The sequence below is a fragment of the Schistocerca nitens genome, chromosome 2 (assembly GCF_023898315.1).
Source record: "Schistocerca nitens isolate TAMUIC-IGC-003100 chromosome 2, iqSchNite1.1, whole genome shotgun sequence".
In the NCBI taxonomy this organism is placed as follows: Eukaryota; Metazoa; Arthropoda; class Insecta; order Orthoptera; family Acrididae; genus Schistocerca; species Schistocerca nitens.
Window position 1 is genome coordinate 721,177,811 of NC_064615.1, and position 61,989 is coordinate 721,239,799.

General features: G+C 40.8%; 1 protein-coding gene across 1 annotated transcript; it reads right to left on the reverse strand.

The window, feature by feature from the left end:
* Positions 1 to 23,714: 23,714 nt before the first annotated feature.
* On the reverse strand, positions 23,715 to 59,292 carry LOC126236898 (programmed cell death protein 10). The gene is made up of 5 exons (XM_049946541.1): positions 59,088 to 59,292; positions 58,804 to 58,981; positions 39,447 to 39,579; positions 34,675 to 34,839; positions 23,715 to 24,803 (listed from the first exon to the last, which is right to left on the reverse strand). The coding sequence occupies exons 1-5, from the start codon at positions 59,157 to 59,159 to the stop codon at positions 24,719 to 24,721; spliced, it is 633 nt and encodes a 210-aa protein (XP_049802498.1). The 5' UTR covers positions 59,160 to 59,292; the 3' UTR covers positions 23,715 to 24,718.
* Positions 59,293 to 61,989: the final 2,697 nt, after the last annotated feature.

Here is a 61,989-nt window from a genome sequence, read left to right on the forward strand (position 1 = left end):
ATTATGGAAAGAGAAGAAGGACCGGATGAAGATGAGAGTGACAATGAGCTACGGCGAGAAGAATTTGACGAGGCACTGAAAGGCTTAGGTGAAATCAAAGGACTTAGAATAGACGGCATTCTTTCAAGATTATTAACATCCACGGGAGGTAAGGGACTGGATTGCAAGGCGTACCGAGGAGCAGATACTGATCACAATTTTTAGTAATGATGAAGAGTACGCTGAGGTTTAAGAGATTGTAGAGGATCCATTGTGGAAAGAAGTGGGATTCTGAAACACTGTGGATTCATGGGATGCGTTTCAAGTTTTCCAAGGCTACAGATAATGCGATGATGAACACCGCAGTAGACAGTTCAGTTGAAGAGGAATTAAAGTTTCTAAAAAGGGAATGACAGACGTTGAACAGACAACATAGGTACAAGGAAAGTAACTGCCAATATACCTTGGGCGACAGAAGAAATACTTATATTACTCGGTGAACGAAGGAAGTACAAAAATTTCAAAGGAAATTCAGGAATATAGAAATATAAATCACTTAGGATTGAAATAAACAGGAAGTGTAGGGAAGCCAAGGAAAATGACTGCAAGAAATATGTGACGAAATCGGAAAAGAAATGGCTGACGGAAGGAGTGACTCAGCATATAGAAAAGTCAAAACAGCTTTCGGTGAAATTAATAGCAAGGGCGTCGACATTAAGAGTGCAATTAGAGTTCAGCTCTCAAGCGCAGAGGAGAGTATGGATGGATGGAAAAAGTACATTGAAGACGTTTACGAGGTGAAAAACGTGTCTGGTGACGTGAGTGAGGAAGAAATTAGGGTCGATGTGGAAGACATTGGGGTTCCAGTATTAAAGTCAGACTTTGACAGAGCTTTGGAAGACTTGCAGTCAAATCCGTCAGAAGGCATAAATAACATTCCTTCAGAACCTCTGAAATCAAGAGGTGGTAGGGTGGGGGAGGAGGTGGATGCACTGACAACTAAGCGGCTATACAAGCTGGTGAACTTTCGGGAAACTTCGTTCACACAATCCCGATGACAGCAAGGGCAGATAAGTGCGAGAACTGTCGCAAAATCAACTTAATGGCTCATGCATTCAAATTACTGACAAGAATAATATTCAGAAGAATGGAAAAGAAAACTGAGGATGTGTTGCGTGACGGTAAACGTTGCTTTCGCAGAGGAGCACTTCTGACGCTGCGACTGATAATGGAAACAAGACTTACGAAAAATCGGTACATATTCATTGGATTTGTCCACCTGGAAAAAGCATTCGACAGAGTAAAATTGTGCAAGATGTTCGAAATAAATAGTAATAAGCTATAGGAAAAGAAGGAAAATTAATCTATAGTGTGTACAAGAAGAAAGAGGGAACAGGAACAATGGAAGACCAAGAACGGAGCGTTCGGATTAAAAATGGTGGTAAAACAGGGATGCAGTCTTTCGCCCCTACTGTTAAGTCTATACATCGAAGAAGGAATTATGGAAATAATAGAAGGACTTAAAAGGGAGATTTAAATTCAGGGATAAAAGATATCATTGATGAGATCCCGTGATGCCATTACTATCTTCATTGAAAGTGGTGAAGAATTACGGAACGTTTTGAATGGAATGAACAATCTGATGAGTGCAGAATACGGATTACGAGTAAATTGAAGAAAGACGAAAGTAATGAGGAGTAGCAAAAATGAAATTAGCGACAAACTTAACATCAAAATTGATGACTACGAAGTATACAAAGTTAAGGAATTCTGCTACCTTCGAGGCAAAATAAGACATGACGGAGAGCAAAAGGAGTACATACTAACCAAACTAACAGAGGGGAAGACATTCCTTGCCAAGAGAAGTCTGCTAGTGTCAAACATCGGCCATAATTTCAGAAAGAAATTTCTGAGAATGTATATTTGGAGCATAGCATTGTATTTGTAACGAATCATGGATTGTGGAAACACTAGAAAAGAACTCGAAGCGTTTGAGAAGGATATTGAACATTATGTAGACTGATAAGATAAGGAATGAGGCCCTCCACAGAAAGGGCGAAGAAAGGAGTATATTGAAAATACTGTCAAGAAGAAGGGACAGGGTGATAGGACATGTGTTAAGCTGGCTGGCTGGTTGGTTGATTGGTTTGTGGGGGTTGAAGGGACCAGATGACTTAAGCTATCAGGGAGTAATAACTTCCATGGTACTAGAGAGAGCTGTAGATAGTAAAAACTGTAGAGGAAGACAGAGACTGGAATACAACCAGCAAATAATTGAGGACGTACAGTACCAATGTTACTCTGAGATTAAGAGGTTTGCGTTAGAAAGGAATTCGTATGCTGCATCAAACCAGTCAGAATACTCACAGAAAGACAGTTGGGGAGAATTAATTGAGAACAGAGGGAGACAAGATTGTAAACTTCTTCGCTTTAGGTCAGTCTATGAACTGAACAAGTACGATAGATACAAAAACCAAGAAGATATTTATTAAAAGGAATTAAAGTTCAAGAGGAAGAAATAAAAACTTTAATGTTTGTCTTTAAAATTGAATTATGTAAGCGACGTCAAAGGGCTTGAAAAATAAGTTAAACGCAATGGACAGGGCCTTGCAAAGAGATTACGTGACGAAAATCAACAAACGTTACATAAATATAATGGAGTATCGACGAATTAAATCAGATGATGCTGAAAGAGTTAAATAGCGAAATGAGACACTCAAAGCAGCAAGCAACTTTTTTCCATTTGTGCAGTAAAATAACTGACGATGGCAGAAATAAAGAGCACACAAAAAGCAGACTGATAATACCAAGAAAAGCTTTTCTAAAAATGATGAATATAGCAGCATCTAATACAAATTAAGAGCTGGGAAATATTTTCTAAAATTATTTGTTTGAAATGTAGCTTGACATAGAAATTAAACGTGGCAGTAAAGAAAACTGAAGCATAGCAGCTTTTGAATTGTGGTGATGCAGAAGAATGTTGAGGATTAGATGAGTAGTTCATAGGTAGTGAATGGAATTGGAGAGAAAATAAATGTATGGTACAAATTGATTGAAAGAAGCGAAAAATTGATAAAACACATCCAGAGGCATCAAGGAATATTTAACTTGTTAATGGAGGGAATTGTGAGTGGTAAGAAAGTAGAGGGAGATGAAAAAAAGTAGTTAGTGACCAATACTTGAATACAGCATGCAGGTTAATCTGGATGTAGGGTACAGCAGCTATGCTGGGGTGGAGAGACTTGCACAGAATTGAGTTTCAAGAAGAGATGCATCAAACCAGTCTTCGGACTGAAGACCACAATAGCGACAAAGTGGGAATGTTGAGGGTTTTGTGAAGAACGGGTTTCTTTTGAAATAGACTGGCTGTTAGTGGTACAGCATTCCGTGTAGAAATGCTGGACCGTCTGCACTGCTACACTAAAGAATCAGGCAGCTTCATTTACAGCATGGTCACAGGCACGTCCAAACATGATAGTTACTTTCTGCCATTCTGTCACATCTCCACATTGACACATCTTATTGTACTGATTCCACACAACCTACTGGCACATACGAACCAGTAGGAATGCAGTGCCAATTCTGAGTCAAATTTGACCTTGAACTTCTCCTGTTCCACATCCCTCCTCCTAACCACTCCTACCTTCTCACCTCTGCCCTTCTCTCCTTCCTCCTCACCGGCCCCTCCCCTTATCTACCCCTTCCCCTCACCCCTCCACACATGTCAGGTACAGATCACAAAAAAACTCAGCTACATTATTCAATGCATTAATGAAGTTTCTCGTTACATTTTCATAGCATATCTATTGCAGCTTATTTACATGGTTAACCAGTTTGTTACAATTAAATTTTCGTCATCATAATATGTCTAGAGCATATAGGTTACAGTTACAGTTACTGGTATCATTACATCTTTTCTATATTTCCAACACACAGATTACAGTTTCATCATGTTATATTATCATCACTAGAGCCCAGATTTTACACAATTAAATATTCTGTTCTTTTGTATTCAACGAATTACACTGAGAGGACCATTATTTCAAAGTTTTAAATTAAATATTTCTACATATTTTGAGGTATAATACATATTTAACAGTGTGCTACATAATTTTATAAATTTTAATTTTAATGCAGTATTATTATACATTTTGGTAAGTGCCATATATTTTCGTTGCATAGCAAAAAAGGAAAAAAAATCTAAGTTTTAGTATTGTGTTTCTCATACTGTTGTCAATCCTGTTGCACTCAAAGTTGAACTGCAGAAGTTCGATATAGACAACAATGACTAATTTTAAACGCTTTCCTTGCTTGTTTCTAATGCTTTACAATGTGTAACAGACAGTTGCATTTAGGTTAACCTCGGCACTGGTTCCTTCTTCGTTGTCATCAAAGCCGAAACCATTGATTTCTATTCACAGCGCTTTAACCACTGATGGTAAAATAGTCATATGGCAAATTTGTGATAAGTGTATGGGATGTACAACGAAATTTTAAATTGAATTGGAGATTTACCTGGATTCGTGCTATGCTGACATATTAGAAAAAATCAGGGCTGACATTGGCGAATCTGCTATATGGAGTCATCCTGATCTAATTGTGCGGAAGCTGAACTTTGATGCTGCATCTAAACCTATTTAATTTACTGTAAACATTTGGAGGCAACAAATAGTTCTATAGGTTGCTAGATTCATTAATTATGGACTTAAGGTACTACGACCAGATGGTGTAAAAGAAGAGAAGGTCTTATTGATGTACACCAATGCATCTCCATACATGTTGAGAACATGAAAATCGCTTAATGTATCTTATCCAAATGTAGTGCATGTTATATTTACAGCTCGTGCATTGCAACGAGTGGCAGAGACAGTTAGAAATCAGTTCCCAGAAGTAAATGCACTTATATCAGCAATGAAGAAGGTGTTCTTGACGCTACAAGCAGCAGCTGCCTGATGTACTTCTGCCTCCGGAACCAGTGATAACAAGGTGGGCAACGTGGGTTGTAAGTGTGATCTTCCACAATAAGCAACTTTAAGCTGTGAAGTCAGTTATGGAGAACATTTCTTCTGATCCTGCAGTGTTTGTGAGTGAATCCTTGTCAGTATTCGACAGTTCTAAAGTGCTCAGCTCAATTTCACACATCGCAAGCACTTTAGCAGGCTTCCCAGCAGTATCAAGTAACTGGAGACTTCAAGTATGCCTGTCAAAGAGGTTACAGGAATAATGGAAGCCCGTCGAGTTCCTCGAGTGTGGAATCGCAATCAATGCGCAGCGCTATGAAGACACTTCGCAGAAACTGCGGAATCATCCTGTTGCACGATAAAGCCCGCCCTCGTGCCGCCGATCGGACAAAGGCTACGCTTCTGCGATTTGGTTGGAAGACACTGCAGCACACTCCGTACAGCCCGGATCTTAACCATGTGATTTCGCGTCTTTGGCAACCGTAAGAAAGGCATGAGTGGACGTCGGTTTCAATCGAACGAGGAAGTGCAAGAGTGGAAGCGGTTGTGGATCCGTCAGCTGCCGACTGCATTCTACGAACAGGAACTGATTGTCTCGTCTCCCATTGAGACAAATGTCTGAACGCGTGTGATGATTAGGCCTACTTTTGAATCGAACTATTCCATGGTCCCGTTGTGGCGGGTATTCGGTTTCCGTTTGACTGCCCCTCATACTAAAAATGGTAGCTTTCATTGGTTGCTCTGCTTGTCAGGTATTATGTACTGTTTCTCTGCTTTGGTAAAGGCACTGTCGTTGGTTTAAATTGTGAACAGTCAAGTAATGTGCAGACAACTTTTCTTCAGAATGATAACAGCATCGGCAGCACTCACAAACTTCAATCGAATATTGATGAGCAATAATGCTATAACTCGCTAGCACCGAAAAGTTTATTATATAACAGAAATGGTAATTTATTTTTTATTGTTTTACAGGCAGCATTAAGAGGTTCTTACGTTTCTCATGTTTGTGATGTCTCGAGACATGCAATGGAAACACTTTAAACTCGTTTCATCTGTATTCTTTTTTCTTTCCTATAACAATCCACAGAGTACTGAATATAGCACATATTAACAGGTGCATTGTCGTTGTTTCCTTAAGTATTTCCACGTGGTTCAGATTTCTGGTAAGTAAAATGTTTGCAAAATTTAATGCATCTGAATGAGAACGATAGCGATGTAGATCACATTGTTGATCCTTACAAACCACCTATGATTGACCACTTGCAAGGATGTAGCCAAAAGGCGGGGGAGGGAGGGGGGCGAGTCAAGAGGGCGCACTATTGGCTAATTCCCATCTCTACTTTAGCCAAGACCAATTACTGTACATTGTTAGGCTTACTCAAGCTCAGCTGTTGTTTTGTTAACCAGTCCAGACCTTACTTGCAGTTGAATTTAATGTAAACACTGCAGTTTATTATGTTCATGCTGTGTGCTATTGTGATAGTTTTTAATTATGGATGACTTTGTAACGATAAAAAAAGAGGAAAATGATTTTCATCCGTCCACTAGCATTACAGCAAGCTAAAAATATGTACACACCACTAAAATAGCCTAATTAGCTGTCTATAGCAGTTTAATGTCATCACTGGAGTCGTTATTTGTAGAGTGGTAGACCTGTGGCATTGCAGTATTTCATTGTTTCCCCAAAGCAGCGGAGTAACATTAAAGGAAAGTGAGTGCATAAAAGCACACTTTGATTTGCCCGTGTCGCCCAAAAATCGCATTGATCGACAAAAATATCGCCTGGATGATGATGGTAGCATTTCTTTAAAAAATTTGCTCAAAATTCTGTCATTACTATAGTCAGATCCATGAACGATGGCAGTTTGCACAGGTCGAGACAAGGATGGGGAATACATTGTTGCCAGTTCCAAGTGACAGTTGCGGTATGCTCATACGCGTACTTTGCACTTGAAGTAAGTGTGTATCCTACAAATTATGTCTCTCGCTTGCTTGTGTAGAATTTGTCGTTTACAGCCATCAGCTGTGACAACTCGCAACAAATGGAATAAAAATTCACAAAATAACTCGCTACGATCACGTTACGTGGTCGCACTGCATACAACATTTATAGCACAATGCTCAGAACACTGCTGTATGCTCGTTGGCTGTCGGAGAATGCATGACGTTGGTTCGCTGAACGACCCTACACTCGACCGCCATCATTCGTGACTCCAACTATAGCCAAATGCAAAAAACATCGCCCAATCAGGTCACTCGGGCGATACTCAGTTATGAAAACCAGTTATGATACTAAACGGTTGGGTGGGGTTTGTTGAGAGCGGAATGGTTATGTGATGACAGCACAATCTATAGTTCGTTTCTAAAAGAGTTTTTCAGCGAACTGCTTGAATTCGTCTGAGCCAACAGCACGCTGCATCCCCCCCCCCCCCCACCAATCGCCCTCCTTTCGTCCAAAATGTATTTATGCTCTTGTAAATAATTACTGTAATTCTTGATCACTAAATGAAATTGAAAAATGTTAATGAAACGCTACTTTAATAAAATCTGAGACTGAATTTAGGAATTTTGGAAGCTTTGATGTGCTGAAGGAATTTAGACTTGGTTTTAGATAAGCCATAAATTCGAGCATGAGACTGTAGTAGGAGAAAAATAGTTGTTGTCAAAAGAGGTTCGAACTCGTTTGACTTTATAAGTAATTCAGTGCAACGTTAAGCTTTTTCTGCTCTACGATAGTGAAACTTATATTAGAAGAGCTTTTACGTAGCTTATACTATGAAATACCAAGTTTGGTTTATTACATAGTATGTCCCAACAGAACAAATAGTCCTGTCACGGAAAAGCCACGTATAACATTCCCATCTGCTACTGCTACACCATAACCTCGAAGCTGGAGGCAGTTTGCAAAACAGAATTATTTTGTTAGAGTAATTATGGTATAACGCAACAGAGCAGTGTTACCCTCTGAGAGGAACTTTGCTAGGTTGACCGTGCTGTACCTAACGGGAATGGCTTATCGAAAATGAAAGTCAGAATTACATAAATATTTGAACAGTACGAACAAAATTTTGCCTATATGTACTGTTCAACTGATAAAGAAAACGGTCGCCAGCCTAACTAGGCAAGAGAATGATTAACATTCTCGTTTAAGAAAATAGTTATTAGTAATTTTAACGAATAAACACAACCTATACTTTGTCACACGCGAGTGCAATGAACTCTGACACATACATATGTTTACGGTAAGATTGAAACTAACAGTTAGAGCAGCAGAAAGTATTTGCAAAATTATAAGAGATACCGAAACACCCTATTACTTTCAGGTTTTAAAGAAATTATGGTTTTTTATTATTAGTGGTCTTTCCGTTACTAATTACCCAGCATTAATACAATAGACAAACTGTGGATCCTGTTATGTTATTAATATACACTTCCTATACACAAGAGAAACATACACTTAGCAAACATAAGTATATAACGTTTCACAACTGCAGTTTTCCATTTTTACTACAGTGAAACACTAAATTAACATTTACGTAAGATACTGACTCACCTTCTGCGATTTACAACAGGCATTAATGTGATCATTCACTAAGCAAAACTTTATAAGCCTCAATCTTAAGAACTTTTAATTTTGAAGTAGGCAACAACACATTAATAAGCAGTTTACTAGGAAATTTATTTTCAGCAAGCATCATTAACTTTAACCCACTCTCTTGCCACATTAACTTTAACTTTCTTTTTACTATGTTCAAGAGGCATCAATTAGCAAAACTCTAGGCTTTAATTTCTTTCAGTAAGGACACTCGGAAATCACTTTAGTTCAAATGGAGAGGAACCTGAGAGGTGTTATGATGAGGAGAAAAATCAAGGTTGGTATATAAATTCAGATATAAATTACCTTATATTTGAACACACTAACACATCCATTAAGCTGATCCTTCACTGTACATCATTATAGCATTCCGATGCAATGATTGCGCAATGTGGTGGCAACTGCATGTTGGTAGGTGGAATTGCAGGCAGAATTGCTGGACTCTGTCATTTCTTGGTGGCGATGATAGATACAAATTCCAGAATAGTTCCAGCTATTTATCCATCCATCCGAGGCATTGGAAAGAAGCAGTAAAAGCCTCTCTCGGAACCAGCACAATATGCATCTTTTACATGGCAGTGCTCGGTTTGGTACCTCGTCCCCGACTGGTAGCTTGTCCCCGACTTGTAGCTCATCCTCGACTGACTATCAGTTCCACCTTTTCTACACAGGCCAGCCACACTTTGCGCACGCTACACAGTTCCGTTCCCGAGGGGAACCACAACAACTTTTACATACAGAATAACTAAGAGCCCTAAGTGAGGATCAGCAGTTTACATAACAGCAACCAAATACATTAAATAAAACAGAACATTTGCACATATTGACATTTCTACCAAAAATTATTCACACAAAATTACAATCATATACAGTAAGTTTTGTTCCCTCCAAATGGGACAAAGCATTTAAACGACAGATATACTACATCGCATAGAATCAGACCACGACTCAAAGTTTTTACAAAGAAAGGAGTATACAGTTTTGTGTTATCTATTCAAACAAACACATTTACAGAAGCACAGCAATGTAACATTAAATTAAACAAAAGCAAAATAAATCAGTACAGCATTAGAGCTATGGTGTTACAAACACTCCAGTTCCCAGAACTCCTGAAGATAGACGTTGACTGTGGATATTGTATCACAGATGTCACTAAACCCACCCAAAGATGTAAACAACCATGCATGAGCAGCGCCTATTAGACGGAGGGAATCAGACAGCCGATCAGTTACAGTCATTCCACCAGGAAGGAGGTACATGGTTCGTGTTGTCTGTAGTTCAACCATGTCTAGACGGTCAATACCGCGGTTCGATCGCGCCCACATTGTTACTTTGGCTCTCAACAACAGGAGTGTCCATGCGTCTCGGAGTGCACCAAAGCGATGTTGTTCGGACATGGAGGAGATACAGAGAGACAACATCAGTCGATGACATGCCTGGCTCAGGCCGCCCAAGGGCTGCTACTGCAATGGATGACAGCTATCTATGGATTATCGCTCGGAGGAACCGTGACAGCAACGCCACCATGTTGAATAATGCTTTTCGTGCAGCCACAGGACGTCGTGTTACGACTCAAACTGAACGCAATAGGCTGCACAATGTGCAACTTCACTTCCGAGATCCATGTCGAGGTCCATCTTTGCATCTATGATACCATGCAGCGCGGTACAGATGGGCCCAACAACATGCCGAATGGACCGCTCAGGATTGTTACTACGTTGCCTTCACCAATAAGTGTCACATATGCCTTCAAGCAGACAGTCGACGGAGACGTGTCTGGAGGCAACCCGGTCAGGCTGAACGCCTTAGACATACTGCCCAGCGAGTGCAGCAAGGTGGAGGTTCCTTGCTGTTTTGGGGTGGCATTATGTGCAGCCGACATACGCCACTGGTGGTCATGGAAGGCGCCGTAATGATTGAATGATACGTGAATGCCATCTCTAACCGATAGTGCAACCTATTGGCAGCGTATTGGCGAGGCATTCGTCTTCATGGACGACAATTCGCGCCCCCATTGTGTACATCTTGTGAATGACTTACTTCAGGATAACGACATCGCTCGACTAGAGTGGCCAGCATGTTCCCCAGACATGAAAGCTATCGAACATGCCTGGGATAGTTGAGAAGGGCTGTTTATGGACGACGTGACGCACCAACCACTCTGAGGGACCTACGCCGAATCGCCGTTGAGGAGTGGGACAATCTGGACCTAAAGTGTCTTGATAAACTTGTGGATGGTGTTCTATGACGAATACAATCATGCATCAATGCAGAAGGACGTGCTACTGGGTATTAGAGGTACCGATGTGTATAGCAATCTGGACCACCACCTCTGAAGGTCTCGGTATATCGTGATACAACATGCAAAGTGTGGTTTTCATGGGCAATAAAAAGGGCAGAAATGATGTTTATGTTGATCTCTGTTCCAATTTACTGTACAGGTTCCAGAACTCTCGGAACCGAGATGGTGCAAAACTTTTTTGATGTATGTGTCTTCAGAATAAGTGAAAAACAAATCGTAGCCCCCCCCCCCCCCCCCTTTGACAAAATCCTGGGTGCGTTCTTGCCATTTGAAGTTACATTTATCAGTCTTTGAATCAACATTTATCATAGCATGTTTGTTTGCAATCAAATTTGGTAATTTTCTGTGTATTGCTGTATAGAAGCACTTATTTATATTCGCGTTAATCCAAAGTTACAATATTTCTTTTAACACTCAACTGCAACTGCGAAATTCGAAAGTTCCCAATCTTTTTTTTTTTTTAACTGTAAGATTTGAATCAAGAAAATGTCTGAGAAGCTTAAACTTCCCATTATTGGCTACTATTCGAAAGAGTATCATCACTGGTTTAAGTTACCATGATTGGCTAGTATTCGAAAGAATATCATCACTAATTTAACAATATTATGAAAATAATGGATTGCTACACACCCTATAGGGAGACATTGAGTCTCAGGAAGGCACAAAGAGAAGATTGCTACACATTTTAGCTTTCGGCCAAAAGACCTTCTTCTAAGTTAGAAAACATACACGCAAATTCACTAAAGCACAACTCACACACACACTATGTGGCCGGCTACAGTGGCCAGAGACAGAACAAGTGGAGTCTCACTTTCTTATCAGAAAGTGATTATTAGACATACTTGCAGCTTGTGAATCTGAACAGTTGGATGGGGATTTCAACTGAAATCTCCCCGAAGGCAAAACTACCGTATTTTCTATAAACTGATATTAAATGACTATACTATCTGGGAGACAGTCTAATTGTTTGCACTTTCTGGTGGCCGCTCCACTTAATTTCTAGAGAGTAACACTCTACTAGGCATCTGGGAGATTGAGAGGTATGAGAAGTTGAGCGAAAGTGCACGCGGCCATGACATGCGTTCATTTAATGACGGGCGGCCTGCAGGCAAATGCCTGTCAACCTCAAGTTGACACCAATAATGGCCCAGGCGTTTACTGATTGTGACGGCGCAGCTGACAGCCGGACATTCGGAGTGTTGTTTACTACAGTTACGAGATATCTGAATAACGATTCTGTGCAGCTAATAAAACGACTTCTTACAAGGCGCAGTTCACAAGAGAGACAGTCATGCAAGTGTTTTCATGAAGCTCTGTGTAAACCAGTAGTTCTCCACGCACGGGCAACGGGCAATTACCCTTTGCAGTGGAAGGGAGAGGAGTAAAAGGAAAATTTCTGAGGGAAACAACGAAATAGGGTTTCGAACATAACATACTAAAAATTCAAAACTGTATTAATAAATGATATTTTTTGAGCTCTAATATTTGGAATACCATCGTCATCATTATCAGCAGCATCATTCATGTGACAACCACTACTGGATACAGGCCTCATCGAGACTTTTCCATGCACTGCAGTTTTCAAGGACACCCATCAAAGATGCTCCTGCTTATTTTCTGGCGACTCCTACTTTAACGCCTCTCTGTTTTCTTATCTTATGGATGCCAAAAAAGTATTTCCTTTGTTTCTCTTAGCTTCATATCCGTCGACCTCTATTGCACTTTCTTACGTTCATAATTACCACTCAGACTCCAGTATGTCACCTGGTCCATTTTTTCCCCTCTCGCACCTACTGATTCCCACCTTGAGTCTAACCACTGATCGTTCAGTAACCTCCAGTTCTGAATAGTTTCCACATTAACAGATCGCGTCTCACTGCTATACGCCAAAATATAATAAACATTAATTTCAAACATTCATTTTCAGACTCAACAGCTTAGTTTCGAAAACTCCATTAGCTTCCCGAAAGTATTCCAGGTTCTTATTTACTCTTCTATTTAGTTCTTTTGCTATAAATACATATGTAATAGTCAACACGTGTTATCAATAAAAAATTCTGTTAGCATCTATCTTCCTCATTTTGAAAATCTACACATTCTAGGTTCTAAGACTATTTCTTGGGCTCTGCAGGGACAAAAAAATGGCTGAAAATAGGCTTTTATCAAACATACTGACAGAAGTTGGTGAATGATTGGCGTCGAATATCCATTATTATAGGAAAAGGCGTTAAGAGTTCTAGTTCTATTCGCAGCTACAAAAGTACATGTTCTATTGTGGTACGTAACAATGAAAACAAAGCGAGGAACCGGATCAACTTTGAGCATTACAGTGGACATTAACCGACTTCAAAACAAATACAGAAAAGATAGCTAAAAATCAGCAGTTTCAACTTTCTCATTGTTACATCCCCTTGCGCTATCTTCTTGCCGAGCGTTAACACTTTCGTTGCGATGCTAACTTTTCTGTAACTGGAAGTGATCACTGCTAACGAGTTATTTGAAATATTGCAATAAATAACAAGATTATTTAAAATTTTAATTATAACTGTAACTCAACAGCCACCAAATACGCATAAACGACAACTTTCAGTCCGATCTGCTTATTTTGGGCTCCAAAAAGAGGCGTTCTTCAGTATTGGAACTGTGTTAACTCGGCTCAAACAGTTTTATCAAACAAAATATCAGTAAAATTAATTTTCATATATTTGGCATTGGATTATATGCCTGAAATTCAGCGATTAAACTTAAATGTTTTATGCTGATCTCACGGATATGTTGCTCTGAATTTCTTTTATGTAGATTCTAATTGTTGACAGAAGTTCAAATGGTTCAAATGGCTCTGAGCACTATGGGACTTAACAGCTCAGGTCATCAGTCCCCTAGAACTTAGAACTACTTAAACCTAACTAACCTAAGGACATCACACACATCCATGCCCGGTGCAGGATTCGAACCTGCGACCGTAGCGGTCGCGCGGTTCCAGACTGAAGCGCCTAGAACTGCTCGGCCACTCCGGCCGGCTGACAGAAGTATTGTCGTATTAATTTCATCGGCGAACTTATCTTGCGTGTATAGAGGGCTGTCTGATATGCAGTCTATTATAAAGCTCGTTTTTTTTGGTCCCAATACCAGTAAGTGAGACAGAGGGCTTTCCCCTTGGTGGTTTTTGGAGAGGATCGCTATGTCTTCCACGTGCTTTACAATCAACTTATCCTAGGGAAACTTACTATAAACTTGGAGTTGGGCACTGGAACAACTTCTAATATGTTTCTGGGACGATAGGCCCCAAACAAAATTATGGAGGCGCGTATTTATTTAACAGCTGAGAATGAAGGAGCATACTTCTTACACATCTTTATCAATGACACGGTAGTTCACTTGATGTTTCCAACATACAACGATTCTTTAGAAAGTTGACATCTAACAAAACGTAAAGTGTTCTTTAAACAACAGCTAAAAAGCAGCTCACTAACTGTAGTCACATGCTGCTCGTTTAGCGCACTATCCCTCTGAAAATTATTTCTCGAATTTATCTCTCTTATTTCGCATAAGAACCTAGTTGACCAATTAGCTATTATTTTCTCTAGTGGAGTTGCAGGTGCCTTGCTACTCGAGAAGCATTATAGGGCTTTGAATCAACACGAAGTATACTAGTATATGGACGTCTAGATTATAGTCCAAATTACATTTTCAGTGTATTGTCTACTACATTTATTGTATCTCCAGTCTTTTAGAAAGGAATCATGAACCTAATTCCCTCTAAATGCCTTCTGGTAGCTGGACATATCCATTTTCCACAACGTCGACAGCTCGTCTCTACCCCTGACTGTTGAGAGAGCAAGTGCCAAATATTTCAACAATTCTTGTATGTAAATATTATAGCGATGGGTATACATTTATCTTCAAATATCCCACTCTTGTTAAGCAACGTGCCAGTCGTTGAATTCTTGACTGCAGAAGATGTCACCCCGAAGGAGATTCATCAGAGAATGAAAGCTGTTTACGGTGAGTGTGTTGATGTGAGTAGTGTGCATCGTTGGGCGAGTAAGTTTAATGATCTTGAGGTGGGAACATCTGACATGCGTGACAAACAAGGAGTTGGACGTCCTGTGACAGCAACCACAGAGTTTCACAATCAAAACGTTGACAGATTGATTCAGGACGATCGTTGTCTCACTCAGAGAGAAACTGCAAGCACGATTGGCATTTCACGAGAATGTGTGGGTCAATTATTGCTTTGCTTGCCTGTCAGAAGAACTGTGCACAATGGGTAGCCCAGAAGCTGACTCCTGAAATGAAAGCGCACAGACTTGAAATTTTCCAGGAACTCCTCTCATGTCCACTCAATTGTGACAGGAGACGAAACGTGGGTACACCATTACGACCCAGAGACGAAACGTCAGTCTATGGAATATCGACACAAAGACTCGCCCCAGAAAAAGAAATTCAAGACGCAGCCCTCAGCTGGAAAAATCATGTTCTGGATGCAGATGGTGTTATCCATGTTGATTTCCTTGATTGTGGAACAACAATAAATTCAGAGCGTTACATCACAACACTGTGAACCCTGAAACGATGGCTAACATAGGTCCAAAAGGAAAAGGGAAAATATTTCCTGCAGCATGACAGTGCCAAACCATACACTTCACGTGCCACCACAACATAACTTCAGAGACTGAATGTCACCACCGTACAGCATCCTCCATACAGTCCAGATTTAGCACCGTCTGACTTCCATCTGTTCCCGATAATGAAAGAGGACATCATTGTGCTTTTGATGAAGACGTCAAGAGAACTGCGAGACTGTGGTTGCGGAAACAGAGTGTCGACTTCTTCCGTGATGGCTTTAGGAAACTTGTTCATCGTTGGCAGAAATGTATCGAATTGGCTGGCGATTACGTCGAAAAAGTGAATATTTGTAATTAAAGATCACATTCTAAGGACTATTTGTGTGTTTGATTTATTAAAATAATTCCATTCAAACCCAATTAACTTGCTTTTCATTCAACCCTCGTATGTACCGTTTGGTTGGCTACTAAGGAAACTGTCTCCTACTTTAATATGGCGTTGCAGAATGATGTGAATAGCTAGTGTAGACAAGTCCAAGCATTCAACTGTCTGATATTACTTCAAACAGCAGACTTCTTTCAATAGTTTCTATACTTCATCAACATCCTATTACATGACGCACAGAAAGATTGATTGATACAGGAATCACCGATCGCCATAACGGCGGATCAGGGTTCAAATCCCTTTCCAGCGATCCAGGTTTAGGTTTCAAGTGAATTCCATAATTCGATTAATGTTAATGCCAGGATGGTTCATTTGGAAAGTTCATGGCCTACCTTTTGCTTTCCTGGCTTGCATTTCACCTATAATAACCTAGTCGTAAATGAGATGTTAAGCACTTATCATGCCGCCTTATTTTTTAGAAGGGCTTTTCTTTACGTAAAGGCACCTTATGAGACTCTCAGCTACCTGAATATGGTAGAGCAATATTGAAAGTCCTCTGTGAAAATGCTTTGAGCTCTTCTGCCTTTGAAGGTATCATTTGCTATGCTAACTGATCAGCAGCAACAAGAGAGGTCGTAGGACAAGGTTGATAGACCCTGCTACGGCCTCTTAATGAACGTGGCTCATTTAAATCTGTGGTTCACGTTGCGTTGCGAGAGCCCCCACCCATTGCATACACAGTGAGCGTGGTCTGGAGTTCAGTAAATCAGATGCTCAGCTGCAATGGTCACTGTTCACCCCACTGCAGAGATGTCGTCCGTGCTACTCCTTTACTGATTATGTCTCGCCCGTGCTTGCTGGTAATACACCTGAAATGTCAATTGACTTGTAATCCCTGAAATTAAAGTATATCAGTGAAAACCATTCAGAAATGCCAAGTATGCAGTGTAACAGATACTTTGTGAATGCCAAAAATTTGTGTTAGATTATGACTAGAACCCATATCTCCAGTCCTTTGCAAGCAGTCGTATTAACCACTAAGGTACCAGAGCATGTCTCAGTCATGACTCGAACTTATATTGTCACTGACATTTCCTCCCATGATTTTTAAACACTACAATCGAGTCTCCAACCAGATATTTGGGAACAGGATCATTGGGGACAGTGAACTGGTGCGATTCAAAGTCAGATCTGGAGACATGCTCAGACAACAAAATGTCTTAGGCAACTGCGTCTGACTACAAAGAGATTTTGTTTCCAGTCTGAGACTGCATAAATTTTCATTAATCAAAACATATTCACATCCGAGATGTATGTTTTCCTTAAAAATATTGTACTGTCTTTGACAAAAGTAAGTTCAGACAGCCAAATGAAACTTATTTAGTTAAAATAATTCATCAAATAACAATCTTAGTTTTAAAGCCAAATCAGCTAATCTGATCTGGTCATCTCTGCACGCTATGATACAGCAGGCATCTAATGATAACGAACAGCTCTTGATCACTCGCAATGAACTACCATCACAGCACCGCACTGGTAAGCTGGAAAATTCGTATTCGGAAGAGTAGTAGTTCCATTCTCCATCAAAGGATAGGCCTGGAATGTCTCCCCCCTGTGCTCCGCCTCTAATGAACTTGCTGCAGGCGGGACGTAATACCCTAATCCTCCTCATCCCACCACAAGAACTATCATATATTTGAAACCTTGCCGCATGCAAAATCCTATGACTGGTCTACAGCACAGGAATCTATGTTATTACAACATATTACATTTGCAATAACTCCAGATCTTCCCTCTCACCCCTCGCAAAGGCCTGCATTGTCCGTTTGCATAGCAATGAGAATTTGTAACAGACGTTGCACTATCTGGGAACAATGATCTTCAAACTGTGTCAGGGGAAAAAAAAGAACTCTGCCTTTTCCTTTTATTTGTCCACCACTGTACAGACACCTAAAGCCAGTAAGTCATGTGGTATATTGTCACTGGAAATTTTCACTTAGTAGCCCTTTGAGCACTGGTTTTCTGTGAGCGCACTTTTTTCTTTCAGAAAGCAGCAGCACAAACGAATTACCAGTGCGGTGGAAACATCACAAGCTCCTGGCTACAGTACATTCCTGACAGGTATAAATACACACAAATGTAGATCAGAGTCTGGCTGTATTATGGCTTACATTGTAAAACTATATTAGTACAGCAATGCAGCCATTATCTGAACATCAGTCAACCAAATGACTACTTAACCAAACTGTTGGCCACTCACAGAAAGCTAGCATTTACACACACAGCGGTAAAATCTCTGTTACTGTCGTACATATCAGCCAATTATTAGCAGTGTACTTTCATCCTCAAACTATTTCACATAATTTTACTGTGTTATTGAATTATTTATTGATTTCAGATGCACAGTGTTGTATGAACAGAGAGTTGTATGAACAGAGAGTAAAGTCTAGGACTATTTTATTACATTGACGAATTAAAAGAACAAAAAATCTACTCATTTGGATTCATCCAGTTAATGAAATGAAAGAGGCTGGAGTTTTCTACACTTCTTTTGAAGAGCTAGGGCAAGATGACAAGAAATTCTTCATTTACTTCACAATGTTGGTGAATTCCTTTGACAGACCTCATGCGTGGTTGAAGTATACCATTCAGTCCAAAAATACCAAAATGAGCAGTTGTATTCAATATGTACGAATTTTAAAGGTCACAGTATTTATTGATACTGTTGTTCTAGTAGTCTGCCTGAAGACTGGTCTGATGCAGCACTCCAAGCTACTCTATTCTGTGCAAGCCTCATCATCTCTTAAGAAGTACTGCAGCCTACACCCGTTTGAACCTGCTTACTGTATTCATGCCTTGGTCTCCCTCTATGACTTTTACCCACTCCCCACCCCATGTGTCCCACCAATACTAAATTGGTGCTCCATTGAAGTCTCAGAATGTTTCCAATCTGCCGATCTCTTCTTTTAGTCAAGTTGTGCCACAAATTTCTTTTCTCCCCTATTCCATTAAGTACTTTCTTACACAATCACCAATATAACCTCCAGCATTCATCTGTAGCACCACATTTCGAAAGCTCCTATGGTCTTCTTGTCTAAACTGTTTATCATCCATGTTTCACTTTCATATATGGCTACACTACAGACAAATGCCTTCAGAAAAGACTTCTGACAACTTAAATCTTTATACAATGTTAAAAAATTTCTCTTCTTCAGCAAGGTTTTTCTTGCCATTGCCAGTCTACATTTTATATCCTCTCTACTCTGGCAACCATCAGTTGTTTTTCTGAAATAACAAAACTCATCTACTACTTTAAGTGTCTTGTTTTCTAATCTAATACCCTCAGTATCGCCGGATTTAATTCTACTTCACACATCAAAAAAAGGTTTTGCATCACCTCAGTTCTGAGAGTTCCGGAACCTGTACAGAAAATTGGAACAGAGATCAACATAATCATCATTTCAGCCCTTTTTATTGATCATGAAAACCACACATTGCATGTTGGACTGCCATACAGTCAGACCTTCAGAGGTGGTGGTCCAGATTGCTGTACACACTGGTACTTCTAATGCCCAGTAGCATGTCCTCTTGCATTGATGAATGCCTGTTCTCATTGAGGGATACTATCCATAAGTTCATCAAAGCACTGTAGGTCCAGATTGTCCCACTCCTCAATGGTGATTCAGCTTACATCCCACAGAGTGGTTGGTGGGTCACGTCGTCCATTAACAGCCATTTTCAATCTACCCCAGGCATGTTTGATAGGGCTTACGTCTGGAGAACATGCTTCCCACTCTAGTCAAGTGATTTTGTTATCCTGAAGGAAGTCGTTCACAAGATGTGCACGATGGGCAGGGCGAATTGTCATCCATGAAAACAAATGCTTCGGCAATTTGCTGCTGATATGGTTGCACTATTGGTCGGCGGATGGCATTCACAAATCGGTTAACCATTACAGCGCTGTCCATGACCACCAGCAATGTACGTCAGCCCCACATAATGCCACCCCAAAACAGCAGAGAACCTCCACCTTGCTGCACTCGCTGGGCAGTATGTCTAAGGCGTTCAGCCTGACCGGGTTGCCTCCAAACACGTCTCCGACAATTGTCTGCTTGAAGGCATATGTGACACTCATCGGTGAAGGCAACGTAGTGCCAATCCTTGGCATGTTGTTGGGCCCATCTGTACCGCACTGCACGGTATCGTGGTTGCAAAGATGGACCTCGCCATGGCACCAATGGTTGCACAGCTATTGCCAACAGTAAACTTACTGGTTTTTTTTTTTTTTCCTGCTTCAAGTGCAAGCTCTGATTTACTTCAGTGCACTACTGTTGGAATGGCAGCAATGATCAATTAATCAAAGTGGAAAAATCTGTCACTTGCAAACAGCCTTATTTGCTTGCACATGCTGCTCTCCCCCCACTATGGCCTTGCACGCCCCTTCTAACAATGGCAAGCTGCCAAAAATAGTGAATGTTTGCAGCCTGTTACAATAACTTGTGTCAACTTTGCCGTGTGAAGTGAACTGGCAATATAAAATACTAATAAGTAAATGTGTTGTTCTTTCTATGAGAGATAAATTCAGGGCTAAGGAAAGGTTAGAGAAAGATGAATCTGCAACCAAGTCATCTAATGAGTATAAGGTGGTAAGTCAACATTTAGTATAAAAAAAAAAACAAATAATAAGTATCACAATTTTACTGTTTTACTGTGGTGATCGATCAACAAGCCGTAAAACTATGAAGCACATCATGAAAACAGATTTAGATGATGCTGTTTACAAGTGGATTCCACAAAAAAGAGCACAAGGAGAACCTATCTCTGGTCCCCTTCTATGTGAAACGGTAACTTAATTTCTTGAAAATCTTGGAAGGACGTCAAATGTCAAAACAAGCAGGGGCTGGTTAAAATTCTTTAAGTCAAGACAGGGAATTTGTCAGTTTCAAATACTAGGAGGTGTATTGAGGGAAGATGATTCTGTTCTCGAAAAAGTTTATAATGGTGATGGAATTGGGCTGAAATGGAAAGCTATGCTGACAAAAGCTCTTGCTTCACGCCGTGAATTAGCAGCACCTGGTCCTAAAATAAGCAAGAATTTTACTATTGCTTTACGGTGTGCTAATGCTACTGGTAGCTAACTACACTCGTCACTGGCAAATGTAAGAAACAGTGTTGTTTCCAACACATTAATGTGTCAACAATGCCTACTGTTTTTATATTTCATAAAAGGGCACCTGGTTCAAAATGGTTCAAATGGCTCTGAGCACTATGGGACTCAACTGCTGTGGTTATCAGTCCCCTAGAACTTAGAACTACTTAAACCTAACTAACCTAAGGACATCACACACATCCATGCCCGAGGCAGGATTCGAACCTGCGACCGTAGCAGTCCCACCATTCCGGACTGCGCGCCTAGAACCGCGAGACCACCACAGCCGGCAAAAGGGCACCTGGGCAGACAGTACGATTTTCATGGAATGGTTTATGAAAGTTTTTGTACCTTCTGTAAAAGCTGAATAGTTAAAGAATAGAAAAAGGAAGAAAACATTACTGCTTCTTGATAGCACACTAACTCATACCTCATGTAATATCTTAAACGAAAAGGATGAGTTCATAAAAATGATGTTTCTTCCAACTACAGCTCATGGATCAAGGTGCCACTGAGACTTTCAAATAGTATTGCAGAAAAGAACTGTTACATAAGTCATTATTAAAAAAGACGACGGAGAAGAATGTCTGTTAAGAAGTCACAAAAATACTGATTTGAAAGATGCATCCTACAAGATCAGAACATCACTGGATATTGTAAAGGACTAGAATTTGAAAAAATCTGGAATAAAATGTTTGGCGTGGTAGAAAGTTCTTCAACTCTAATTCAAAATGATGAACGGAATGATATGTTAACGATGCTCAGTAGCTACAAGAACTCAATTACCATGAATGTGAAGAAGTAGTTCAAGAACAGATGAGTGTTGACGATGCTAGGATATAATTTATCTCAACGAGTCTTCATACATTTCCCCTAGCCAAGCTAGTTCCGTGAGAACATGACAAAGTTTTTGTTATTACATTAATAGTTCATAGTACTCACATCACTAATAGACAAAATATGAAAAATGTAACTGCTATCATTATCACTATGTTGGAAGTAACCTAATCTTAATTACGCACATCATCATCAAAACCAGTCCTACTTTCCAGTAAGAAGCGATAAAAACTATGCAATAATTCCACACACATCCTGACACCATTCTCTTCATGCACTCTTTTATGATGTGAAAAAATGTGTATCTGTATTCCGTATGGAGTGAATGACTGATCAGTGCTTGTGCAATGTGGTACCGAGTCTTTGATGTTGTGGGTGAGGATTCAAGGAGACATGAAGCTTTAATATGAAACGGTCTACTCCTCTCAAAAGTTCACCCAAGAGTGCTAAAGAGATACATCAACCAGTTTGATGGACAATACATCAGCAATAGGACATCACATCAGCAACAGAGTCACATGCCTCCAATTCAGCAGACACTGTGAAGAGGTGCCAAGCTCTGGTGTAAGATCTGCTGATGAGAAATATACCACCACCTTTTCTCCCCAAATATTGGTGAAAAAGATTTGAATCTGAGTACTACTGCACTGATCTAAATAGGTGATTTCAGTTATGACTTTGGGTAAATACAACTGTAAAATATTTTCATGCATGCAAATGATATACAGAAATTTCAGACAGTTCACTGCCTCAAGGATCACGTAAAAAGTACACCAAGCTCCCAATTACCTGGCTACATATAATCCACAAACTTGCAGACTATCTACGCATAGCTCTGCAACTATTGGGAAAAAAAAAATTAAAATCCTAGCCTGAAATATCAATGTAGGATACTAACTTCTTGTTATGAGGACATAGGTAACAAAAACACACACAAGAAGTTAAATACTGATCATTATTAAATGGGACAAGAACAACCAAGTGAGGCAGGTATGGTGAAAAGTGTGTTCAGTTGAGGAAGAGAACGAAAACGAGGGACAGTGGAACCTGTTATCATGCACAATGAGCACTCAAGTGCATCGAACTGTTGTTACAGTATGAACGAGAAAATTTGTTTTACTGCACCAATGTTTGACTTCCCATAGAATGAGAACCACCTTCAGGGAAAAAAGTGAATGAAAAACAGTCACAACTGGACAATTATTTCTAAAAATGAATTAAAGCAAATGAATATGTAGTACTGTGTATTTTAAGTGTGATTTTGTAAATAAGTTGTCCATTTCTAGTAATACATAAGTAATGCACTTGATTTTTAACGCAACTGGTAGCATGTTTTGTAAACAGAATAAATAAAAATTTCAGGTTAAAAAAGGAAAGGTATTTTGTATTGTCCATGTTTCTCAGTCAATCTTTTTTAGTCTCAGGTCAACATTAACCCAAATAATCAAGAGCTTGTTGTTTGTTTGGTTTCCAGTGACTTAGTGCACAAATACTATTGTTTACAAAAAAACTTTGCGCACTTGGTATTCAGCAGTGATGTGCTACATTTAAAGTGGAGTCAGAGCAAGGGTTATTTAGAAGACCTGAAATATCACATAGGAAACATTACAAAATAAGGGAAGGGTACAAAAACATCAAACTTACCACCAATTCTGGCGAATCACACAGCTTAGAACTTAGAATAACATGTTGGAGAAGCAATCGTATGATTTCACCAACAAGACAGTCGCCAATAACTTCAATCTCATACACAGGTATGGACAGGTGGGGTAGGGAATGGGATGAATGAATGAGAGGAAGAGAGGGGAAAAAGGGTGAAGAGAGAGAAAGGAAATGTAAAAAAATTATATATAATGTTTCAATGTCATCTCATGGGCAACATTCTGCCACTAATGTAGGTATCAAAATTAGCTTAATAAAATATAATATAAAGCAAAATAGCTTTAAATAAATATTTATATTTTTGAGCAAAAGGTTAAGATAATCTACACTTCAGTATTACATCTGCTTTCTCACAGTTTCAAGGATACAAAATATCTTACTTCTTTGCATTATATAATATGCCATATTATTTTCCCTATGGGATGACAGGCAGTTGAGATAGAATTCTATTCTTACTCTGTGAGTTACAGAGTAATTAACACATGTACAAACAGCTTTGGTTCTTAAGGATAAAACATCTTTATCTATAAATGGAAGAACCACAACCATTATTTAAAATGTATCTAAACACAACAGTGTGAAATATATACAGTTGGTACATTAAACTGTCTTTCTACTTATCATTCATAGCTTTTTCTTTACAGAATTCACACTGCATCTAAATGACAGCAGAAAACAGTTATCTAAGTACTCTACAACTAACCAAACTGATGGTACAGACTGAATACTAATAAATATCTTTTTTGTTGCATTTTACAACTAAATACTAACAAATACATATCATTTGAACACAAATCCATAACACTTCTAGTATCTGATACAACTTATGGGTGACAGCTTTCTACAAAGGGCAGCTCAACATATATGAAAGCAACACAGCCACAAATAAGTCTAGTATATACAGCTATTATCACAAAGTACTGTTTGCTATGAAGAAACTGACATTTATTATTTTCATAAATTCTTTCCATTTCAAAGTAAATCTTGTAAACTGATATTTCACACTTCCGAGCAATTGACAACAACATAATTTTTTATAGTAGTGTTGTGGTACTTCTCTCATCTTACTATAGTACAAAAATAATGGCATGGGAATTAAATTGCTGCAGTATTTCTGAAGACTGCAGTTACCTCTGCAATATAAACAGAGATATCTCTTAAATATAAAATGAAATTTAAAATTAAGTATACAGCATAGACAGACTTTTGTTGAATTAAATTAATATACTTTCATCACATCCTGATTGATCAGCAGATGCAGTCAATCCATGTGTACCATTTCACTCGCATTTGCTCTTCACTGTTGCCATTATCATATTAGTCTGATGTATTAGGTACAAGGCACTAACAAAAACTGCATTTGCTCTGAAACAAGACACAATAAATATAGTGTAAGACTGCTTATATTTCAAATGTGTACATTGAATTTAATGGCAGCACCCATTCCAGAATGCTGTGATTTCTAGACACATAAATTATCAAAGCAATTACACTGACTTATTACCACCATCTTTATGACCATATTGTTTCAAGTTTTTTTCTTCCATGACTTTTAAGAAACTGCAGCTAACACGCTTAATGTACAGTCCAATCACAACAGCAAAGGAAAGTAGTTTTGAAGGCATCATGTACTAATAGTACATATTTAAATTTATAAAATCGCTAGGTATGAACACTATAAAAGATCTATGTTATACTTTTTCTTATTATATAGTACATGGATGGTTTGCTTGGACATTAAGGGACAAAACAATGAAGGCATCAGTCCTTCAGTCATGAGACATTTCAACTGAAGTTAGTGATGTCAGCCAGATATTTGGTTGAATTACAGTAGTATGTAGGAGTGCCAAAATATAGGCATTGAAAGCAATACAGAAATAATTTCAAGAGAAATACAGGTACATGTGTCAGGCAGGAACAAAGGTCAGAGAATGAAGAGTCTCCTAGGGTTCGTCTCTGGTGAGAGAGAAACACTACTGGCATCTAACCACCTGCCAAATCAAGTAAGGGTTAAGACAGTTACAGAGTAAAGGCTGCCTTCTAACTGAGGGATACATAATAACAAAAGTGAGACTATTGAGCATCAGTTTGCCCAACAATAATAAAATAAAATGAGAGAAATAGTCAGGTCAAAAAGATGGGTGGGTCCGGGTGAGTGTCTTCTGAGATTCTGCATGCAATGGGTGCCGTACCTCCTACAGCAACTCCAGTCCAATGCATGATAGTCAAAGCCTTAAAGAGGAGAATGGCACCCACTAGTCGTCTAATTAACATCCCTAAAACAGAAAATAAGGTGTGGCGGAAAAACCAATTAAACAAGTTAAAAGCACGACAACCAAGGCAGTTGGCAAAGGAGGCAAGGTCAAGTGTCCCAAACATCTAGCATCTGGTGGGAGATGCTGCCACCCCCACCACCCTGCCCCATCCTGAAAGTAGATTAAAATGTTCTATCTGAGAATACAGTGAAAACTAAGAGCCAATATTAGTGATGAGGGATCCAGAAGATGGTCCTTAGCCAGGAGAGCCAGAAGGCAGGGGCATTCCATAATGTGAGCTGTGTGTGTAAGGCCCAAAACCACAATGCTGAGGTGGCTCATTACATAAAATAAAATGAGAGGTTACTTTTACCTACCTGGAGGCGACTAGGACAGTATTTTCCTTCAAAGGTGGAAATAGTGTTTTCAACGTGTCTTATACTCTTTTGAAAGTTCACCCAGTAAGACGAGAACAGTGACATTGTCAAAGTTGGTACAAGGAGTTCAGAAAGAACTGGTGCATCAGCAGAAAAATACCTCAAACAAGGAAGAGACCCAAAATAGCTGTTGATCTTTGGTGGCCAAGAAGACCATGGGATTCAGTCCATATCTGTGACACAGAGGCATATTTTCTCAAGGAGAAGACATAGAACTCCCAGCACTCCTGCTCATTAATTACATAGTGAGTCTTAGATCGAAGCCATTTAAAAGCGAGGATGGTGGTCTGCAAAGGATGTCACTTGAGGCATTTCATGGATCTTCAACAGTTATTGCAATGTCTTTGGTCGACCATGGCACTGGCCAGTGGAGGATGAGGCCTGTAGAAAGGGAGATAGCAGTTCCTGTGGTGCAGGTGATCACAATGGAGGCTTCGCCCACAACCTTCTCTATGCAGGCTGAAAGAGAGGGGGTGAAGGTGACATCAGAGGCACACTTCTGGCAGCTGGCTCTTCAAAGAGCTCACCATAGTAACTGATCTTTCAGGCAGTGACAAGGAAATGACAGAATCAGCAGAAAGTGATCACTGTCACAAAGATTACCGAGTAGATCATTTTAGCAAAGCCATGAGATTGGAGGAAATGATTGTAAGGTCAATAACTGAGAAGGAGCCATGGGTGGCATTGAATTGGGTAAGAGTACTGTCACTGAGGAGACACCGATCAAGATCAGAAAGAAACTGGTCAATCAGAAGGCCACTACCAGATGAAATGATTCTTCCCCATAGTGGGTGGTGCGCACTGTGGGATTAAGGAGGTCATCTCAAAGTATTTAAGTGCACTGCCTGAGAGTAAATAAAGCTTATAAATGGTGAATACTGGTGTCATTCATGCTTTCACTGCTACTGCTTCCAATATGGTATGGAGGAGAATCCAATCACTGATGACATATGTGAGAACCGATTTACTGTCCACTCAACGCACTCTCTTGGGGTCAGTACGGCTTGGACAGAATACACGGTAACTTCAAAAAGTTGAAGAATGATTAAAACAGATCACAGACCAAGAGAAAATTATCTTTTGTTGTTGTTGTTGTGGTGGTGGGTGACAGCAATACCCATTGCAGTTCCAGAGAATTATCACGTTAAAGGCAGCCTAGTTAGATGTGAAGGGCCCACAGGATTGTGTGGGAGCTCTGGCACCTCTGGGATTGCAAGAGTAGCCTTATTCTGAGATCTCTTCCCTTTCTCTTTCCCTACTTTTTATGGTTGAGATTATTGACAAGATTTATCTGCTGTGGACACAGGAAATAAAGAAGGGCGGGCAGATCTGGGACATGGTCCAGGGCTTCTTTAGCCACTGGCCAGTGTCAGGCTGATTGTCTCAAGATTTACAGGAAAAAGAGTTTCTGAAAGAGAGGCATACCACTGGTGGATACTGGAGGAGAATGGTGCTTTCCTGACCAGCTGTAGGGAGTCAAGATTTCCACAGATGGTGCTCCAAGAACTGCAAAAACAGAGGGCCTACTGTTTCATGATCTAATTTACACATGCAATTACTGACGCCTGATGTAAAGTGAGGGAATTATTTTAGTACACCACAGATTATCACTCTTTGCATCACTTGTGTTAATTTTCTATGATTTTAGAATGTAATCTAATGGTGGTCATTATTTCTTAATAACAGATTCTTCAGAAGACTGAATAAATACTTGATCTCTTAAAATTTCACCTATACATCAAACCAAAAGCCTTTTAGGACCACAAGTAAGAAAAAACCCTCAGATAAAAGCACAGTAATTGGTACCTGACTATTAGCTGCAGCTGACATATGTTCCAGAATTGAACAAAATTGTTTCAGTTTTCAAATATACGCCATGTTTAAAATCACACTCTTTGTCTATTAGTGACCCTTTTTTCTCTAAATATTCAAATTCAATTTCATTTATTAAAAATTGTAAAAGTGTTGTTAAGTTCTGCCAATGATGAGTTTGTGAGAATGTACAGTTCCTACACAACAAATGTAGTAACATTAATTTATCCATAATAAAAATGGTTGAGACCAAGGAATAACATACTTGAATCTACATTTGGAATACTGCCAATGTTGCTTCAGTATGGTCTGATTGGCAATAAGTTCCCTATGAAATATGGCCCACATTATCTGTCATTGTGATTGATTCTGCCAAGGCTGGCAGAGTCCTCAAGATCTGAAAGCCTGTCATGCTAACCCCCTCCCCCCCCCCCCTCCACACACACACACACACACACACACACACACACACACACACACACACACACAGGGGTGAATGATGATGAGAATGACCTTTGGACAGATTTTTTTATACATCACTCACACACATGAATGTATTTACACTCACAGAAATGGAAAGTGTTGTACCATGAAAATCTTACGCAAATACCACCACAGTCATCCTCCATTATTTCCATGCATGTGGGATATGTTGATTAAAATTTTATCCTTATGTAAGTTTATTTTCAGTACAGAAATATGCCATTCCTACAGATGGAGAATGGTGAGAGTACATGATGGCTATCGGGTGTCTCGGGTTTCAGGAGTTTTTCAGGTTGAGATCACAGCTCAGCATTCCCAGAGAATAAGCATGTGCAGTTTGTCACCAAGCTGTCATACACTGAAAAAGCTGGAATCACTGGCATAAGGAGGGCATGACAGGATCATAACAACAGATCACACATACAGTCAGCTGGAGTGCAATGGCTCCAGAACGAATGGTACAAGATGGACTCAGCACAACAAGTGGCAAGAAGAGTACACGCAGGTTTTTCCAGAAGGACTGCATCATGAGAAGATGTTAGGACTGACTCTGAGGAACAGATGGATGACAACAATCAAAATCCAGACAGAGGTTATATGCAGTGTGGCACCACAAACTACAAGACATAAATTACTGGAAGCTGGGTTGAGACCTCAAATTACCACTCTTAGTTTACTACCGACACCTACCACAATCCAGCCCCGAACAATTTCCCTTGGCACACTTCTTGCACATTTCTGTGATATTTTGTTGTAAATACCGTATACCTGGTTTGAGTTCAAATTTGCTGCCACCAAGAACCAGTAATTGAGCTAAACTGGCTTTCAACAGTGAACAGGATTCATCCTAACTCTCTATCCCTACTACAGTGCAAATGATACCATCACAAACACACTTGTTTGTGTAAATTGTAATGGTATGAATCTCACAAAATAACATACTTGGAACTTCACTTCATACAGTCATTATATTACACTTTTGAGGGCTACAAAGAAAAAGTGGTCACTTGGTTCAATTGCATGGCTACCAGTTCTATTTCACCACTATCCAAAAACAGTGGTCCACTGTTAGCACAATGCTAGTCACTGTTCATTTTTCTTCCAGTTGAACTATGACCTACACATGGCAATTTTTTCATGGTACTGGCACACGTGTAGGTGTGTTTACATGAACATGATACAGAACTAAAGTAGAAATTATTCAAGCACTATCACAACAAGAAGCTCAACATCCTGCACTCACCAACTCTATGAGGTAATGATGGCATATCCACAATTTCCTAGTTGCTGACATATTATAGTCATCTTTCTGGAGGACATCAATTTTTTTGAGCTTAAGTTTCAAGCAAACTGTTATTTGTAAACAAACCTTGGAACACTGATTTGATTGATTCTACTGCTGACAATGTGATAGCAATAAATGCTATTATCGAAAGTAGATGAAAGAAATCAAACGTGCTTTTGTTTATGAAGGACGTGGTGCTCTGAAGAGAAATTCAAAAACAGGTAAATGCATTAAATGAAGAGACTAATGAAATTTAATACGGAATATAACAGAGGTTAGTAGCGACTTCTAAAAAGTCACATGCTGGCATTCGTACACTATTCTCAATAATGATATTCAAAGGAAGAGTCATTTCTACAATAATAATAATAATAGTAATAGTAATAACAATTTTGTGTGTCTCCATGGCTTGGCGCAAGTATTTCAATTGGATGCCACATCGGCAACTTGCGTTTCCCTAACCCACCCCAGTTATCCAACCAGGGAAAGGAGACCTACAGTTTAATGTAGAGTATGGATCATGTGTCATTTCTGGTGACTGCTCACACTGCTGGGAGGTGAAGACTAAGTTAAATCAAAGACTGAAAAATTTGTGGTCTGATCAGGAATGATCCTGCAACCTCTCAGTTTCCGGGCAAACACTTTACCACTAAACCATCAGCCCAACAGTTTTGTAGTTATTTACATAAAGTACACACAGACTTCGTGATTCCCAAGGCAACATTTATGCTACAAATTTAAAGAGCCAAGTTCAGTCCTTAGTCATGTGATTTTTGTTTCTGGAACTTGTGCAATATTCCCCATTGTACTTCTGACAAAATCAAATCAAATCAAATCAAATCAAATAAATGGCTTAATGAGTCAGCTCAAAGTTTGAAGCAAGCCTAGGGTGTAAGATAAATATATGTTGAGAGAGAGACAAATAAACATGTAATTAAAACACACACACACACACACACACACACACACACACAGAGAGAGAGAGAGAGAGAGAGAGAGAGAGAGAGAGAGAGAGAGAGAGAGAGAGAGAGAGGGAAGATACTGACTTCAACACCTTTGTTACTTTTTTCCCAACTATCTACTTCTCCCTCCCCTCTACCCCTCCATCAATCCACCAACTTTTAATCCCTTAGAGCTTATCTCGCAAAAACTGATTGACTCTTTGCCTTTGAATATGTTTGCTTGTGTCTGTGTATGTGCGGATGGATATGTGTGTGTGTGTGCGAGTGTATACCTGTCCTTTTTTCCCCCTAAGGTAAGTCTTTCCGCTCCCGGGATTGGAATGACTCTTCACACGTCCGTCCACATCAAACCCACCAACAAGCAACAGTACCTCCATTATGACAGCTGCCACCCATTCCACATCAAACGGTCCCTTCCCTACAGCCTAGGTCTTCGTGGCAAACGAATCTGCTCCAGTCCGGAATCCCTGAACCATTACACCAACAACCTGAAAACAGCTTTCGCATCCCGCAACTACCCTCCCGACCTGGTACAGAAGCAAATAACCAGAGCCATTTTCTCATCTCCTCAAACCCAGAAACTCCCACAGAAGAACCCCAAAAGTGCCCCACTTGTGACAGGATACTTTCCGGGACTGGATCAGACTCTGAATGTGGCTCTCCAGCAGAGATACAACTTCCTCAAATCCTGCCCTGAAATGAGATCCATCCTTCATGAAATCCTCCCCACTCCACCAAGAGTGTCTTTCCGCCGTCCACCTAACCTTCGTAACCTCTTAGTTCATCCCTATGAAATCCCCAAACCACCTTCCCTACCCTCTGGCTCCTACCCTTGTAACCGCCCCCGGTGTAAAACCTGTCCCATGCACCCTCCCACCACAACCTACTCCAGTCCTGTAACCCAGAAGGTGTACACGATCAAAGGCTGAGCCACGTGTGAAAGCACCCACGTGATTTACCAACTGACCTGCCTACACTGTGAAGCTTTCTATGTGGGAATGACCAGCAACAAACTGCGCATTCGCATGAATGGACACAGGCAGACAGTGTTTGTTTGTAATGAGGATCACCCTGTGGGTAAACATGCCTTGGTGCACGGCCAGCACATCTTGGCACAGTGTTACACCGTCCGGGTTATCTGGATACTTCCCACTAACACCAACCTGTCAGAACTCCAGAGATGGGAACTTGCCCTTCAGTATATCCTCTCTTCTCGTTATCCGCCAGGCCTCAATCTCCGCTAATTTCAATTTGCCGCCGCTCATACCTCACCTGTCTTTCCACAACATCTTTGCCTCTGTACTTCTGCCTCGACTGACATCTCTGCCCAAACTCTTTGCCTTTACAAATGTCTGCTTGTGTCTGTGTATGTGCGGATGGATATGTGTGTGTGTGCGAGTGTATACCTGTCCTTTTTTCCCCCTAAGGTAAGTCTTTCCGCTCCCGGGATTGGAATGACTCCTTACTCTCTCCCTTAAAACCCACATCCTTTCGTCTTTCCCTCTCCTTCCCTCTTTCCTGATGAGGCAACAGTTTGTTGCGAAAGCTTGAATTTTGTGTGTATGTTTGTGTTTGTTTGTGTGTCTATCGACCTGCCAGCACTTTCGTTCGGTAAGTCACATCATCTTTGTTTTTAGATATATTTTTCCCACGTGGAATGTTTTCCTCTATTATTTTTTTCCTACGTGGAATGTTTCCCTCTATTATAACCATATATATATATAATTCAACCTTTCGCAACAAACTGTTGCCTCAGCAGGAAAGAGGGAAGGAGAGGGAAAGACGAAAGCATGTGGGTTTTAAGGGAGAGGGTAAGGAGTCATTCCAATCCCAGGAGCGGAAAGACTTACCTTAGGGGGTTCCCTCTCCTTCCCTCTTTCCTGACGAAGCAACCGTTGGTTGCGAAAGCTAGTATTTTGTGTGTATGTTTGTGTGTCTATCGACGTGCCAGCGCTTTCGTTTGGTAAGTCACGTCATCTTTGTTTTTAGATATATTTTTCCAATGTGGAATGTTTAAAATGGACCATTTACCAATTGCGGAAAAGGTCGATATCACGTTGATGTATGGCTATTGTGATCAAAATGCCCAACGGGCGTGTGCTATGTATGCTGCTTGGTCTCCTGGACGACATCATCCAAGTGTCTGGACCGTTCGCCCAATAGTTACATTATTTAAGGAAACAGGAAGCGTTCAGCCACCTGTGAAATGTCAACCACGACCTGCAACAAATGATGATGCTCAAGTAGGTGTTTTAGCTGCTGTCGCGGCTAATCCGCACACCAGTAGCAGACAAATTGCGCAAGAATCGGGAATCTCAAAAACATCGGTGTTGAGAATGCTACATCGACATCGATTACACCCGTACCATATGTCTATGCATCAGGAATTGCATGGCAACGACTTTGAACATCATGTACAGTTCTGGCACTGGGCACAAGAGAAATTACGGGACGATGACAAATGTTTTGCATGCGTTCTATTTAGCAACGAAGTGTCATTCACCAACAGCGGTAACATAAACCGGCATAATATGCACTATTGGGCAACGGAAAATCCACGATGGCTCCAACAAGTGGAACATCAGCGACCCCAGCAGGTTAATGTATGGTGCGGCATTATGGGAGAAAGGATAATTGGCCCCCATTTTATCGATGGCAATCTAAATGGTGCAATGTATGCTGATTTCCCACATCATGTTCTACCGATGTTACTACAAGATGTTTCACTGCATGACAGAATGGCGATGTACTTCCAACATGATGGATGTCCGGCACATAGTTCGCGTGCGGTTGAAGCGGTATTGAATAGCATATTTCATGACAGGTGGATTGGTCGTCGAAGCACCATACCATGGTCCGCACGTTCACCGGATCTGATGTCCCCGGATTTCTTTCTGTGGGGAAAGTTGAAGCATATTTGCTATCGTGATCCACCGACAACACCTGACAACATGCGTCAGCGCATTGTCAATGCATGTGCGAACATTACGGAAGGCCAAATACTTGCTGTTGAGAGGAATGTCGTTACACGTATTGCCAAATGCATTGACAATGACGGACATCATTTTGAGCATTTATTGCATTAATGTGGTATTTACAAGTAATCACACTGTAACAGCATGCGTTCTCAGAAATGATAAGTTCCCAAAGGTACATGTATTACATTTGAACAACCGAAATAAAATGTTCAAACATACCTACGTCCTGTATTTTAATTTAAAAAACCTACCTGTTACCAACTGTTCGTCTAAAATTGTGAGCCATATGTTTGTGACTATTACAGCACCATGTATCACAATGCAAAAAAAGTGGTCCAACTAAAACATTCATATTTCTTTACATACTACATGAATATGTAATAAAAAATGGGAGTTCGTATTTAAAAAAACACAGTTTATATCCATTTGACCTATGGCAGCGCCATATAGCGGGCCAACCACAGCGCCATCTGGATTTTTTGTTTGATGCTTATTTCGTGAGATATTTGGCCTGGTCACGATCAATCAACTACCCTGTGTATATACGGACTTTCTGACTCAACACATCATTGCTGTAGTTTTGGAATGGTTACTGAAAACACCTCGTCAATAGTGAGGCGATGATCAGGAAGACTGTCAACAATAACAATGTCTTCATTCTTTGATATGGTAAATAATACGTAGCAATTCTGCTTAACTAGAATATGGAGCAGTAATGTCACACAGAACAATATGGAAGGTCAGAAACAGGAGTGTTACACTACCCTATGAAAGAACCTACTGAAGTAAGAACAGAGACATACGTAAATTACATGATTAAATTCTGACTTTGAAAACCCTAAAGACAGTAGATGGGAAGATGTTTAGGAAAATTTAGGGTTGCAGAAAGACAAGAGAAAGATCAGTGTGGGAAAGTTTGAGAACAGTAATAATACTTTCAGAAAAAAGTGCCAATGGTAGAAATAATGTCATCAACAGTTGAAAATATTTTTAATATATATAAGTATCACAAAATAGAACTTACTGTCCCTCCTTGAAGTATTCCTTCAATGTGTTGCTGAAACGTTTTGAGAATTTAACAAATTCTCGTTTCCTCTGTTCCAATGCTTGCTTCCCTGTGCTACCAGGGATGAAGCCTGCTACTTCATTCACAGCATCTAAAAGTTTCTTAATAGCACTAGCTATTTCCCTGAAACAAAAAAATTGAAATTACAACAAATAGCAAAACTCCCACATAGAAAACCCAAACAATGTGAAATTCTATTACAGGATATGTGGAGAAAAAACACCATGTAACTTACCAAATCAAAAGCCAAACCACATGAAATAAAATCAGAGAAATCTTCACAAGTGCATTCTGAGATAAGAAAAAGGACGCATCATGAAGGAATTATATGAATGGGACGGAAATTGTTGGATGTGATGTATATGTACAGACAAACAAATAGTTACAATTTCAGAAAAATGAGATGATTTATTGATGAGAATTAGGCATTGACTGACAGAGTTGTTGAATGTCCTCCTGAGGGATATCATACCAAACTCTGACCCACTGACACATTACATCATCAAAATTCCCAAGGTGGCTGGATGGCCGTGCCTATAATGCTCCAAATGTTCTCTATTGGGGAGGGATCTAGCAACCTTGCTGGCCAACACAGAGTTTGGCAAGCATGACAACATGCAGTACTAACTCTCGCCGTGTGCATGTGGGCATTAGCTTGCTGAAATGTAAGCCCAGGATGGCATGCCATGAAGGGAAACAGAACAGAACATAGAATATCATCAACGTACCACTAGGCAGTAAATGTGCCACGGATGACAACCAAAGGCGTTCTGCTGTGTAAAAAGAATGGCACTCCCGACCATCACTCCTGGCTGTCAGGCCGTGTGGCAGCAACAGTGAAGTTGGTATCCCACCGCTGTCTAGGTCAAGTTTGACTTGGTATCTCATTGACTGTAGTAGATTAGTCTTCAGTGACGAGTCCCATTTTGAACTATGCTCCAATGACCAGTGAAGACTTGTCTGGAGATGCCATGGACAGTGGTGGGATACCAAACTCACTGTCACCTGCCGTACAGCCCAACAACCATGAGTGATGGTCTAGGGTGGCATTTCATTTCATAGAAAGACCCCTTTGGCTGTCAGCTGTGGCACCCATACAGCATAGTGATATGTCAATGATATTCTACACTCAATTTTGTTGCAATTCACCGCAAGCCATCCTGGACATAATTTTCAGTGGTGAGAGTTTCTACTGCTGGTCTTCATGCTTGCAAAATGCTACCTTGGCCAGCAAGGTATTCAGATCCCTCCCTAACAGAGAGTATGGAGCATTATGTGCAGGGCCCTCCGACCATACATGAGGATTTTGACGATCTAACATGGGAATTGGACAGAATTTGGCATGATCTCCCTCCGGAGCATATCCAAAAACTATCCATCAATGCCAAGCCAGATAACTGCTTGCATAAGGGCCAGAAGTGGGCAAACACATTGTCGACTTGTTCAAATTGTGAAGCTCTCTCTCTTAAATACATCATACATTTTTTTGAAATTGTAATCACTTATTTATCTGTCCATGTACATCACATCTGCTGATTTCCATCCCATTCAGATAATTCCTTTGGGTTGCTTGGTCTCCCCCCCCCCCCTCTCCCTCCACCCCCTGACTGTATTTCACACAACCATTCAGCACAAAGCTAGCCCAGGAATGAAAATCCTTGCCCCAAATACGTAAAATAGCAGCAAAACAAAAGAGTGAAGACAAACTGTTTTGCGTGACCTAATTGTGCCTCTTAAACAATTGTTAAAAACATGAGAACAGCAGCAAAGAATGTTAGAAACTGCTCAAGTAGTTTGGTGTCACAACAACAAAACTGAATTGGTCTATTGAGGACAAGCATCATAGATTGTATCAGGCAGTAACTAAAATGTTCGCACAATTTTCCAAGGACTATTACACATGTGCAAGTGAGAATGAAGTTCCAGTAAAGCTGTTATTCCAGCCTCATCCCATCTCTTTCCCTCTCTTTTTGTGGCACCTCCGCCTCCCTCACACTATTATTTACACAAGTGCTACCCTTTTCCTTTGCTCATTTGACCCTACTGTCTTACTCACTGTCCTGACCACATAAGTTGACTCTTCCAACTCAACTTCATCCCTTTCACTGTCCTCAAACTGTTATATTTTGTTGTACAATAGTTTAATGTTTTTCTACCCACATTTCCATTAAAATATTAATTCTTCCATCATTTTTTATTTGGGTCTGTATTACTTCTTGCAAACAATTGTTAACCACAACTAGTATTTACTTCCTCCTCCCTGCATATTTTAATATAAAGTCTGACAAATCATCTACCCTTTTCTCCTACCTCTTCCTTCTTCTGTCCTCAACCCAAAGAAGATACCTGTAATTTCAATAGGAAGGTCTCCCTTGAGTGTTTTACTTGTTCCTTAATATTTGATCCACGGGGAGATTTATTTCCTCGAATGGAGACCTCCCAATCCATTTTTTTTCCATGATACTATAGAACACACAATGAAATTTAATTATTAAATCAGAACATCATGTGACACACAATCCCTTTTCTGTTACTCCTTCATGTGCAGTTACAAGCTACCACTCCCTCCTCAGTCCCTCTATCAATTATTCAGACCCGTCTGTCAGCAGTTATAAACTAAATTGCTCAAAATAGCATTGCCCTTATGACTTGCACAGTTTGTATTTTTTAAATGAGAAATCACTATGTACAACCACCTACATAACATAAGTTAAATTAAACTCCCATTTTAGTGCAGATCACTAGTGTGCACTGTGTCTCCAGTCGTGAAGCAGGGACAATGGGGCTCCTGTACACAGCAATCTTTCGATATTTCTTGAAAAGTAACTTCTGGTTTGGACAGTGCACAAATTGGCACTTTACGGCAAGAATGGTTATCACAAAGGGAAGGTGCCCACCAAATTGGTGTGTACCACAGCAACGTCTTTCAAATATTCACCTGCTATCAAGAGACACAAAACTTTGAACTGCTGTCTCATACTGGTTATATGTGATGGACGGTACTGTCTGATGACGACTACCTGCAAATTATGACTTGGTAGGCAATCAGAGGAGAATGCAACTGAACTGTGTGTTGCCTATTTGAAACAACTCTGAGGGTTATACTGACCCAAACTGTACGTAATCCTCTCCACACTATCAATTTGGTCTTTGTGGTCCATTTCAAACAACAGTAACCACACTCCCTCCTCCCCCAAATCACAATGGTGTGTGAAGAAGTTGGGCAATGGAACACCAAAAATCAAACTGGATCAATGCTATCAGGTTCCTTTCACTGATGAATGCAACATTGCCCAACAACTAACTATCATTGTACAAGAGTGTGGAGGCAGCCCGTTACTGATGCATGTCTCAGGAATACAGTCCTACAGGTTCAGCAAGGAGACGATTCAATCATGTTTTGGAATAGTACCGCACACTGATCAGACACACTTCATCACAAAAGAGGGTAATTTGAAGGCTGTGTAGTATCAGGTCAGACTATCCAACCCACTGTTCTGCCCTATAGTCAGCAATTTGATGTTGGAGGTAACTTTCAAGACAATAATGCACAAGCACATGAACAAGCTCATGAACACCTTCCTCCAGGAGGCTAGGTCCAACCAAATGGGATGTACTGTGCTGTATGCAGACATGAATCCAATTAAGTATACTTGGAGACCAATTGAAAGTTGCAGTGTATTGTCTCAGGAGTCCTTTTCACATTCTGGAAAACTCAAGAGTAGCAATCAAAGAACGATTAGGCTTCTGTAACACTTTGCTCATCGTGTGAACAACATTCCAATGAAGATCCCAAGTGTGTTAGAATGCAAAGAGTGGAGCAACATAGCACTGAATGTTACCCAGCAGCACATTTTTATTTTAAAAATGTACACTAACAGCCTACCTTTACTTTAGTTTTTTTGTTTCACAGAAAAGCTGTTCTTTTAGTTTCATAAAGATTATTTCTGATTTAAGACTCCACATATTCCCAGATAGGCAGGTTGTGAAAAACTGTTACTAAGCATTTTATTCCCTGTTATAACATACATAAAGATCACTCTTTCAAAGCTAATTACACATTTGACATAGAGGGGGTGTTGAGCCGCAGACAGGCACAATGAAAAAGATTGCCAAAATATTTAAGTTTTTGCACATAGTCCTTTTTTAAAAAAAAAAAAAATGCACAGAGACAAATCACACATTCATGACCACTGCCTCCAGGTACTGGAGCCCAACTGCAATTGCATCTGACATGAGCAATAATTTGCTGGAGTGGATGTTGGAGGTAAGGGAGGCAGCATGAGGTAGAGAGGCATAGCAGGTTGGCGATGGGAGAAGGTGCTGTGCTACCTGTTGTGGCATGCAGGGACTTGTGGGAGCGTGTAGGGATATGGTGGGAACAGTAGAGGGCTGCTAGGTGTTGGGAGCTTGTGCTTGGGAGAGGAGAGGAGAGGAGGGTGAAGGGGGGGGGGGCAGGAGGAGGGGAGGGGGGAGAACGGATTGGGGAGAGGAGGGAAGTGGAGAAAGGGAGAACACAAGTAAAAACATTGGTGGGATAGAACACATGTGTAGTGTTGAAGTGCAAGCATGAGAGTGAATAGGCAGGTGGAGGACAGGTATTCCTTCCTGGACTTCCCATTGCTTAATTACACATTTGCTTCACATCCCACCAGAATTATTTCCTGCTATGTAGTCCAATTTATTTTTAATTTTTTAAAATATAAGTATGTTCTGCATTTTAAACTCACTTGATGGTCTCCAAAAAAGTTTTCCGGTCAGTAATTTCATCTGGAATTCTGCTCAATATTCTCTTCAACGCAGCAGACTTACGATTTAGTTCTTGGAATGCATCCTCTGATCGTGTAAGTCGATATTCAACCACTGAAATTAGAAAACATCATTCTTTGCTGACACGTAAAACCAAAATAAATAATACAAAAGTTTCTGGGTTTTCCAGTGCATGGAAGTTCTAAGAGTTTAGACATTTTCTCAAATAGTAGTTCTGACATTCTACGTTATATCAGGGTGTACTTTGTAACAAATGCTAAAAAGGCATCTACATCTACATTTATACTCCGCAAGCCAACCAACGGTGTGTGGCAGAGGGCACTTTACGTGCCACTATCATTACCTCCCTTTCCTGTTCCAGCCGTTGGAAGAATGACTACCGGAAAGCCTCTGTGCGCGCTCGAATCTCTCTAATTTTACATTCGTGATCTCCTCGGGAGGTATAAGTATGGGGAAGCAATATATTCAATACCTCATCCAGAAATGCACCCTCTCGAAACCTGGACAGCAAGCTACACCATGATGTAGAGCGCCTCTCTTGCCGAGTCTGCCACTTGAGTTTGCTAAACATCTCCGTAATGCTATCACGCTTACCAAATAACCCTGTGACGAAACGCGCCGCTCTTCTTTGGATCTTCTCTATCTCCTCTGTCAACCTGACCTGGTACGAATCCCACACTGATGAGCAATACTCAAGTATAGGTTGAATGAGTGCTTTGTAAGCCACCTCCTTTGTTGATGGACTACATTTTCTAAGGACTCTCCCAATGAATCCCAACCTGGCACCCGCCTTACCAACAATTAATTTTATATGATCATTCCACTTCAAAGCATTCCGTACACATACTCCCAGATATTTTACAAAAGTAACTGCTACCGGTGTTTGTTCTGCTATCATATAATCATACAATAAAGGATCCTTCTTTCTATGTATTTGCAATACATTACATTTGTCTATGTTAAAGGTCAGTTGCCACTCCCTGCACCAAGTGCCTATCTGCTGCAGATCTTCCTGCATTTCGCTGCAATTTTCTAATGCTGCAACTTCTCTGCATACTACAGCATCATCCACAAAAAGCCGCATGGAACTTCTGACACTATCTACTAGGTCATTTATATATATCATGAAAAGCGAAGGTCCCATAACACTCCCCCGTGGCATGCCAGAGGTTACTTTAATGTCTGTAGACGTCTTTCCATTGAGAACAACATGCTGTGTTCTGTTTCCTAAAAACTCTTCAATCCAGCCACACAGCTGGTCTGATATTCTGTAGGCTCTTACTTTGTTTATCAGGTGACAGTGCGGAACTGTATCGAACGCCTTCCGGAAGTCAAGGAAAATAGCATCTACCTGGGAGCCTGTATCTAATATTTTCTGGGTCCCATGAACAAATAAAGCGAGTTGGGTCTTATACGATCGCTGATTCCTACAGAGTAGATTCTGGGTTTCCAGAAATGACATGATACGTGAGCAAAAAACGTTCTAAAATTCTGCAACAGATCAATGTCAGAGATATGGGCCTATAGTTTTGCGCATCTGCTCGACAACCCTTCTTGAAGACTGGGACTACCTGTGCACTTTTCCAATCATTTGGAACCTTCCGTTCCTCTAGAGACTTGCGATACACGGCTGTTAGAAGGGGGGCAAGTTCTTTCGCGTACTCTGTGTAGAATCGAATTGGTATCCCGTCAGGTCCAGTGGACTTTCCTCTGTTGAGTGATTTCAGTGGTTTTTCTGTTCCTTGGACACTTATTTCGATGTCAGCCAATTTTTCGTTCGTGCGAGGATTTAGAGAAGGAACTGCAGTGCGGTCTTCCTCTGTGAAATAGCTTTGGAAAAAGTTGTTTAGTATTTAAGTTTTACACGTGTCATCCTCCGTTTCAATGTCATTATCATCCCAGAGTGTCTGGATATGCTGTTTCGATCCACTTACTGATTTAACGTAAGACCAGAACATCTTAGGATTTTCTGTCAAGTCGGTACATAGAATTTTACTTTCGAATTCACTGAATGCTTCATGCATAGCCCTCCTTACGCTAACTTTGACATCGTTTAGCTTCTGTTTGTCTGAGAGGTTTTGGCTGTATTTAAATTTGCAGTGAAGCTCTCTTTGCTTTCGCAGTAGTTTCCTAACTTTGTTGTTGAACCACGGTGGGTTTTTCCTGTCCCTCACAGTTTTACTCAGCACGTACCTGTCTAAAACGCATTTCACGATTGCCTTGAACTTTTTCCATAAACACTCAACATTGTCAGTGTCGGAACAGAAATTTTCATTTTGATCTGTTAGGTAGTCTGAAATCTGCCTCCTATTACTCTTGCTAAACAGATAAACCTTCCTCCCTTTTTTTTATATTCCTATTTACTTCCATATTCAGGGATGCTGCAATGGCCTTATGATCACTGATTCCCTGTTCTGCACTTACAGAGTCGAAAAGTTCAGATCTGTTTGTTATCAGTAGGTCCAAGATGTTATCTCCACGAGTCGGTTCTCTGTCTAATTGCTTGAGGTAATTTTCGGATAGTGCACTCAGTATAATGTCACTCGATGCTCTGTCGCTACCACCCATCCTAAACATCTGACAATCAAAATACCATATTATAGTAATAAGAGGAGACAGTGACACAAATAACAACATGTTTCCACACAGTTGACACACAAATTTTCATTTATGAAAATTACCACATTAATTTATAACATAACAAAACTCTTACTGGTGTGCTATTTAAACAATGAAATAGAAGCTTATAAGATCCAAATAAATCGAAAAACATGTAACTCCAGCATAGATGGACAAGCCCACTATTTCTTGTGGACAGCCAGCTCTCACAAGTTAGTACATAACCAAGCTACAAGGGCTGCTGACTAGGTCTATACGATGGGCGTTTGAAAAGTCCGTGCAAAAATAAAAACTACTTATGTGTCTGCGGTAAACCTTTTTTTATTTTTCGACAGTCTCCTTTTAGACTTATTCACTTCATCCAATGCTGTTCTAATTTGTTGATCCCTTCCGAATAATAGGAATTGTCCAAGTCTGCAAAATAGTTATTATTTGCTGCAATCACCTCCTTGTTTGAATAAAGTCTTTATCCCGCAAGCCATTTCTTCAAATTTGGGAACAAATAGTAGTCCGAGGGAGCCACGTCTGAAGAATAGGGGGGATGTGAAACGAGTTGGAATCCTATTTCCATTAATTTTGCGACCACAACTGCTGAGGTGTGTGCTGGTGCACTGTCACGATGGAAAAGGACTTTTTGCAGTCCAATAGCGAGCTTTTTCTTGCAGCTCAGTTTTAAAACGGTCCAATAACAATCAATAATATTCACCTGTAATAGTTTTACCCTTTTCCAGATAGTCTATGAGGTTTATTCCTTGCGAATCCCGAAAGACGGTCTCCATAACCACTCCAGCCAAAGGAATGGTCTTCGCCTTTTTTGGTGCAGATTCTCCCTTGGTAACCCATTGTTTAGATTGTTATTTGGTCTCAGGAGTGATGAAACGATGCTTAAAGTCCTGTGGATTCTCCCTGAACAGCTGTAAACCATCCTTGCAACACTTCACACGATTCCGTTTTTGGTCAAGCGTGAGCAATTGCGGAACCCATCTTGCGGATAGCTTTCTCATGTCCAAATGTTTATGCAAAATATTATGTACCTGCTCATTTGAGATGCCCACAGCACTAGCAATCTCACACACCTTAACTCTTCTGTCATCCATCACCATATCATAGATTTTATCAATGATTTCTGGAGTTGTAGCCTCCACAGGGTGTCCAGAATGTTCACCACCACTTGTGCCCATATGGCCACTCCGAAAATTTTGAAACCATTTATAAACTATTCTACTTGAAGGTGCAGAGTCATCGTAATGTTTATCAAGCTTCTCTTTAGTCACCTGAGGCACTTTGCCTTTCATAAAGTAATGTTTAATCACCACACAAAATTCTTTTTCGTCCATTTTTTGACAATCACTCTACTTCCTTGATTCACAAGAATGCCAAACACAAAGAAATAGACCAATATGGCTGAAAGTTGGTGTGTGCGTTCTTTCCAAAGGTGCTACTAACTGAACATGACATCGATACGCGCCTGTGGTGCCATTTCTCGAACTTTGCACGGACTTTTCAAACACCCCTCGTATATATACTGTGTAACATATGGTAGTTCCCCCTAGTATAGCCTGGTTCTGTACTGTTGTCTCTCAGAAATACCTTCCATTTTATACACTGCTGGTCATTAAAACAGGAGTACCATGAAGAAGGCAAACGAAAAATGTCAAATTGGCATGAAGTATACTATATGCTTGGATATGCAAACAATTACCATTTCAGCATAGCCACACAAACTGACAGGTGTAACACCATCTATATTCTGTATACACCGAGGTGACAAAAATCATGCGATAGTGATGTGCACACATACAGCTGGCAGTACTATCGTGTACACATGGTACAAAAGGGCAGTGCACACTGGCAGAGCTATCATTTATAATTGGGTGATTCATGTGAAAAGGCTTGCAACATGCATGAAATAACTGCAGAAATCAATATGGGACATCGACAAACATACCCATTAGAACAGTGCAGCGAAATCTGACATAAATGAGTTATGGCAGCATGCAATTGATGCGAGTGCCTTTGCTAACAGCATGACATCGCCTTAGGCTCATAACTATATTGGTTGGACCCTAGATGACCGGAAAACTGTGGACAGGACAGATGAGTCCCAATTTCAGTTGGTAAGAGCTGATGGCAGGATTTGAGTGTGGCACAGACCACGTGAAGCCATGGATCAATGTTGTCAACAAGACACTGTGCAAGATGGTGGTGGCTCCATAACAGTGTGGGCTGGGTTTGCATTGACTGGACTGGGTCCTCTGGTCCACCTGAACTGATCATTGACTGGAAACAGTTATGTTTGGCTACTTGGAGAATGTTTGCAGCCTTTCACGGACTTCATGTTCCAAAACAACGAAGTAATTTCGATGGATGGGAATGCTCCCTGTCACTGGACCCTATGAATGACAAATCGCTGCGTCACAGAACCACAGCCGGCCGCGGTGGTCTCGCGGTTCTAGGCGCGCAGTCCGGAACCGTGCGACTGCTACGGTCGCAGGTTCGAATCCTGCCTCGGGCATGGATGTGTGTGATGTCCTTAGGTTAGTTAGGTTTAAGTAGTTCTAAGTTCTAGGGGACTAATGACCACAGCAGTTGAGTCCCATAGTGCTCAGAGCCATTTGAACCATTTGAACAGAACCACATTTGTTTATGATTGGTTTGAAGAACGTTCTGGACAATTTGAGCTAACGATTTAGCAACCCATATCGCTCAACGTGAATCCCATCAAAAATTTATGGAACATAATCAAGAGGTCAGTTCGTGCACAATGTTCTGCACCAGCAACACTGTCAATTATGGAAGGATATACAGGAAACATGACTCAATTTCTGCATATGTCTTCCAATGACTAGCTAAGTCCATGTCATGTCACATTGCTGCACTACATTGGGCAAAGGGAGGTCTGACACTATATGAGGAGGTAGCACATGACTTTTGTCACCTCAGTGTATACAGAAAGATTACGCAGTCAGTTTCTCATTCAAAAATCATATTTGAAGTACATTATATGTAGGTTGTTTATGAGAAGATAATATTATGCCTTGAGTAAGGATGAGAAACATGTGCCTGCACCAGCACGTTTTGGAAACGATAGTGGCATATTTGTGACCTATTGAGCAGTGGTTTGTCATTCCACAATACTGCTGCTCATAGCTGTCACACGACTATGTAGTCAGTGGATTCAGGAGAGTCATGCTCAATGTCATGAAGGATCTCAATAGCCCCATACGACTAGCATCCAATAAAACATACATTATTTGCTTGGTTAGCCAAGTTTTGTACTTTGAGTAATGGGTTTGGTATAGCAGGACAAATATCCACATGGACAACGCTACTACATCTTGAGCACCAAGGACTGCCAGTATGGTGATCACTGTCGCAGTTCCCTTGACATGGCAGCAGAGAGAAATGTCCAATAACAGGACAGAGGAGTGGCACAACAATCATTTCAGGCAAGTCCCAGTTCTGAAAATAGCATCAAAATCAATATATCCATGTGCAGAGCTTCCAAGAAGAATGAACATTACCAGAGTGCTAGAGTACCTTTGTGGACACAAGACGATTTTCTCTGGTTTATGGAGTCAGTAATTTCATGCAAAACCCTGTAGCACTTTTGTCTGCAAATCAGGTTAAAAGGAATATTTGATACTAGTTGTCAGCTTTGACCAATGATGTAATGTTAAAGGTTGCAATAACATTAACTTTCAGTGTGCATTTTGAACCGCATTTCCTTATAGCATTATTTTCTCTTGTAATCTCATTGGTTTAGTAACTAACATTTTAATCTTCAATGTTTGTGAGGAACAATACACTCTTACGTATTTGCAGGAATCCTAACAATCAGTTCTTTTACTAGCAAAATATGGAGGTTGTTGCTAGTCAAAGATCTGAACCTGATTTTACATAGTGCAAGTGTTGAGATTGAAATTCCTTGGGTACATTTCATAGTGCTGAAATTAGCAGTCAAGCTTGGGGACACAAACAGCACTGTTAATTTCATGAAGAGTTCAATTGCAATGCTAATCAGTATAAATGCCATGTATGTGGCCGTGACATGAAACTGTCTAAGGTTCCTGGTTTCCTAAGAACCAGACTCAGGACCTTTACAGTGTGGCACTGTAGAATAACTACATGTGGCGTTCTATTCGTCAAGGCACTTGGTTTGACAAATCAAAGTTAACTGTGAAAAATATTTTATTGACTTGTTAGGTTCTTGTCTAAAGTGTCATGTTTGGTTCACAAACCTGAAAGTCAGACAGACATTAAAACAGTTATAGACTGGTTTTCACGCTGTAATGAAATTTGTCCTTGGTTTATTAGGAAACAAAATAAGTGAGGGGGGAGGGGGTGCATTCTTGAAACAAGTGAGTCTGAATTTGGCAAAAAGGGTGGGAGAGGGCATAATGATGTTGGACTCTCTGTGTGCGGGGTGGGGGGATTATTTGTAGTGGCAATCCTTATCCTAACATGGTATCTCATTAAGCAGAAAGTAGGAAAGCCACCACTATGTTTAACCTAATAAGAAAGTATATAGCCAGTGGGTCAACAATAATTTCAGATTGATGGCAGGCTTATTAAGGAGTAGATAAGGTTGGTTACAAGTATTTAGAAATCAATCACTCTATAGAACTTAGAAATAAAAAAGGGGGGCCTTTACAAATACAATAGTGGTTATTTGGGGGGGGGGGGGACAAAAAGCATTTTAGAGCAAGGGAAGCAGTGAATGTCCCTACTACAGTCTCAGACAAGTGGTTGGTTGGTTTAAAAGAGGGGGGGGGGGGAGGGGACCAAACTGCGAGGTCATCTGTCCCTTGTTCCTAAGGAAACAATACTGCAAGAGTGAAGCTAAAACAATGACACTTACAACAAAAACCAGAATGAAAGGAAAAACCACAACAACGACTGAAGGGCAACAAACACTTTAATGGACAAAAGGGGACAAGAAAACCAGAAAGACACATGAAACAGTTTATCATGGCTGGCTTACCACGAGCATAAAGAGGAAAAGCCAGCCACTCTGCAACACATTAAAACCTCCACTCTGAAAGCACTAGGGTGGAGGACACACAGGGACAAAGGACATGTGCTAATACTTGGAGCAAATGATAAAACTCACCCCCACAAATAAAATGTAAAACTAAAGCTGCTGTTGAAGCATTGTCACCCAACACCGAAGGTAGGGTGCTGGGAAAGTTAAAAGTCCGCCACAGAGCGGCTAAAAGTGGGCAGTCCAGCAAGAGATGGACAACCAGCATTCGTCAGCCACAGCGACACCGAGGTAGGTCCTCGAGACGGAGGAGATAACCATGCGTCAGCCACGTATGGCAATGCGGAACCGACAGAACCACAGAGTCCCTGCGAGAGGCACACATGAAGGTCTTCCACACATTCGTAGTTCCCTTAATGGCACACAGCCTGTTGTGCGCACTGAGGTTATGCATTCCATCTCCCTAAGCCGCAAAACCTTGCAGCGTAATACTGTACGCAGGTCAGTTTCAAAGATGCCAATCTCCATATGTGGTTTCCACGTAGCCTGTTTGGCCAGCCTGTCGGCAAATTCGTTGCCTGGGATTCCGACATGACCTGGGGTCCAGACAAACACTACTGAACGACTGGACTGTTCCTGGGCATAGACGGACTCCTCGATGGTTGCTATCCAAAGATGACGAGGGTAGCACTGGTCACAGCTTGTAGGCTGCTCCAGGAGTCAGTACGCAGGAGAAATGACTAACCTGGGCATGAGCGAATGTGCTCAAGAGCACGAGATATGGCCATCAACTCTGCAGTGAAAATACTGCAGCCATCTGGTAAGGAGTGCTGTTCTATATGTCCTCCATGAACATAGGCAAAGCCAACATGACCATCAGCCATCAGTGTAAACCACTTAATGGCCCCAGTACATGTCGAGAATTGAGAGAAACTGACATTGGAGAGTTGCAGGGTTAACTGAGTCCTTAGGGCCATGTGAAAGGTCCAGGCAAAGCCACGGCCTAGGTGTACACCATGGAGATGTTCGTGAATGAACCTCAAGCATAGCTGGTAAAGGCAAGGATGCCAGTTCAGAGAGAAGGGATTGCACATGAACTGCAATTTTAAGCCTTGACCTGGGACGCCAATGAGGGAGATGAATTGCCGTGGGCGGGAAAAGCAGACGGTAATTTGGATGTGCAGGAGAACTACAAACATGTGGAATGTAACTGGAGAGCAACTGCGCACGCCTCATCTGCAATGGAGGGGCTCCGGCCTCCACCAGGACGCTGGTCACCAGAATCGTCCTAAAAGCTTCTGTCGCTAGGCGAATGCCACAGTGGTGCACTGGGTCGAGTAAACACAACGCTGAGGGTGTCACTGAACCATAAACCACACTCCCATAGTCAAGGCGGGATTGAACAAGGGCTCTGTAGAGTTGCAGCAGCGTAGAATGATCTGCACCCCAGTTGGTGTTACTCAGGCAGCAGAGGGCACTGAGGTGCTACCAGCATTTCCACATAAGCTGGCGGAGGTGAGGAAGCCAAGTCCAATGGGCATCAAAAACCAGTCCTAAGAATCAATGTGTCTCCACTACAGTGAGTGGATCATCATTAAGGTAAAGTTCTGGTTCCGGATGAACGGTACGACACAGACATAATTGCATAACACATGACTTTGTAACCGAAAACTGGAAACCATGGGCTAGAGCCCATGACCGCACCTTGTGCATGACTCCCTGCAGGTGCCGCTCAGCAACATCAGTACTTGTGGAGCAGTATGAAATGCGGAAGTCATCTGCATATAGAGAAGGTGAGACGGACAGCCCCTACGGTTGCTGCTCGACCATTAATGGCCACTAAAAATAGAGATACACTCAATACGGAGCCCTGCAGGACCCCATTCTCCTGGATATTGGGGGGGGGGGGGGGGGGGGGGGAACTATGGGAGGCACCAACTTGGAGATGGAAAGTACAAAGCGACAGGAAATTCTGGATAAAAATTGGGAGCGGGTCTCAGAGACCCCACTTGTATAATGTGGCAAGGATATGATGTTGCCAGGTTGTGTCATGTGATTTTTGTAAATCAAAAAAGACGGCAACCAGGTGCTGGCATCTGGAAAAGGCTGTTCGGATGGCAGACTTGAGAGATACAAAATGACCAGTGGAAGAGCGACCCTGGCGGAAGCTGCCCTGCCATGGAGCCAGTAGGCCACGTGACTCCAGGACCCAACCCAACCACCGACACACCATACATTCCAGCAGCTTACAAAAATGTTGGTGAGGTTGATGGGCCTATAGCTATCCACATCAAGCAGGTTTTTACCGAGTTTGAGCACCGGAATGATGGTGCTCTCCCGCCATTGCAACAGAAAGATGCCATCGCACCAGATCCAGGTCTATATCCACTGTGTCTGAGGGCCCGGCGAGCTCATCCCCAGACGCAGAGCTTGTAGGTAGTAGTGGTGTGGGTGCCACCGGAGTTTCCTTGGTCTTAGGTCATCTTTTTGGACTTTTTTCGCTGCTCCTTGGGTTTCTCTCGCTGGGAGGGCTTCACTGATTCAGTCTCTGGGGCTGAGGAGGATCGTGAAGCCCTATGACCAGCTGCTTTTGGGCACTTCAGCCACTGGCAGGTGTCATCTTTCCCACTAGCAGAAACTCGGGAAGGGAGTGACCCAAGGGATCCCTTCCTGGCGAGAGGAGCCCCGAAGAAGACTTACGCTTCTCCAGCTCTGAAGTGGGGACTGATGTCCCCAATGGTTGGGGGGCAGTGCTCCCGATGTAGGTGGTGCGGGAGCAAAGGGGAGGGGTGGGGGCGGGGGGGGGGGAGGAAAACCCCCCCACCCCCATCATCAACGGGGCATGTGTAGCCTTCTGGCTCTGAGAGCCGACTGGAATTCGCAGAATTGATGGGGCTACTACTGTTCTTGTAGCGGCAGCGTATGAGGAGGTCATAGCCACAGGATGTAGGCACTCATATTTTCTCTTAGCCTCAGTGTACATCAGTCTGTCCAGGGAGGTGGGGCACACTGAGTATTGGGATGTGATGGACGTCCACAATCTTGACGTGTGACACTGGAAGTACAGCGGGAAGACATACGGCCAAACTTCCAGCACTTAAAGCACCACATTGGGGGAGGGACATCACAGTGGTAGGCCATCACCTTGACCTTCTTGGGTAAGGTGTCACCCTTGAAGGCCAAGATGAAGGCACCAGTGGCAACCTGATTATCCCTCGGACTCAGATGGGCGCACTGCATGAAATGAACACCTCGCCGCTCTAAATTGCCATGCAGCTCATCATCAGACTGCAAAAGAAGGTCCCTGTGGAATATAATACCCTGGACTATATTTAAGGTCTTTAGTGGCGTGATGGTAACAGAAACAGCCCCCAGCTTGTTCCAAGTGAGTAACGCTGGGCAGAGGATGCTGTTTTTATCAAGACTAACCCCAAGAGCATTTTCAAAAAGCCCTCCACCTCCCAAAACTTGTCCTCTAAATGCTCTACAAAAAACTGTGGCTTCATCAAAACAAAGGAGTCCCCATAAGTTCCCATACATACGAGGTACTGGGGTGAATAAGGTATGCTGCCATCCTTAGCCTGGCATTCCTCCCATGGTGTGGCCAGGGAGGAGAATGATTTAGGTTTGTACTTTCTTGCATTGTACTGAGACTTGGAACGCTTAGAGACTGCTGGTGCCTGATCACCAGCAAGTGATGAAATGGTACGCTTCATCATGCATCATCTGCCCTGGTGCCACCCACACTGACCAGGGGCACTCCCCACGGGTGCCACCCAGCTACAGCAAAAGCTACCTGGCAGGATGGCCTTTGCTGAGAGTCCTGATGCCCCAGGGTGACGGGCATCTACTCCTTGGGGAGTTAACGGCACAGGCATCAGCAGAGAGATCCTTGTGTTGTCAGGGGGTTACAACCAGCAGGGTACATGGTAGCCCCACCACAAAGGACTGGCTACCATGCTGGATATGAGGTGCAAAAAAGTCCATGGCCATTGTCAACGCAGAAAGCAAAACTACATAGTGCATGCTGGAAAACGCACCCACGAAGGTATCCTCGCCCAAGAGATGGAGAATGAGCTGGACTGCAATGTGACAACGAGAAAGTGGGCTGAAGATCTCAAGGCACAATACACCATGTAAGGCACCCTTCCCCAAGTTCTTTGGGAAAATTTTGAAAAATGGAGGTAAAAACCCTACAGGGGACCATGTTTTTTTTTTCTTTTTTGTTGGAAATACTTAGCAAAATTTATGTTCCAGAAAGTGAAAGTTGTGTTTTTATTCTGAAATGTTAGTGGCTATTTTTGGTAAAATTCTGTTTTCTTTCCTTTTATTTAATTTTTGTAATTAATTTCACTCTTCGTTTTGTTCCTTTCTCAATTAATGTTTGGCTTTGAAACATTAGCAATATTTTTGTTTAAATAGTTTCATAGTTAGCTTTGATTTGCTGCATGTGACCTTATTGCAAATGGTCAGTTTCTACTGATAAATACAGCTGTATGTCCTATTATTGTAATTTTCATTTGCATCCTAGGTTTTCTGCTCAATAGTTTTGAGCTGTTGTGTTTAGCTGCCCGAGTTTCTTTTACTTAAATACTGAACAACAGATAACAGATTAACTTATCCATCACCCAACTTGGATCTGAGAACATAAGAATAGGCTATGTCATTACTGAGAAATGTATGATAAGATTCTCGTATCTGAACTTGGGTATTGCTATCTACCCTTGAGTTATATAATTAAAGTGTATTTTCCGATATTAACTTTGATTTCTTTACAATAAATATTTTGTTTAGTTCATACTGTGCAGCTTTATCTCTACTACAGCTATAGAGTTCCTTTTTACAATTCTCAATGCAGTTTCTTTACAACAGATAGTTACAGTGCTTCTTGTCACTGAAGTTTTGATTTATTCATCTGAAGTACATATTTTCATAAGTGCAAATCACAATCTCCTCGTGACCTATACAGCTAAAACATATTTTCTGATACTGCCCTGATTTTTTATGATAAATGTACATTTTGTAATTTCTTACTGTATGCCATACCTGACATACGTTTTGATTTACTACTGAATAGTGCATACATTCGGAACTCTGTTTTGCAACCTACCTTTGACCTATGCAGCTAAAGTGTGTTCTCCTATACTACGAAGGTGGATCCGAAAGTCTTTGCCCTTTTTAACCAAAATTAAAGCTGTAAATGCAATTTAACATACCCATTTCCAGTAATGGACTTTTTGTGGACAGATCCAACCTTATCTGCTGGTAGCTAAATGGCACTGCCCTGTTGTCAGTTGCTGAAGATGCCGGTTGTGCTTCCCATGTCCACTGACTACAAGCAACGTACTGCACTTTATTTCTATGGGGCATGTGATGAACATCCATTAAAATCCACAGGAAATGCATCCGACATATGAGGAAAAATGTCTTGCATTGAGATGTGCGAGCTGTAGGTGTTTTGAGTTCGCAATAGTCCGTGACGACTTGTGTGACAGTGAGCATTCAAGGAGGCTGTGCTTGTCACTAAATGACAATATTTCCCCCCCATGGGTGCAGCTGTTAAACTGGATTGGCATGTGCACCTCCAGGGCATTTCCCGGGACCTTGGCATTTCATATGGGATGTTTACAACATCATTTCACAGGTCCTTAGGGTACTGGAAGGTTTCATGTTGGTGGGTGCCTAAGTATGCATGACATCATGAAAGGCAAGCAAATGACTGCCTCACTGAATCATCTGCAATGGTATACCGAGACAAGTTTTCTGTACTGCACCGTTACTGGTGATAAAACATGGATACTGTATTTCACACTGGAAACAAAGCAGCAGAGCCTATGACAAAAAAATTCTGTTCAGACTCATGTAAGCGGGAAAGTGATATCAAGTCTACTGGGATCACTGTGACTGCTCTTGCTGGATTACATGCCACTGGGTGCAACTATCAATGCAGACAGTTATTGTTCCATACTACTGCATCTATGAGCTTCCATCAGGAAGAAGTACTGATGGATTCCTGATGGGGACAATGTGATTATTCTCCATGACAATTTGAGGCCACATGTGGCAATTTGAACTGCCGACAAGCTCCGGTATTTGACAGAGGGGCTCTATACCATCCACCATACAATCTGGACCTCACCCCTAGGGAGTTCCATGTTTCAAATCTGCTAAAGAAGTTCCAGGGAGGACAGCGATTAACATGCAACAATGAAAGCAAGACAGCAGTCCAAAAGTCATTCCGCAATCAGTCAAACGAATTCTGTCATAGAGGCATGTCAAATTTAGTGCTGCAATGGGGCAAATGTCTGAATTGATGAGAGGATTATGTGGAAAACTAGTGTAAGGTATCTACAGTACTATGTATATTTGTAAGTACCTGTATGTACCTTATTTCGGCTAAAAAACTTGGAGCAGAACTTTCCGATTTGCCCTCACAGCCACCATTCGTTTACAACACATATTTACATTATTTATTTCAGTTCATACTGTGTGCTGTGAAGTCCCTTACCACTGTACACTATTTTCATGATAATTTTATTTCTTTCCTAGAAATACCTCTTACTTATATGTGATTGACTGTATGATTTGTAATCGTAAGTATTTGTTTCACACTGTGGTAAATTTCTGTAATTGAAACTCTGCATTTATTACATTTGAAAAAATTGTCATTCACATGTTATAGATGCCATGTTGTTTATGAAGTTTGTAGTATGCTTCATACATCACTGTTCAAGCTAAGTACTGAATATTCATCTTACAAATCAAAGAAATGAGAACTATTTGAAAGTAGAAAGCAATATGTAATTTTTGACAAGCTTATGAATGTAATGATTTCATACAATAAGGTCTAAGATAGGTAATGTTAGACAAAAGTTTCCGTTTTAGCATATGGCTGGGTCCACTTCAGGCAACTGAATATCATTTTTAATGTGTGCAATGACACTGTAGTTTGATTAAATTTACTTATTGACATTTTGCATCTTGAAACTGAGTTCCTCTTATCACAGCTCTCAATGTCACAGCCAAAATGTACGTGGTCACCAATGTGTCACAATATAGCACTAATTCTTTTCAAGTGTTTAAGTATTCTAGTGAAGACCCACAATCCATTACTGCATCTGCAAACAATTACACTTCTGCTAGTTTCATCTAGTTCTAACAGTACTTCAATTGCTTCAAAAAAAAAATTAAACTAGTGTCCAGCACAGTATACCTTCAAATATTAAAGATAGCACCCAATATGCTCCAGAGAATATGATTCGATACCATTTTAAGTATACAGTTGTCAACCTTTTAGGATTTTAACCCACAATAATTTTGGCAGGTGTACCTGTCCACGTTCAGTTATTTCCAACTGACGTTCTTATGAGTAAAGTATGCCTCCTGTGCTTTAATTCACATTAGACTTTTTTAGCATCCACTTATAGTTCACTGAAATGCACAGGGTGTCTACACCGAAATACCCAATTTTTGAGATAGTTTAAAAACAGTAAATATTTATTTTTTTCAGGTCTGACTTGTCTATTGTGTGCAGCAGGACTTAGAGTTGGTGCTTAAATTTTGTCGACATTTGATGAGTTTTCATTGCTTATTTGTTGTCCATCCACGCAAAAATGGCATCAGTTCAGAAGAAGGCACAGACTGTGCTTTTATATGTCAGTTTAAATTCACTGTTTTGCTCAGCCTGTTTATAAAAAAGTAGCGCTCAGATACCAAGAGACTAAAAGCATAGTAGGAAAAGTTGACAATGTCTACCAAATGTTCCAACAAAGTCTGTGATGATCAATTTGTTAGGTTTGACAGGAATTCCAGATGCCATGTGCAACTATTTACAAGGTCCACAAAAAGCAGTTGTGTCTGTATCCATACAAGGTGCAGATTCTGCAGACCATTAAGTCTGATGACAAGCAATGGTGATATGGATTTGCATGTGAACTGCTTAATCAACCCTGCTTTCTTGCCACGAGCAATGTTTTCTGACGAGACCATGTTCATCGTATCTGGATCAGTGAATACACAAAGTTACGTATGGCGGCCATAGAATCCACACTATATCAGGGGAAAGGCGCAAGATAGCCTGAAAGCGAATATTTGGTGTGGTCTCATATGCAACAAGATAATTGGATCATTCTTCTTTGCTGCAAGACTTACAGGAATAGCATAACTAGAGATGTTGCAGAAATGTTTGTTTTTCCCCAGACTGAAGACCTGTGAAATTTTGGCTTCAGCAAGATGCTCCACCTCACTGGTGGAAGTTCAGAAAACACTGAACTGGACGTACGATTGGGTTAATGGAAACGTCCGATTCCACCTGTTCCGTTGACCATATGTGAAGTACTCCAATGACATGAAAACTTTGAGCAATATATGTTTTGGACACAATTATTGCAGCCCGTAATTTAACCAAATACACCAATAGATAACGTCACTTGACGGTGACTGAAGACTTCACACTTCCATAGACAGTTGGGGTCGACAGAAGCGTCCGATCCCACGCGTCGGCTTTGACCCGTGACGTAAGGGTGTTGTCGTGTGTGACGTCATGACGGCGCGGAGTTTGGTTTGAGTGTGGCTGTCTCCAGTTCTGTTTTATCTTATTTTATTTACTTTACTGATCTGTTCGTTCTATCCCGTGAGATTTTTTTTTTTTTTTAAGACAAAAAACACTAATCTGCTACTGAAGCATCTTTATCTTCTATGGGTTGCAGGGGTTACGACCCCTAGGGAGGTGGGTGGGTATTCATGCATGGCTGTCTTCACTTACACGTTGTAGCTATGCAAGGCGTCTAAATTTGTTTATATTTAGTTTTCCCTCCACCCAAAACACCCCATTTCCCGTGCTTGTCCCGTTAGTGTCATTAGGCTTCTTGTGGAAAGTGTGTGTGTTTGTTTTTCGATGTATTTTTGTCCTCACAATGTGTACATAACGACTTTATATGCGCCACATTGGAATCGTGTTTTATGGTCGTTTCCGCCATATTTGTGACGTCATGGGTCAAAGCAGACGGGCGGGATCGGACGCTTCCGTATTTCCGTACGATTGGACATGATGGACCTGTGGATTGCCCTTTACATTCTCCTGACATCACTCCCCCCCCCCCCCTCGTGGCTAGGTGAAGGTCAGTGTGTTAACCATTTGAAATTGAGGTTCTACGGTTCTACTGAGCTGCAGTCGAGAAGAGAGTGGGGCAGGGTTGTAGCCTATCCCCTTCAGACTCTACATCGGGCAAGCAGTAAAGGAAATAAAGATAAATCTGAAAAGGGAATTCTTCAGTGTAACGAAAAAAAAAGGAAGGAAGATTAAGAGCTTTACATACCATCGGCAAAGACATTATTAGAAATGTAGCAAAAGCTCAGATTGCAAAAGGATGGGCAAGTACATTGGCCTTGCCCCATTGAAAGGAACTGTCTTGACATTTGCCTGAAACGATTTAGAGAAATCACAGAAAGCCTAAATTAGGATCACCTAGCACAGATTTGAACCATTGTCCTTCCGTTTGCAAGTCCAGTATGCTAACCACTGCACCATTTAGTCAGTTTCAGCATAAAGAAATAAAAATTTTCACTGCAGCCAATGGCAATTCTGGCAGAGATGGCACAAGATCTGGAAAAGCAGTTGTATGGATTGGATAAGATCTTGAAAAGAGATTACAAGATGAGCATCAACACAAGTAAAATAAGGAATGGACTATCGTAACAGTCAGGTGATGCTGAAGATTAGACAGTTCAATCTGAACAATAAGGACATTGCTTGGGAGCTTGACATTTCATATGGGGGTGTTTACAACATCGCTCACGATTTCTGAGTGTGCTATAAGATTTCATGTTGGTGGGTACTTAAGCAGCTGCACGATATGATGACAGGCAAGCAAATGATTGCTTCACTGAATCATCCACAATGGTAAGCCAAGGAGGCCAACAGTTTCCTGGATCGTATTGTTACTGGCGATGAAACGTGGAGAGTGCATTGCATGCCAAAATCAAAGTAGAAGAACCTATTAAATATTGGGAAGAAAGCACAACTTCACTATAGAACGGAATCAACTCATTTGACACATCCCTGGGCATAAAGCAATCTTCTTTAATATGTAATAGCTTAGCGTGTGGTGTCACCGCCCGACACCACACTTGTTAGGTGGTAGCCTTTAAATCGGCCACGGTCCGTTAGTATACGTCGGACCCACGTGTCGCCATATCAGTGATTGCAGACCGAGCGCCGCCACACGGCAGGTCTAGAGAGACTTCCTAGCACTCACCCCAGTTGTACAGCCGACTTTGCTAGCGATGGTTCACTGCCTACTTACATTCTCTTTGCCGAGACGATAGTTTAGCATAGCCTTCAGCTACGTCATTTGCTACAACCTAGCAAGGTGCCATTATCAGTTACTATTGATATTGTGAATCATATACCGTCAAAACCGACGTTCATCATTAATGCATTAAAGTTAAGTATTCCACCAGCTATGTCCGTTTTTTCTAAATTCTAATTTCCTTGTCATGTTCCAGACCGCACGCCAGCCTGCGTGAGCTAAAACGCGTGCATTTCGGTCTCCTTTAGTAAAACGGTGTTGGCTCTCTTGCCAACCACAACATAGCGGATGCACACTGAAGTACTAGTTTCTATATAACGCAAAGTGCATTAAATATAAAGTGAAAACATGTTGGGGTGTGCTACTGATTAAATTGTTACAACTACAATGATTTTGCATTTTTTAGCTTCACCAACTTACAAGGAAATTATCATCTTATAATAAGGGGACTGATGACCTCAGATGTTAAGTCCCACAGCGCTCAGAGCCATCTTATAATATGCTACAGTTCAGTCCGTAGCCTCAGCCACGTTTATGAATGCAGGGGAACGGGGTAAAACAGTAAGCACAAAGGACTTCAGCTGCTATATAACAAGAAGCAAGAAATTAGGAATCCCCTACAACTGAAATTACAGTTAAAAAGATGCCTTGCTAGTCACTCGGTCTAAAAATTATTTGATTATCTAAATTCAATGTCAGCTGCATTACAAGGTTAAAAATTCTTTAACTGGAACCCTTATAGTTATAGATGAAGGTAACTATTTCCTTCGAAAAAGGCAATCTAATCCAGTAAATATTAATAAACAGAAGATGAGCAGTTGCTGTTTAATATAAGTAGGTCAGCTACAGCAGCCTTTTTTCCCAAAATCGTTGCTTCGTAATACCTTGCCACTACATTTAAGAAGTGCAAGAACAAAGAATATTCAAAAACAGAGCTGGATTATTATAAATATGGTGCCTGGATTAAATTTTTAAGAACAGCAAGTAATTTCTTAATGTCCAATATTGCTGAAGGTTCTTAATTTTGATGGGATCGACAATGCCGAAACAGGTTTAATGATTCTGATATAAGTGAACCAAAATTTGCATTCTGCTGAATAAATTGCCGTTTTCAGATTAAAAGTTACTCAATTTATATATAATAGACGTATATGATAAGCACTACAATGGGTCAGATCAGCTTGTCAGCAACTAAGATTTCAGCAAGGGAACCACTATGACACTCTACACCACTTCAGGGGATGAAAGCTGTACAGACATTACACAATACATTTGGGCGACGGCTGTAATGAAATCAGTTTTGACACATAATGCATGTGGTAGTTGCTATGGAAATTCGCTCAAGTTTGCATTGTAACTTCCCCTAACAATTTTGTTGAGAATGCAAAAGTACTTAGTTCTCACCATCTGCTTCCGAAGTGCTCCCCTGGAGACGTAGTACACTCTCGTTCATGTTAATGCTTAATTCGCCACGTCTCATGATACCAACAACGAAATCATATGTGAAACCTGGATGAGCTGCTTCAACCTTGGAAAGAGCAGCACGAAGTGTTTGTGAAGCTCCCACATCACGTCGCTCTAACTGTAAAACACAGCAATTTGTCAGTACGATACTAACAAAATAGCACCAACCACTGCTGTTCGTTCTTTCGTATAATTTTGTACGAAATGACTGCAATCAACTTTACCTGGGACAAAATGGGGCGTATTAAAACTGGCAAAACAAGAGAAGTAACTGGTGTCTCATCTCCCATGGTCATCGTTCTAGCAATCGTATGGCTGCAACCACTTGTTTAAACACTAGGACAAACAACAAACCCACAAATAAACTTTAAAATCACTTCCTTGTTCTTCAGTTTTAGTTGACACTTGTCAGATATTACGGCCTATCGATTTATTTGAATCGAAAGGAATGACTATCGACTTTGTAACCGCTTGTAGTGATCGAATAACGACACAAAGGTGCGATTGCCACAGAATACAAAGAGTTACTACTACCATAGTCTATGTTTGACTGTGCTACTACTTTTATTGCCAATGATAATTATTTTTATGTTTCCTAAAAGCAAAGTTAATCCAAGTAATTTTTCCATTCACCATGGCCGCTTATTTTAAGAACATGGTGCGGTTTGATTTTCCATTTCGAGAACTATGGTTTTTACTTTAATTTTCAGTAAAGCGATCACAGTCAGAATTAAAACGCAAGCTCCATTTTATTAAATTAAAGGTCAGTCTACACGCAACAAATTGTCTGCGCATAAACCAGCGTAAATTTCTATGCAAGCAAAGGGTCACTGCAGATATGGTGTGCTTACAGAATGGATGTGAAAAATGAAGAGAGATAACGCTATAGACTTACGTTATACGTTGTTTTAAAGCCAGAGCGGACGGCTTGGAGAAAGTTCACACCAAAGCGTGAGAACATGTATAGAGTGAACATAGTCTACTGCGAATGTTCTCAAAATGAGGAGGGGCAAGTCTACAATTTGCGGTGAAACCTGAATATTGCACGTATTCACCATGTTTTTAATACGTTTCTCAACGTTTAGTTTTATTAACAGTTAAGGTGCAGTACTGTGGTTGATATGGATGTAAAGAGAAATATGCGAAAGCAGGACCACTTATTTTTCATAGGTATATGCTACAATTGTATAACTTTAAATGTCATAATGACGTGACGTACTTCGAAAAATGTCGATAAACGTACTATGTCTTGCATTGTGAAAATAATTTCCGAGATTTTGTGGCTATGTGTTCGAGTAAACTGCCAGTCAGTGTATACATATTGTGCTGTGTTAATATGCAAATAAAATTTGTATATGCCATTCTGATTACTTACATCCAGCTACATGGGTTCTCAAACCATTGTGTGTATCTAAGTATTTCTGCGTGAGACAGTTTCCTAGTCCATGTCATTGTAACATAATTAATTAGAACAGGTCCAATAACATTAATCAATGAAATAGAAACCTAAAAATATATTGTTGGCTGTCACTTCTTTTACTACTACAAAATTCGAGCACTGATATTGTATTTTTTATTTTTTGTGTGTAATGTATAGTTTTACTTTTCTGATGAGACAGCGAAACAACAGATATTTGAGCTGTCGACAAAAAGTGGAAGGATAAATAAAGCAAACTAAAAAATAATAATGGACAATCAGGTGTTTCAAATCGCTAACTGTATTTATTGTAATATTTTCATAGTTCCAAATACATTGTTTTTTCGTAACACTTCAGCACTGTCAGCAGTCTCATTGTCTATATCTACATCTATGTGATTACTCTGCTATTCACAAAACAGTGCCTGGCAGAGGGATCAATGAACCACCTTCAAGCTGTCTCTCTACCGTTCCACTCTCGAACGGCACACGGGGAAAACGAGAACTTAGATTTTTCTATGTGAGCCCTGATTTCTCTAATTTTCTTGTGATGATCATTTCTCCCTAAGTAGGTGGTTGCCAACAGAATGTTTTCGCAATCGTAGGAGAAAACCGGTGATTAAAATTTCATGAGAAGATCCCATAGCAACGAAAAACGCCTTTGTTTTAATGACTACCACTCCAATTTCATGTATCATGTCTGTGACACTATCTTTCCTATTTCGTGATAATACAAAACGAGCTGTCTTTCTTTGTACTTTTTGGTTGTCATCCGTCAGTCCCCTCTGATGTGGATCTCACGCTGCACAGCAATAGTCCAGAATAAGGCGGACATGTGTGGTGTAAGCAACCTCTTTAGTAGACCTGTTACACCTTCTAAGTGTTCTGCCAATGAATCGCAGTCTTTGGTTTGTTCTACCTACAGTAATATCCATGTCATCATTCCAATTTAGGTTATTTGTAATTGTAATCCCTAAATATTTAGTTGAATTTACAGCCTTCATGTAATCGAAATTTAGCTGATTTCTTTTAGTACTCATGTGAATAACTTCACACTTTTCTTTATTCAGGGTCAATTGCCACTTTTCGCACCATGCAGATATTTTATCTAAATCACTCTGCAAGTCGTTTTGATCATCTGATGACTTTACAAGACGGTAAATGACAGCATCATCTGCAAACAATCTAAGACAGCTACTCACATTGTCTCCTATGTCGTTAATATAGACCAGGAACAATAGAGGGCTTATAACTCTTCCCTGGGGAATGCCAGATATTACTTCTGTTTTACTCGATGACTTTCTGTCTGTTACTACGAACTGTGAACGTAAAAAATATTGTTGGCTGTTCCTTTTTATCCCATTACCGAAAAAAACTTAAATAAAATGGAATCTGAACTATGATACTGCGGAGAAAAAGCACAGTACCATTGCTATTCACATGTTTAAACCAAATTCAGCTCGAGCTATCAAATAGTTAAGATGCCTGGAAAACGCATAGAAAAACTTTCACGATGATTCTGAAGATGTTATGTCAGTAGCAGCGAAGTAATAAGACTCAAAAGACACTAAACAAGCCAAAATGGGCTGTCTCAAAATCCCGACTCGAGCTGCAGGAAATGCTGCAGAAAGAATTCTCGTTCTACCGACGCGAATGCTCACTTCATAGATATTTACACTAAGGGAACAAAAATCATGTGATAGCGATAT

Bases quoted from the DNA above. Each gene is read 5' to 3' on its own strand.
- LOC126236898 (XM_049946541.1), bottom strand. From the start codon at position 59,159: ATGACCATGGGAGATGAGACACCAGTTACTTCTCTTGTTTTGCCAGTT. The intron at 34,840-39,446 runs GTGAGTTTAAAA...TTTTTGTTTCAG, and splicing joins ACTTTTTTGGAGACCATCAA to GGAAATAGCTAGTGCTATTA. The intron at 24,804-34,674 runs GTAAGTTCTATT...GTCTTGTTTCAG, and splicing joins GAATACTTCAAGGAGGGACA to AGCAAATGCAGTTTTTGTTA.